We start from the raw sequence: 72089 nt of genomic DNA on the forward strand, positions 1-72089 counted from the left end.
GGGGTTACCCCATCGAGTCCTAAATGCCCTCAACTTGTCATCAATCTCGTTATTCTGATATTCTAAAATATCCAGCTCCCCTCTGGGGAGACCCAATACCATATGAACATCCTCTTCTTCGATTTTCACTTCCTTGCCATTCTCTAGGGTGAATGAACATTTATTGCAGTCAAACTTTCTGACTAGATAACGAGAGATTTCCCCGGGGCATTTTGAAAGCGATAATGAAAGTAGAGCGCCAAAGCCTATTGACTTCACAGCATCTTTTTGTTCCTTAGACAGCATTTGAAGAAGATTGAAAAGGCCACTAGACGATGTCCTAGTTAAAAATAAGTTGTGGGGGGCTGCTTTGGGAGCTGTTGCTCTAGGGGATTTTGGAACTGATTTGGGAGCTGCATTGGGAGCTGTTGCTCTAGGGGATTTGGGAACTGGTTTGGAAGCTGCTTTGGGAGCTGGATTGGGAGCTGATTCTTGGACAATACTTTTACGTTTATTTGCCCTACAACAACAAATGATAAACATTTAAAAGCCATGAAGCAAATAATCACTTAAATGAAGCAATTCGGGTCCCTAAACCACCCGTTTCGGGTCCCGAAACCACCCGTTTCGGGTCCCGAAACCACCTTTCGGGTCCCGAAACCACCCGTTTCGGGTCCCGAAACCACCTTTCGGGTCCTGAAACCATCCGTTTCGGGTCCCGAAACACACTTTCGGGACCCTAAATTCAGCCAAACATTAATTAATCCTACTTTCGGGTCCCGAAACCATCCGTTTCGGGTCCCGAAACACACTTTCGGGACCCTAAATTCAGCCAAACATTAAGTAATCCTACTTTCGGGTCCCGAAACCATCCATTTCGGGTCCCGAAACACACTTTCGGGACCCTAAATTCAGCCAAACTTTAAGTAATCCAACTTTCAGGTCCAGAAACAGCCTATTTCGGGTCCCGAAACCACACTTTCGGGACCCTAAATTCAGCCAAACATGAAGTTATCCCAATTTCGGGACCCATAACAGCCTATTTCGGGTCCCGAAATCACACTTTCGGGACCCTAAATTCAGCCAAACATGAAGTTATCCCACTTTCGGGACCCATAACAGCCTATTTCGGGTCCCTAAATTCAGCAAATACCCAAAAAATTTAGTTTTGGCTAACCATAATACAACCATACACAATTAAATCAGACTTTCGGGTAAAGAAAACTTTGTTTCGAGAACCATAATGCAGCAATACCCTAACCCTAAACTCTGAAACCCTAACCCTAACTGCAAAACCCTGACCCTAACCGCAAAACGCTAACCCTACGATTCTAAAATAGAAGATGTCTTATTTACCTTGTCCTTGGAGATCTTGGGGCCTTGCATGGAGATTTACCTGAAACACCAGCCTGAAAAGAAAATATTTCGAAATGAACACGAAGGCGGACGAATCTGAAACTGAAATATTAAAGAATGAGAAGTGTCTTACCATTTTCGAGCGAGCGAAAGAAGAAAGTAGAAGTCGGGATGCCGGAGTGATAAATCGCCAGAGAAGTCGGGATGCCGGAGTGATAAATCGCCAGATAAGTCGGGATGCCGGATGTGATAAATTAAAAGAAGAAAGAGAGGGAAGAAGAAAGAAGAAAGAGGAGAGAAACGTTTTAATTTTTTTTTTTTTTTTTTTTTTTCTTTCTCTCTCCTAGCTGGCAAGGCCACGTAGGATTCGTGGCCTTGCTTTCGCTAGCCATTCGTTGGCTTTATCATTTCTCTTCTCAAACTACCCACTTTTCTCTCTCTAAATCATTAATCAACCTTTTAATTCCACATCTTTCACATTAAATTCACTAATTAATTTATTTTATAAATACAAATATATATAATTAAAATTAATAATATATATTAGATAAATAATTTATATAAATATTAAAATAACACATATATTTTATTTTTACTTAATTTTATAAATATAATATATAATTAAAAATAAGTATTATAAATTAAATAATACAAATAAATATTATAAACTAAAACAAAAATCATTACTTACACCTTTAATATTATATATTAAAATAAAATATATTATATTATATAAATATTAAAATAACATATATATTACATTAAATATTAAAATAACACATCTATTTTATTTCTACTTAATTTTATAAATATAATATGTATAATTAAAACTAAACCTACTAAATTAAACATCAAAATAAATATTATAAACTAAAATTAAATAAATAACATAAATCTTAAATTAAATAAAATAAACTAAACATTAAAATAAATTACCTAAATCTTAAAATATTTATAAAAGTATTAATTTAAAAAACCTTAAAATTACAATAAATTACAATAAACTTTAAAATATACATGTTATTTTAATATTTATGTAATATATGTATTATTTTAATATTTATATAATATAATATATTTTATTTTATTTTAATAAATAATATAATATTAAAATTTTATGTAATGTAATTTATTTTAGTGTATAATATTTTATTTTAATTTATAATATTTATTTGAATTATATTTATAATGTTTAATTTTAATTATATATATTAAAATATATATATATATATTTGTATTTATAAAATAAAGTAATTAGTGATTAATGATTTAGAGAGAGAAAGGTGGGTAATTTGGGAATGTGAATGAAAAGGTGGTTAGTTTGGGAAAAAATGTTTGAAAGGTGGGTAGGACATTAATTGGTTCTTGATGAATGATATGGAGAGAAAATTGAGTTTAAACGCAAAAATGTGTTTGATTATAATTTTGGGGGTAAACTTATTACAAAGTTAATGTAAATTTATTAAGCAGACGCTTCCTCCGACACTTGATTTATAAACGCTGAATCAAATAAGGCCTAAATTTATATATGCATATGGGTAATTTAATTCAATTTAGAAGGATAAATTTTTTTTTAGAGGAATGTAATTAACTTTTTTTTCTCATTTAAAATAAGTTAAATAATTTATATTTTAGTTTTAACATATTATCTTTAGTATATTAAATTAAGTAATAAATAATCTTATCGTTGAATATTTAAACTTGAAAAGAATTGAACATTTCAATCAAATATTTTTTTTCCATAAAATATGAGAATAAATAATCAACTCCAATAATAAATAAATAAAAAATGAATCAAATTTGACTCTACTTCTAATTTTACTCTTCGCCTCCCATTCTTAATAAGCTGGTACCTTTACTTATAAAATTTGTCAAGAACTTTTTTTTTCATTATTTGGTCTTTTGGTTTTCTTTTCTGAAAAAAAATATTTTTACAAATAAGTTATTTAGATTTTTAAATGATTTAATTATTAAAAAATATATATTTAATATAAATAAATTAGGATATTTAGTTAATAAAATAATTGATTTATATTAAGATGATATTGAAGTGATATAGAGAAATTTTAAAAAAATCAAAATAAATACCAACATCAAACGAGCTCCTAAATCATGATTTGATCTCATCAAAATTTCTGTTCCATTTTGATATTCTAGTTTGTTTGATTTTGAATTATTTGAATAACAATTAAAAATAATCTTATTTAATAAAAAAATAAAATGAATTATTGACTTTATTTGGGTTAAGTTATTAATTTTATTTTGTATTTAAAATTTAAATATTATAAAAATTTGATATATTTATTTATAAATCAAATTATTTAATTTTTTTAAAAACTTTGATAGAATAAGAGTTTTTTAATAATCAAATAACTAGATTATTTGAATTATTATTTACAAATATTAGCAAAACAAAAAGATTTATATTATTAACTTATACAAATATGTGTTTATAGTTAAACGATAAAAAAAAGGTGTTACAAATTTATATAGAGCATTGAATAATCTAAAAAAAAAAATTGTGTTATAATTTACATATGGCAATGACACTTGATAATGCAAATAATTTTTTATATTTAAAATGTAACAATAAACTATAATAAATTATTTTAAACAGTAATAATTTATTTATTTATTATGTAATTCTTTATAAACATGTTGCATCTTTTAAAGCCTTGTGTATAAATTTTGTATATATTTTATAATAGCTAGAAAAAAAATGATTGTTAAACATTATTTGTGCGTTCATATTTAAAAGAAATGCTGGCAATGTTGGTGGGAAATAAACCCAAAATATTTCAAACTCTACACAACATATAAATTGTTTCATTAAAATCAAGATTCTATTTATCGATCTTCAACATGTATTTAATATCAATCTCACTTATACGAGTTTCTTTAAGTCTTATAGAAAACATACATAGAAACCATATTTTTCATTAATTATAATAAAACAATCCAGCTCATCTAAATGTCTCTATATGATCTTTGATCTCCCCGACCAAACTAAAAAGAAGGGTGTCTCTCTCTATATAAATATATGCTCTCCACCAAAATTTTGATCAACAAAATGTATTTTATCATCTTAAAACAATAAAAAAATATTTGGTGATACTTCTATCTATACAAAAATAAATTATTTGGTGAATAATAAAAATGCATCTTTATAATTTAATAGGTGATTAAAATGATTTGATAAGTATAAAATAAATTATTGATTATATTTTAAATCAAATATCAAATAATGTAAACAAAAATGAGAAGCTTAGTTAAATATGGAATATTCCCTATATAATTATTATTAAGAAAGGAAAGTTCAAATAGTTCTTTTTTGATAATTTGTTTGTTATTCTGTAAACTCAGTTGGTGTTTTTAACCAAATTAAGGTATGTCTAACTTTGTTTTTTTCTTGAAACTCATTTTCCTCTTTTAAGTTTTTTTAATTAAATAACACTAAGTCGTGTACTAAATTCTTTTTTTAAGAAATATTTAAATATGTAGTACATAAACATATATATTCTCAAGCGTCTAGATTATTGTATAAACATCCATCTCCAATCCATTTGCCCGCCTGCCCTGGTCGCCTTCGGGCGTTCAACACATCTCATTGGCAAGAGTCGCTTGTGAATTCATACAATATATACTTGTTGCATTTGATCATATTAACTAATTTCAATTTTATTGGACATGATAACACATTTGGATAACAAATTCTATTTATGTTATGTGAAAACAACTTTATTAATACTCTTGATTAAAGAAGATAAGATATATTATGTAGTTTGGCATTTCATAAATATTGAAAACAAAATGAATTATTGTACATCTCCTTTGTAGGCCTTGAAAATGAATTATTAATATTTATTTATTTATTTTTATACAAAAAGAAACACAAAACAAATTTATTTGTCTTGCTAAGCATCAGATCCAGATCTATGGATTCACAGATCAGATAAAACAAATTTATGCAAACATAAGCAAAACCTAATAACTATGATCATATCCAAGTAAAAAAAAAACCAATAAACTCTAATTAAAAATGTAGAATTTATTATAAGTGTAGGCTCCATAACTTAACATGTGTTTCAACAACAACTACAGAACGAACATTTTCTGCTATGAAACATGTTAAAAAAATGTTTCATAATAATAATCAAGTTAATAGGTTGACACAATTGTGTTTTACAAACGCATTGATACTGTAATAATAATATGTGATAGTTTGTTGTGATTGGTATTTGGAACATTGTTATAGAATTCTGTGACGGAGGTTAAGTAGATTGTGGCCAATATTTGGTTAGGTTGGTAATTGTGTTGGTGTAAAACTAAATTTTCATATTATTGGCAGACGATTAATTATCAGAGAAATTTGTTTCATGGTAATCAATGAAGTATCATTAAATTAATCTGTTCGATAAAGATATTAGTCACTTTAAGAAATCCAAAACGCAGCTTTCCTATCAATTTATTTACAACTCTTGTTGAGATATTTCTCGATTATAAGAATTAACGGTATTACATGAGATGCTTTTATCATGAGAAGTGAATTCAGACTTATTTAAACTTATAATATTCTCTAGCTAGTATATATATATAGTGTATTTTAGATATTCTTTGAGTGGAATTTGAAGTGAGAGTACGTTACTTTAATCTTGTGCAAGCATATTTTTGTGATTAAATTAGATTCTGAAGTCTTCTTTTATAGACAAAATACTTTTGTTAAGTTTGCCTACATATCATCGTATTGAAAAGTAAAAAGAAAAAAAAAATCTTAAAACAATTGAATAATATACTTTAATAAAGAAGAAATAAGATAAGTGTGGTTTGGCATTCATTGAAATAATATATAATCTCAAAAGTTAATTATCACTTTTTCTTTGTCGGGCATTTCAAATCACTTTTGAACCAATCTTTAATAAAGTTTTTTTTTTTTTTTTTTATTTTATGGCCTTTGAGGAAGAGAGAATAAAAATTCAAAATCACCCATCTTTGGGATTTTCTCTTTAAAATTTCCTTGATCAATTGATAATTCACTTTTGAACCATATATAGTTTTTACCATATCCAGGTACCATAATTTATATATATTTGTGTATGTGTGTATTATTGTACGTAGGGGTGAGCAAACGGGTAAACCCAATCCGTATTACCCATTCCATATTCAACCCAAATTAAATTTACCCAACCCATAATTCAACCCATATTATTTACTAATATGGGTTGGGTATGGGTTGGGTTGAGTATGGGTTGGGTAACCCAAATTATTTTATTTTTATTTTTTTATTTAACATGTATTTGACTCATTTAACACATTTTTATTTGTTTAACACGTTTTTTACGTTTTTGACATTTTTAATACGTTTTTCACACGTTTAACACGTTTTTGACACGTTTAACACGTTTTTGGCACGTTTAACACATTTTTGACACGTTGAACACGTTTTTTTATGTTTTTGGCATGTTTAACACGTTTTTAACACGTTTTGACACGTTTGACATGTTTTTGACACGTTTTCGACACGTTTAACACATTTTGACACATTTTGGCATGTTTAACACGTTTTGACACGTTTAACACATTTTTCACATTTTTACACGTTTCACACGTTTTTCACGTTTTTGGCACGTTTTGACATGTTTAACACGTTTTTGGCACGTTTTGACATGTTTAACACGTTTTCCACGTTTTGAGATGTTTAACACGTTTTGACACATTTTTCACGTTTTCGACACGTTTAATACGTTTTCGACACGTTTAATACGTTTTTCACACATTCAACACGTTTAACACATTTGACACGTTGGACACTATTTTCATGTTTTGTCATATTTAACACGTTTTTAACATATTTGACATATTTTTCACGATTACGACACATTTAACACATTTTGACACATTTTCACGTTTTTGGCACGTTTAACACGTTTTGACATGTTTAACATGTTTTTTACGTTTTTCACATTATTAACACGTTTAACACGTTTGTAACATGTTTAACACGTTTGTAACATGTTTAACATGTTTTCACACGTTTTTCACGTTTTGGCACGTTTAACACGTTTTGACACATATTCCACGTTTTTGGCACGTTTAACACGTTTTCCTCGTTTTTGGCACATTTTGATACATTTAACATGTTTTTGACACGTTTAACATGTTTTCACATTTTTGACACGTTTAATACATTTTTACACGTTTAATGTCAAACATGTGAAAAACATATTAAACGTGTCAAAAATGCCAAAAACGTGTTAAACGTGACAAAAACGTGTTAACGTGCAAAAAAATATGTTAAACATGACAAAAATATGTTAAATGTGTAAAACGTGTTAAAATGTCAAAAACGTATTAAACGTGCCAAAAACGTGTTAAACATGTTACAAACATGTTAAACGTGTTAAGAATGTGAAAAACGTGAAAAACATGTTAAGCATGTCAAAAACATATTAAACGTACCAAAATGTGAAAAACGTGTTAATGTGTGAAAAACGTGTCAAATATGTCAAAAACGTGTTTAACATGCCAAAAACGTAAAAAACATATTAAATGTGTGAAACACGTGAAAAACATGTTAAACATATCAAAAACGTGTTAAAATGTTAAAAACGTGTTAAACGTGTCAAAAACGTGAAAACCGTGTTAAACTTATCAAAAACGTGTTAACGTGTTATTTATGTTAAAAACGTGTTAAAGGTGCTAAAAACATAAAAAGAACGTGTTTTATTTGTCAAAAACGCATTAAACGTATTAAACATGTTAAAAACGTGTTAAACGTGACAAAAACGTGTTATTAGTATGAAAATGTGTTAAACATGTCAAAAACCTGTTAAACGTGCCAAAAATGTAAAAACGTGTTAAACGTGTGAAAAACATGTTTTAAGTGTGAAAATGTGATAAAAATATTAAAAACGTGTTAAACGTGTGAAAAACGTGTTAAACATATCAAAAACGTGATAAAATGTCAAAAACATGTTAAACGTGCCAAAAACGTGAAAATCGTGTTAAACTTATCAAAAACGTGTTAAATATGTTTAAAACGTGTTAAACGTGCCAAAAACGTGAAAATCGTGTTAAACTTATCAAAACGTGTTAACGCGTTACATATATTAAAAACGTGTTAAACGTGCCAAAAAAATAAAAAAACGTGTTAAACTTATCAAAAACGCGTTAAACGTACTAAACATGTCAAAAATGTGTTCAACGTGACAAAAACGTGAAAAACGTGTTATTAGTGTGAAAATGTGTTAAACATGTCAAAAACGTGTTAAACGTGTCAAAAACGTGAAAACGTGTCAAAAACGTGAAAACGTGTCAAAATGTGAAAACGTGTGAAAAACGTGTTAAACGTATGAAAAACGTGTTAAACGTGTGAAAAAACGTGTTAAACGTGTGAAAAACGTGTTAAACGTGTGAAAAACATGTTATAAGTGAAACATGTTAGAAATATTAAAAACGTGTTAGATGTGTGCAAAACGTGTTAAACGTATAAAAAATATGTTAAACATATCAAAAACGTGTTCAACTTAAAGTTGAAAAATGATTAGTTTATATTGGATTAATAATAGAGAATTAAACTAAATTTATATAATTTAGGTAATTTGGGTAACCCTAACCCAACCCAAATTAAACTCAACCCATACTCAACCCAACCCATATTAACAAACCCAAATTAATATTTTGGGTTAGGGTTGGGTTTGGGTAAACCCATATTATGCTCACCACTAATTGTACGTATTTGTGTATGTTTTTGTTATTGTTGTAAAAAACAAATCCACACAAATGTTCACCTTTAACATTGACAAGATTAAAATTGAATAAAATGTAAAGTGTAAAAATATATGTTAAAAATGTCAAAATTGTCGTAGTAGGGACCATCTATTTAGATCGGCGTTGTAGGCACTAGTAGAAAATATGTCTTCTGTAACGCCTTCTAGTAACGGCGCTCAAACGCCCTTACTAATATATTTTATCAGTAACGGCTATAGATCACCGTTACAAATATTACTACATCAGTAACGGCCAATTAAACTGTTACAAATATTACTTAATTTAACGTTCTTATTACTGCATATCAGTAACGGTTTTTCAATATACCGTTACTAATAGAGTGTCTGTAACGGATATTCATTAACCGTTACAGATATGCCTTCATTTATAACGTTCTTATTGTGGCATATCTGGAACAAAACCGTTACAAATGTATTATCTGTAACGGTCATTATTTAACCGTTACAGATATGCCTTCATTTATAACGTGCTTATTGTTGCATTACAGATGTATTACCTGTAACGGTTTCCTAATAACCGTTACAAATAAGCCAACCGTCTTTCTATTTTTCATCTCCATATCTGTAACGGTTTTCATCATAACTGTTACTAATATTAATTAATTAAACGTTTTTGGATCAGGTATCTGTAACGGTGTCTCAATAACCGTTACAGATATTGTAAAGGAAGACGAAAAGACGGTTGACTATCTGTAACGGTTTCAGAAAGCCGTTACAGATAGTCTGTAATAAACCCGCGAACTCTTTCTTTTCTTTCTTTTCTTTCTTTTCTTTCTTTCTTTTCTTCCTCCGCGCTTTCGCTCCTCTTCTTCCCGATCAGCGCCGCTGTCTATTGAAGTCGCCGCCGCCGTCTGTTGAAGTCGCCGCCAGGTAAGTTTTCTTCCCTTCCCCTATTCTTCCTCCACCGATCATCGAACCGCCGCCAATATCCGCCGATCATCGATTCTATTTTCTTCCAACCGACCGCCGTTCTTCGAACCAAATCTCTCTCCGGGTAAGTTAAACTCTCTTCTCCATCCGCTGTCTATTGTGTATAAATATTTCTGTACATTTGACTATATTTGTTTAGGATTTAGGATTCTGATTTAGGATTTCTTTTTAGATTCTGATTGATTCCTACATCTATTCATTTGTAAATAGTTGTTTTGTTCAGTTTAATGATGATATTTTGTTGTTTTTTTTTACAGAGGGGAAGGTTTTGAAAATTAGTCCACAGTCCATTCATATTGTCGTTCTTGGATTTGTATCAGCTGTTATAGCAGAGGAGGATATTTCTGAAAACTTTCAAATACAGAGTTGTAAGTATTTCTTTTTTAATTGAATTTCGAGAAACCTTAGGGGGAATTGAATTGAGATATTCTTAGTTGTAAGTAGTATTATTCATTGATATCTAAAGCTGATTTTGATTCTTGAACTTGAGTGGGGTCTTATTGCTGAAATCTGTGGTTGAAATCTGGCTTAAGTTTCTGAAACAGGGTTTTGCTTGCATGTTAGGGTTTAACTGTGTTTTCTTCAAATTTGACTGTTACTAATAAGGTGTGATGCAGCTGGATATACTTGTACTTAAGTGTTTTGGTACTCTCTGGATTTTGTTTCATTGAGAAAAAGTATATTAAGTTTGGTACTCTCATTGTTTCAGATTACACATTGATATTCTTAATAACAAATAACTTGTTTAAATCAACAATATCTTATCTGATCTTCCTTTATGCTATCTTGAATTGTTGAATCAGGTTGCATTAATTTCAATTCTTGCTGTTTGAATTTGCCATTGTCTTTGCTGCCGCGGATTGTAGTTTGCACTTCAAAATCCAGGTTAGTTCTTATTTACAATCAATGTTAGATTGTTATAAGTAGATTATTGATGTTAGGTTAGTGGATAATTTGTAGGTTAGGTTAGTGGATAATTTGTATGTTAGGTTAGTGAATAATTTGTATGTTAGGTTAGTGGATAATTTGTATGTTAGGTTAGTGGATAATTTGTATATATGTTAGATTATCGATGGATTGATAGATTAAGTTAGATTATTTGTATGTTAGGTTAGTGGATAATTTGTATGTTAGGTTAGTGGATAATTTGTATATATGTTAGATTATCGATGGATTGATAGATTAAGTTAGATTATTTGTATGTTAGGTTAGTGGATAATTTGTATGTTAGGTTAGTGGATAATTTGTATATATGTTAGATTATCGATGGATTGATAGATTAAGTTAGATTATTTGTATGTTAGATTATTATTGGATTGATAGATTAAGTTAGATTATTTGTATGTTAGATTATTGATGGATTGTTGGTTTATTTGATTAAGTTAGATTATAGGATTATTAGATTAATAAATGATTTGTATGTTAGGTTATTGATGTTAGATTGTTGGATTATTAATTTGTATGTTAGGTTAGATGGAAATCCCAGACAAAACATGGATGACTATACTTCGTACCGATCCTAAATATAGTGAGAGGGTTGACAAATTCATAGAATTTGCTGAAAGGTCTACGGGTAGATCATCGATTGCATGTCCTTGTGTAAGGTGTGCAAATCGAGTATATGAGAATAAGAGTGGTTAGATCCCATCTAATTGTATACGGCATAAGACAAAATTATGGTTTTTGGTATTTTCACGGTGAAAAGAGATCAATTGGACGTCAACTTGTAAATGTTGTTACCGAGGATGTGGAGGAAGATGAATTAGATGATGAAATTGAAGACGAACCGATCAATGAACCACCAAATAACGAGACTAATATCATGGAAGACGAACTTGTTGAAGTTTGTGAGGATCATCTAATGGAAGATATTATTGTTGAGGATCATCTAATGGAAGATATTATTGGTGATTTGTACCCTAATGTCAACATTGATAATGAACGGTCGAGTGAAAATGAGCCTCCCGTTGATGATGCTAATACGTTTTACAAATTGTTGGACGATTCGAAACTACCTTTGTATGAAGGTTCTCGCATTTCCAAAGCCTCAACTCTTCTTAAACTTCTTCACATCAAGAATGTAGGTCAGTGGACACACACGTCATTTGATTTATTGTTGAGTTTATTGAAGGAGGAAATACTGCCAATTCATAATCAACTACCGAATTCGTATTATGAGTGCAAGAAATTCATTAAAGACATGGGCCTATCGTACGAAACAATTGACGCGTGTAAGAATGATTGCATGCTTTTTCGTAAAGAGGATAAGGATTTGCAGCAATGTAAAGTTTGTGGGCTTTCTAGGTGGAATGTCAATAAATCTAATGGTGCAATTCGAACGAAGGTGAATGGTAAGTATATAGCCAACAAGTCACTGCGCTATTTTCCATTAAAACCGAGGTTGCAAAGATTATACATGTGTTCCAAAACTTCTCCACACATGACTTGGCATAAAGATAACAATCCCGAAGATGATGTGTTGAGGCATCCTGCTAATTCAATGACATGGAAGACCTTTGATAACTTGTACCCAAATTTCTCAACAGAACCTCGAAATGTGCGACTTGGTTTGGCTAGTGATGGTTTTCAACCTTTTGCTAGCGGAAAAACATCGTACAACATTTGGCCAGTTATTCTAATCCCTTACAACGTCTCTCCTACCACATGTATGGATAAAAACAATTTTCTTCTTTCAATGCTCATTCCAGGACCAAAAAGTCTCGGTGATTGTATTGACGTATTTCTAGAGCCACTTATTGAAGAGTTGACGGAATTGTGGAATACCGGTGTGAAGACATACGATGCAAGCAGAAAACAATATTTTAATTTACGGGCAGCTCTTATGTGGACTATTAATGATTTCTCGGCTTATGCAAATTTGTATGGATGGAGTACAAAGGGTAAATTGGCATGTCCGTCTTGTAATCAGAACACCGCGTCTTTGAGGTTAACAAATTGCCAAAAGGAGTGTTACATGAATCATCGACGATTCCTCCCGTCTAATCATCGATGGCGCAAAGAGACCGATACGTTTGACGGGCATACGGAGCATAGAGATCCTCCTATACTATTATCGGGTTCCGAAATATAATTGCAAGCGCGAGATCTAAAGGAAATTTGTTTGACAAAGTACCTGCCTAAGAAAACGAAAGTTATACATGAATCCCGAGGTGATAATTGGAACAAATTCAGTATATTCTTTCAATTGTCTTACTGGAAATCTTTGATGTTGAGACATAATTTGGATGTAATGCATATTGAGAAGAATATATGTGATAGTTTGTTGGGAACTTTAATGAATTTCAAAGAAAAGACCAAGGATGGAATTAAAGCAAGGAAAGATTTGGTCATAATGAACATAAAACATTCCTTACATCCGGTTGAAGTTGATGGTGTTCTTCGGTGTCCGCCGGCCCCCTATGCATTGTCCTCAGAACATAAGAAACGTTTATGTCAGTTTTTGAAAGATATTAAAATTCCCGACGGTTTTTGTTCAAATATTGGGGCGTGTGTAAACATGGAGGAGAAAAAAATATCAGGATTGAAGAGTCACGATTGTCACATTCTATTACAATATCTCCTTCCACTAGCTACACGTGGCCTACTTCCCGATGATGTGTACGATGCCGTGGTGAATTTAGCAAGGTTCTTTCGGTTGCTTTGTCAAAAAAGTTTACAACGCGAGCAATTGGAAACATTACATGACGACATTGTCTTGACACTTTGCAAATTGGAGAAGATCTTTCCACCTTCTTTTTTTGATATAATGGTGCATTTGTCAGTTCATTTAGCTTTTGAAGCTTGTCTTGGAGGGCCCGTTCAGTATCGATGGATGTATCCAGTTGAACAATATATGAGCACACTCAAGAAATACCTTAGGAATAGGAACTTTCCAGAAGGTTCAATCAGCGAGAGTTACCTTTTGAATGAGAGTATGAGCATGTGTGCCCGATATTTGGACGATCAAGAGTCAAATGATGAATCCATAAATACAAGTACAACATTCTCCATTTTCATCACTATGGAAGACTTATCTAATGGCACATCCTATACATATGAACCGGGTGATCGTGAGCGTGCTCATTGGTACATTTTAAAAAATTGTCGCGAAGCTGAAGAATATTATAAGTAAGTCCATTAATGTCATTATGAGGTATGATTTAAGTAATAATTTAATCTGTCATTTGCGCAGCGATTTCGTTCAATCATGCCCTCCTAATATTTCCAATGAGGCTCGGGATAAACAATACGTTAGATATTTCCAAGAAAGAGTAAGTAATCGTCTCAACAATTTTCTTTTTTAGTATATGACAATTAGTTTAACAATAATTTCTAATGAATATATAGGTGGAGCAACTAACCGATCAATCCGATAGGACAACGAATCTTAAGATTTTAGGACGTGGGCCTACATTGTATGCAAAGAAATATAACTCGTGCAAAATAAATGGGTACAAGTTTAATACTGAAAAACAAGACGAGAGCTTGACTACCCAAAATAGCGGGGTTTTGGTTGTTGGTAATAATGGGACCGAGACTATTAACTACTATGGAGTGATCAATGAAATCATAGAAGTGATATTCTTTTGTGGAAGACGAGTGATTCTCTTCAAATGCAAATGGTTTGATGTTTATCACAAAGATCGGGGCATTAAAGTTGATAAGTATGGTTATGTTAGTATAAATATCAACAGGATTCTACAGACTCAATTAAATGAACCATTCATAATGGCAAGCCAAGCACAACAAGTCTTTTACTCTACAGATATGGCATCAAGGCTTGAATGGAAAATTGTGACACCAATAAATCCCCGTTATTCTAATTAAGGTTGAATTATTTTCTATGAAGGGTTACTTGTAAATTTGTTTTATAAACATTACATTCAATATTTGCAGCTATCATGGCACCTAAAAGAATGCAAGGTAAGAGTTTAAGCAGCGCGCTACACGACCTTGTACAAAGGACCGAGGAGCATTCAAAAGATCCCGTGCAATTGTGTAACTCTATCGTGGAAATTGATTTGGACCTTGATGATGTCATGAATGTTGATAGTGTACCAAACACTATCCCCGATGATGATGATGATGAGACACAGCCCCCGTCTGAGGAGCAAGATGGAGGTACTTGTGTTTTTGCTTAAGTTAGTTGTTGTGATCCTATATAATTTTTTGTTTAATTTTAGGATCTATTTCGAGAAGGAGACGGGGCAAGAACAAGAATAAAGCTGTTGGTAGATTGCAAGCGGGGCAAAAGATGACTCTTCAATTTAACTCTGTTGATGGTAAACCAATGTGCGAGAATGGGACAGCTTGGTCGAGGCATATTGGGAGTGTCATTCGAGACTCCAATGCACTACCTCATAGGACTTTGCGTTGGTCGGACCTGAGCTCCACACAGCTAGATCACATATGGATGGCTATCACGGTAACTTTTTATATTATTAAGTCCATTATGTATTCAACACAATCTATAATCGTATTTTAATGTTCACTATTTAGGATCCTTTCGTGGCTGTGGGGGATGACATCAACAACTATCGAAGACAAAATTTATTTCAAGCCAACAAATTATGGGATAGATGGAGATGTCATTGGAACACCATGTACATTAAAACACGTGAAGGTGACGAGCAAGCGATTAGGGCAAATCCCCCTCCCGAGATCGAAATTAGTGATTGGAATTATCTACTTGATCGTCGCTTTCTCACGCCGGAATTCAAGGTAAATTACTGTTAAAAAGTATATGTTAAAAATGTCAAAATTGTCGTAGTAGAGACTATCTATTTAGATCGGCGTTTAGATCGGCGTTGTAGGACAAAGCATATATGTCATTTCCTACACGTAATCGAGCACTGAACCCATAAAATAGAATATCTAATTATTGGTATTCGTAAACTAATATTTCTATTTCCTAATTTTGCGAGAAAAATTAAGCGACTACTCTTTGTCGTGTAATTTGTTCTTTAAATAGAAAAAGACTAAAAAAACTTATGTCAACTTATCATTTTATTCTCAATCTAAATTATTGAGGTTGAATATAAAATCAACTTTAAATTTCTTTTAGGACTTTCTATTTTATTAAAATTGAAAAGAATAAATCATTTAAGAAGTCCTGAATCCCATTAAAACTTACAAAGTCATTTGAGTTTTTAATTGGTTAAATAATTATGGTATTTAATTATTTAAACTTTATAAAAATAAAATAAAATTATTTAAATATTATAATTGATGAATTAATTGAAAATAATAATAAGATAATCTGTTTTTCATACAAATCTTTAAAAGAAGCATATTAAGAAAGACCTAAAATATTATGTGCTATTTTAATGTCAATTATTGGAGGGGAGAGAAAAAGTTACTATAAAAGATGAATAATGATTCACGATATTTTATTTAAGACATTGTCCGACTTAGTGGGTCAAATTATTTAATAAAACTAATATAAAATACAATTTATTTTACTTTTTAAATGGTGCTTATCTTAGAAAGAAAGTTAGGCATGACAACTAAAATAATCCGATGGATAGATGAATCCAACTTTAGTTTGATTTCTCTTTATTCTTACATTATTTATTCACTATTTTATTTGAGATAATGGTAAGAAGTGGAGTATTTTCCAGCACTTTCGCCACTTTTTATGAATACTATTTTTTTTTTTTTGGTGGAATAACGGTAGGTAATGCATACCATTCAATCTTAGCTATCTTTTCACTGCTCCAAAATCATTTCATTCGATGCTTAAATATAAAGTGTCGGCAACAAAAGTTAAAAGAAATCCTTTAAGATACCCTGTTTTAAGAAGATAATCTAAATTTTCTTATTATTAATTTATTTTTCTAAGTAATTGATTATTTATCTGAAATGAGAAACAAATAGTCATTTAACATGATAATGAACTTCCAACACAACTTCACTTTCAAATAGGTTGATATTCGAATGTCCTTTTAACATTATATGAACTATATATTAATTCTTGAAGGACTAACTATGAAAAGTATTTCCAAAATTTTCTATTTTTATGCAAGTCCTTATGAAATCGAGTCATAGATATATCGTCATCGTCCCCCTCGGAATCAATTACCGAGCTTCTACCCGTTTGATTTGTCTACGCCATCTTCTTTAAACACAAGTAGTAGTTGAAGGAACAAAGAAAAATTATTCACCTCACTCATATTGTACCAAGTACCAACATCTTCTTATATATGAATTCTAAACATACATTTATGAGAATATGGAAAATTTTAAAATCAGTTTGAAGAAAATTTAAGATTCAATATTCATGAATTTGAAGAACAACACAATCAGGATTTCCCCTCATGTATCATATTCCTTCTTCTTCAACAACACCAATTATCAGCATAAATATTGGTTCCATCAATATCCATAGGTTCTTCTCATATTTTCATCCTCCATGCAGGGTTCCTCTTCTATGAGTCTAGACACAGAGTTCCACAGACAAAAGCCTTGCAAAAACAAAAATCAGAGCCGACATAATTAAACATGTATATATGGAAAACAACTGACCGCTAAAATGTGATTGTTTGTCATTGGAAGGTTACATCTTTTGCAACTCTTTTCTAATCAATTCTATTATTTTACTCGAACAACCTTCGTTTAGGAAAATTAACCATTAAATTCTTAAGCTTTTGTGAACATTAGAAGAAACAAAAACAGAGGATACGGGCCTCTTGTCTGCAATAATCTTTGGTAATGCAAGATTTTTCTTGTAACTGGAACAACCGGAAGAGATCTTGCGAAGATAGTGGAAGAAAGATTTACATAATGACATATAAAAAAAATGAGACAACGGATTAAACATGTATCCCGCAAACACAGACACAGAATTTGCCGCCTGACGGGCTCGAACTCAAAACCTTAGGGTGAGAATATACACCTCTTGTTACTGTTAGGGTGATAAATTAATGACATATATCGTCGTTCTTTTACGATATTTTCAGTTTGATCTTTAACTGAACAATAGTGAATTATGATTTTGTTCACAACTTCATCTATACATCTGAATTTCTGTTATTGTCTTTGCTTTGACCTATACATGTGAATTTTCTGTTATTGTAGGTCATAGGAGTTCCTATTATTAGCATTCAATATATATATATATGTTAGAAAATAAAAAATATAAAAGTATCAAGTTTAACAATACTTGGGGCCTTGTTTAATTTAGGGTTGTTTGAATAGCCAAGTCAACATTTCCAAATAATCTGCTTGATGTAAGGTTGTTGAAAATTAAGTTATATATATATTGAACAAAAATATTAAAACTGGTTGATGATTTGAAGAATGAAAATAATCTAAAATAATCCACATCAAACAAAGCCTTAGAGTAACATAAAACAGGTGAAGATATGATCCCCAATGAAACACTTATGATGAACAATGTTTTGAGGCACCATTTTCTGCTTTAAAAGCTTGCCAATAAAGCAAATATTACCAGGGGTTGGAAGCTTTAGCATTCTTTGTTTCCGTTTGTTGCCGAGGGGATGAAATCGTTGCACATGAATCGCAAACGCTGCCGCACATGATTATGGCCAAGGTTATTGAGTATTGTAATAGGCTTGATGAAGATTTCGTCCAACTCGATCAGAGCATTCTCTTTGATCTTATTCTAGTTTGATTTTTTAAAGCTTTATTCTTGTTGTTTTAGGAACATTGTTTGGTTTCTTCAATAATCCAAGTTAAATCTTGTTGTTATCTTTCAATTAGTTATATCTATGCTTATTTTTCTTCATTATATAATCAAGTAGTTGGTATACACTGAAATCTTTCAATTATTTTTCTATCCTTATTGATTAAAATATCTCAGAATTTGATGTTCTCTAGAATACTAGAGAAGAGAATTTCTGGAAAAAGGAATCCTGTCCATTTTTTTTATAACTTTTGTTAGTGTATTTGAAATCTGAATCTAAAGTTGATATATTTTAATAGAAGGAACAGTTATGCCAAAACCATAAACATACTCTTGTTTTCTGAGTTTTGAACTTGAAAAACTTCTGTGATGATATTTTTATCTCTTTTTATTTGTTTGTTTGGGTATTTAAAATAAAATAATGATTACAACACAAGACATAGTAAGTTTTAGTAAAATTAATTCTATGGTCTTGATCTCGTTCATTGAAGTGAATCTTGGTTAATCAAGTGCTCCCCAAATTGCAATAAAAGAAAAACTAAGCATTTGATGTAAAATAGTTGATGTTGAAAAATGATTCAGTAAAACTAGTGCGTGAATCGACATGTTTCAGTACAACCATTTTCCTGATAACACGAACCGTGTTAGGGTTTCGATAAATTACAAAATTTGTGGGAAAGGATCCCACCTTCCCAACTCTTAAACCCCATAATATTATGAGAGGAGTCCTTAGTCCAAAAAATAAAAAAATTTAGAAATAAAATTAAAAAGGCTAAAGGGAGTTAATGAACAGCTTACAATGTTGGGATTTTATTTTTTTTTGGGCCGAGGACAAAAAAGAGAAAAAAAGAAGGATCCAAAATTTGGGAGATGAGTTAGAAAGAGATCTAGATTACGTATATCTCATATCTTCTACTTTTTCAATGGCCTTTTGAAACCCTAAACCCATGGCCGTTTCTAGCTGCCCTACCGCTTTCCCACCATTCGAGTGTCGTTCTCTGGCCTTCCACCAAAGCTCATTTCTCTTCCAAACCCGGCGTCGCTTCCTTTACCGGCCGGTTCTTCCGCCTAATCGCCATGGTCTTTCATCTCTCATCTTCAGGTGTCCTCCCAACATTGTTTGTCAGGCAACTTAGCATCAAAGCTCGTAGAAATTGCAGCAACATTGGTGTCGCACAAGTCGTTGCTGCTTCTTGGTCTTCATCTCCGCTCAAATCTGTCCGATGCAGCTGCTGCTTCTACTGCTCCTGCTGCTGTATTGACTGGCGACGACGACGACGAGGTGATTGCTGTTGATAATAGCAGTTTTACTACTAACCCTACTGATGTACAGGTTCAGGATCTGACTGTAAGCGAAACTTACTCGTTTTTGATTTCAATGTAAACTTGTCTATTTCAAGTTGAATTACAGTTCAAATTGTTTTGTTTTGTTTTGTTTTTCCAGGTGAAAGACTAGGTCGCGGCATTGTTACTGATGCAATAACCACTCCTGTAGTCAATACATCTGCCTACTTCTTTTTCAAGAAAACTTCTGACCTCATTGATTTCAAGGTGATTATCATTATTTTATTTGAAAAAAGTTCGAGTGTTTGAGCCTGTTCTTGTCCTAATGTAGTAATAAGAATTTGAGCTTGTTGATTTTGTGCAGGGAGAAGCGCAGTAAAAGTTTTGAATGTGGGCGTTATGGAAACCCAACTACTGTGGTTGTAGAAGAGAAATTGAGGTTAGTAGCCATTCCTTCTAGTTTCGTTAAATTCGATCACACACACACATGGTCAAATGCATGATGAGCTCTGTTATGTTCATTCTATCCTCTCTGTTTTACCTTGCTTTGCTGTAAGGTTATGTTCATTCGATCTATCCTCTCTGTTTTACCTTGTTTTGCTGTTCAGTTATGTTCTTCTTCAATGTGATACTCGTGTGATGATTAAGGTTTTGTATACCGATGCAGTTTGATCATTGAAATCTGTTTACAATTGCCTTCTGAGTTTGTTTGTTTTCCTTTGGTCATTCTTTGCTATGTTTTGGTTTAGTCTTGCTGGTAGATCTTTGATTAGGAGTAGCAGCTAGCTAGGGTTGAGGATAGGATTAGAGTAAGTAAGCCTCTATCCAAGATCATACATTCATGCAGAATAATTTCTTTTAATTTTTCTTGTTATATCTCATTTCCCCAATGGCATCTTTGACTTTTAAATGAGTATTTTCCTTTTAAAAATAATTCGTAAATAAATAGGCCTCCAACTATCTTTTCTCGCAATTGGGTTTTCCTTTTCTTTTATTTTCATTTAAAACTTAAAAATAAAAACAAAATACTTTAGTCTCGTATTTGTTTCCACAAATTTAACAAACCACGTTAAAATGATGTCTCAAACATTCAAACCACTTCCAATTTTTTCTTAAAATTTCTCAAAATTCAAAAATATTATTTTCTTCAAAAAAATAAATAAATAATTTCTCTTAATTTTTAGGATTCATTTGGAAAATCCAAAACTTTAACATGCTATAACTTGAGTTTCATGAGTCCAAAAATCATGAAATTAAAAATATAACTTTTAAAAAATAATTTCAATGCCCATATAAATTTTTAAAATTATTGGGACCCGTTTAGAAAAATGTTTATTTTTGTAGTGTCATTAAGAGTTCTATAACTCAGAAAATTTCAAACTCGATTTCTTTAAGCTTTTAAAAATATTTTTGACTATCATGTAAAGTTTCGGGAATTTTGGGAATTATTTTTGAAAATGACTCGTTTTAACGTTTTGTAATCGGAATTTTCCTTAACTCTTTAGACATTAGGTTAGTTCATTCTCTTCCCTCGTTTGTTCAAAAGAGATGCTTTTTCATTGCTTTATCCTTGCCAAATACCTCGTGAATAGGATTAGCCCACACACAAAATAATTAAGATTTTCTCACAAAGTAAAAGGGTTCTAAACTTATAATGAAAACGTAACAATTTTCAAACATCAACTGATCAATTACTTAGGAGTAGAGACTATTTGTAAAGACATGCGTATATGACATATCGCTGTAGACCCTTTCTTAATACGTAACCAAACACCGAATTCTTAAAATGAATCTTTGATTTTCTTTTATTTAGTTGTTTTGGTAAATAAACTAAAGTGACGACTCTTAAGTCAATTAAATCGATACATCTACAAGTGTATCGATTTAAAACCTGTACGGTCAATTCAAAAGCTCTATGCTAAAGAACTCTATTTTAGGTTCTTCATCATTTCTATTTTTTTTTATGGGCGGTAGAGTAAGGTAAGTTAAAGGGTTCTTTAATATAGTTCGTCTTAAAACACGAAAAACGTTTTCTTTAAAAAACAGTGCACGGGTTGTACTTATCATAAAAATCTCTCGTCTTCTACTTCGGAAGCATATGAAGAAAGTAAGGGATATGGATAAATTGTATTCAAGAGTTACTCGGTTAATTCATTAAAATTAATCTTTAAAAATACAAATAAATTCTTTTTGAAAATTACTCGGTTAAGTATATATCTTTATATATGGGCTGAAGTAAGAAGATGCAATCAAACAAAATTTGTTCGATTATAACTAACTACAATCAACAATTTAAAGCATAAAAACTCAGAACTCAAATAAGAGTATCTGTAATAGATATCAAATAAGTTACAATCAACAATTTTTTTAAAGATTTTTTCGATCTTAATTTGTCCATAAGGATGTCACATTCATAAATGTTCTTATACTTCCAAGGCATAGATATATGTCTTCTTCCCCTCCATAGCCCATCACCATTAATTTCAAAATGTGTCTTCCCTCCATCACCATCTTTATCCTCCATGATCATTATCATACACTCTTTCCTCATCTTCTTCATTCCCAACTTCTTCATTTCCTTCTTAATCTTAATTCTTCCCACAACTCTTAACTGTGAAAAAATATAGATTTATTAATAAAATAGAATAAAATTGTTTATTTTAAATGAATTTATTTTTAATTTAATCTCTTACCAATTAGCTTGTCGTAACTGCATATGAAATGCTCTGTCCTATTATTCCAAAATGCGACATGCTTATTAAACTTTAAAGCCCAATAAGTTTTTTCAGCCGTTTTGCGCTGCTTTAATCTTGGTTTGGGGAGAGAATGAATCTCGCCAATATCTCTTAACACCAGTCCCATCATCTCTGGGAATATGTGTGGCTTATAATGTGTTAGTTGTTCAAAACATATCAACATAGAACATAGTATGTGTGTATGTAACGTGAAGATTAGATCCGAGATAGGGAGGTAGAAACGCAACATTCAAGCAATTATATGGTCTTGTTAAAATCTATTCGAAGTTAAAAAAATATATTGTTAGTAAATAAAATTTAAAATGTGAAAAAAGTAAAACAATGATTAAACACATCTCACTCCTTTCAAGAAAATGAAGAAATATTTCAACGCTCAGCTTCCCGTGATTGTTTTTGCTCTTATTAACCTAAAGAGATGACCAAGATAAAGTAGGGGAAATTCCATTAACAGCTCAAAATGAATTTGGTTTAAACGCATTGAGGCATTAAACTGCCAATGTAATTTTCCCTACTTAATCTTGGTCATCTCTTTTGGGTAATAAGAGCAAAAACAATCACGGGAAGCTGAACGTTGAAACATCTCTTCATTTTCTTGAAAAGAGTGAGGTGTGTTTAATCATTATTTTAATTTTTCCACATTTTAAATTTTATTCATTACTGACAATATATTTTTAACTTCAAATAGATTTTACCAAGACCATATAATTGCTTGGATGTTGCGTTTTTATAACCATATCTCAGATCTCATCTTCACGTTACATACACATATGCTGTGTTGATATTTTTGAACAACTAACACATCATAAGCATATTCCCAATGATGATGGGACTGGAGCAAAAAGATATTGGCGAAATTCATTCTCTCTCCAAACAAAGATCAAAACAACGCAAAGCGGCTGAAAAACCTGATTGGGCTTTAAAGTTTAATAAGCATGTCGCATTTTGGAATAATAGGATAGAACATTTCATATGCAGTTACGATAAACTAATTGGTAAGAAATTAAATTAAAAATACTTTCATTTAAAATAAAATTTTTTATTCTATTTAATTAATAAATTTATATTTTTTCAGAGTTGAGAATTGTGAGGAGAACGAAGATGAAGAATCTGAAAATAAAGATGATGATAAAGAAGTTGAGAATGAAGATGATCAAAGAGGATGAAGATGATGATCGAAGAAATACACATTTTGAAATTAATGATGATGCACTACGGAGCGGAAAAAGACATCTATCTATGTCTTGGAAGTATAAAAATATTTATGAATGTGACATCCGTATGGACAAATTAAGATCGAAAAGATTTAAATTTTTTTTTTGATTGTAAACTTATTTGATACTTATTTTTGTAATCTATTATGGATACTCTTATTTGAGTTCTGAGTTTTATGCTTTAAATTCTTGATTATAGTTAGTTATAATCAAACAGATTTTGTTTGATTGCATCTTCTTCCTTCGGCCCATATATAAAGACATACTTATTCGAGTAACTTTTAAAAAAGAATTTATTTATATTTTTAAAGATTAATTTTAATGAAATTTATATCCCTTACTTCTTCATATGCTTCCGCGGTAGAAGACGAGAGATTTTTATGATAGTTACAACCCATGCACTGTTTTTTAGAGAAAACGTTTTTCGTGTGTTAAAACGAATTATGTCAAAGAACTCTTTAACTTATCTTACTCTATAAACCCGTAAAAATGAAGTCTCAAACATTCAAACCATTTCCAAAATTTCTCAAAATTTCTCAAAAATTCAAAAATATTATTTTTTATTCAAAATATAATTTTTCTGGTATTTTTAGGGTCCGTTAGGAAAACCCAAAACTTTAATAGGCTATAACATGAGTTTCATGAGCTCAAAAATCATGAAATTAAAAATGTAGTTTTTTAAAAATAATTTCAATGCCCATAAAAATTTTCAGAATTTTTGGGACCTGTTTGGAAAAATGTTTATCTTTGTAGTGATATGGAGTTTTATAACTTAGAAAATTCCAAACTCGATGCTTTAAACTTCTAAAAATATTTTTGACTATCATGTAAAGTTTTGGGAATTTTGGGAATTATTTTTGAAAATGACTCATTTGAACGTGTTGTACTCGGAATTTTCATTGACTCTAAAAAATTTTTAAAAGGGGGAAACATTTGAGACCTTGGGTTGTTCATTTTCTTCTCTCATTTGTTCAAAATAATAAACTTCTAATCCTCAATTCGAATTCCCATCCTCATCACTTATGCTCATTCGTTTTTTCTCGGGAATTATTATTTCTTTTCTCCTTGGGAATTGTGCTACATGCTTTTTCATTACTTTATCTTTACCAAATACCTCATGTATAGGATTAACTCACACGTAAAATGATTAAGATTTTTCACACAAGCAAAAAGGGTTCTAAACTCAGAATGAAAATGTAAGAATTTTTAAACATCAACTGACAAATTACTTAAGAGTAGAGACTGTCTGTAAAGACAAACGTATATGACATAGCGATGTATGTCCTTTCTTAATACGTAACTACACACCGAACTCTTAAAACGAATCATTGATTTTCTTTTATTTAGTTTTTTGGAAAGTAACTAAAGTGGCGACTCTCAAGTCAATTAAATCGATACATCTACAAGTGTATCGATTTAAAACCTGTATGGCCAATTCTAAAGGTCTATGCTAAAAAACTCTATTTTCGGTTATTCATCCATTGCACTTTTTTTTACTGGCGGTAGAGTAAGGTAAGTTAAAGGGTTTTTAACATAGTTCGTCTTAACACACAAAAAATGTTTTATCTAAAAAACAGTGCACATGTCGTACCATCATAAAAATATCTCGTCTTTTATCGCGGAAGCACGTGAAGAAGGTAAAGCATGAGTTCGATAATTTTCGGATCGCACAAACCGCCCTTAAAGACGAGATGATTTTTCAATAGGAGAGACAACGGGTAACGAAACGGAAAAAACGTGTACACATATTATACTTCATGTTATATTAATATTTTAACTATTCCCAATTAATTATACAACACTAATATTATTTTAACTTGGAATCAAAATTATTAACCACTAATAATATACACTTACAAAAGTTACCTCATCATCAGAATGAAAGAGTGCATTTTGATTTTTGCAATTGTTGTCCATATTGTTTCACTCCAAAAAAGAACTTAAAGAGTTCCTTTAAATGATAAGCACCAATCCCTTAAATAATAAGCACCAATCCCTTAAAATGTTGACAAATTAGGGAATTTAATTGACTTTCTCCGTTGCTCTTCTGCACCCATCGTTACTCCTACTACTCCTTTCAACATTTTACAATTTTTAATAGTTAAATTTCTAAGATGAGAAATAACTTTAATCATCAAAATACGTCTTTTGCTTGATTTAACCTGTTTATAATTTTTTTTATAACTAAATGTTGTGTTGTAGTAATTATACCTTGGTTGAGAAGATACATTTCTTCATCAATCCTTTTAGCTCCAATGTTTTCAGTTTATAAAAATGAACCTCGTTTACTCCTTTGTAAAAATATTTCAGCCTAGACAAGTCAATAAACTTGAGAGTTTCCAAAATATTGAACTCAATTTTATTGAGAATATCAATAAACTTGAGAGTTTCCAAAATATTGAACTCAATTTTATTGAGTTATTCTGTCTTATTGCAAAAGCTAACAAATTCTTCCGTCATTTCACAACTTTCGAGAACAAGAATTTGAGATAGAAATTTTCAAGTTCTTATTCACGAAGATTGTGAAATGACGAAAGAAGTTGTTAGCTCTGGCGATGAGACAGAACAACTCAATAAAATTGAGTTCAATGCTTTGGAAACTCTTAAATTTGTGACTTGTCTAGTCTGTATGTTTTTGTAAAAGAGTAGACGAGATTCATTTTAATAAATTTAAAATATTGGAGTTAGAATGATTGAAGTAATTTATTTTCTTAACCAAGATATGAATACTACACAACTTTTAATTATAAAAAAATGGTCAATCAATTAATTCAATAAGAAAACAATTACATATTTTAATTAATATCCATTTGAGTATTTTTAATTATATTTTATAGTTGAAAATACATTGTTTGAAGGAGCTGAGAATGGTATCTATGCCATATATATAACTTTGTTAAAAAACATGTTTGCTTCCATCGCTGCAAAAGTTGAATATTGATAATTGTGACAACTTCTAATATTTTGACTTCTCTAATAATTTGGCAATGAAGGTTATTTTTAATTTTAAAAATTTTAAAATTACAAATTGTAAAATATAGAAAGGAGTAGTATGAGTAACAAATGGTGTAAGAGACTCATGGAGAAAATTAATTAAATTCCCTAATTTGAACATTGGAACTTAAATCTTTGGACATACTCGCGAGTTTTGTAATCGACATTAACAATTTGGTGACAAAGAGAAAATATTGCAAAGTGCACTATTTTATCATGATGATTATCGGTTAATATTAAAAATAGTAAGTGAAATTTTGTTATTAAGTTTAGTACTGTAGTATAATTAACTTTTCAAATAAAAAGTAATATGTGAATAACTAATAATAAAACTCATATTTTCTGGTTTCCTTGTTTAGGAGAGTTGAGAATATAATTGTCAAAGATAAATTATATATTAGGAGAGTGGTTGACTATAGAGGGATTGCCAAAGATAATTATATATTAGGACAGAGAGACGACGGAGGTAGAAAGGGACATGGACATCATCATCCTGATTATAATTAAATATTTCCTATATATTAAGAGACTTGACGTTGTATAGATTAATCAATTTAGTACATATGTATGAAATCAACCAGCCAGGACCTAATGTTTCAAAACTTGACATACCTGACAGTTGTTGGATGTGAGAATTTGAGATATTTGTTGAATATAGTTAGAGTTTCTGCCAAGAACCTTGAGTGGCTATATATCTATAATTGTGGAATGATGGAAGTGGTGATGAAGAATATCGAGGAGGAATTAGTAATAGAGGAGGATGATAAGGCTGGAGGAGGAAATAATTCTGTCGGAGATAGACATTTCTTTCCAATCCTCATGATCTATCAGGTTGGAGGAGCTTTAGTGATGTTGCTTATATTTGGGCCTCGCCATCACTAGAGTATCTCGATGTATCATACTCCTCCAATCTAGAGGAATTCTCTCCCGGCTATTTGGATTCTCCGTGGCTGGACGAACTCTATTATTGTAATGATAGAGATGACGATAATGGTAGAGGTGAATTAGTAAATGTAAATAATACTTGGAGAGGTGACATTAATAGTGCTTTGAGTCATTTATTTATCAAGGTACTCTCTCCCACTATCTCATTTATTTTGTATGTTGTTTCTTTGTTATACAACTTTTATAATTACGTTGGCTAGATTATTATTTGTACACAGAGAGGAGCAGAGATTAGACAAGATGGATGAAGAATGAGAAGATGGGGTAAAAGAAGCAATAAATAGGTAAGTTGGTTTCTTACATTACATAATTGATTACTAATGATAAAGTATGGTTGCTCATCTTACTGTGTTTGAGTCCATTTCAGGGCTGTTTACGACACATTATTGTAAGAAAGAAACCGTTTATCACAATTTATAATATTGTAATAATATCGTACATATATATTATCTTATATTCTGACACAATATATGATTGAGATGACATAAAATTTTAAGCGAGATCACTTTTAGTCTGCGCTGGTGAATGGAAACCCCCTGTCAAGCAAGAAAGAAGCGGCTCTTCCCACGGCTCCGTCACCATTGACTCTATTTATTATTATGGTAAATCAGTGTATCAAGATGTCAATATGAGATCTTATTTTGGTTCGATACGAATGCTTTGGAATGCATGCCACCGTTTCGGATCCTGCTCTGCAATTTCTTGTAGCAGCCACCGTTTCGGATCCTGCTCTGCAATTTCTTGCCCCATATTCTGGGTGTGCCATGGGGGAATATTTATGCGATGATGGAATGCATGCATTAATAATCTATGATGATCTTAGTAAACAGGCCGTGGCATATCGACAAATGTCATTATTGTTACGCTGACCACCAGGCCGTGAGGCTTTCCCGGGGGATGTTTTCTATTTACATTCCCGTCTCTTAGAAAGAGCCGCTAAAGGCCTTTGGTGAGAATGTCAGCGAGCTGATCAAGTGTAGAAATGTAGCGAACAATCAACGCCTTACGAGCCACTTTTTCTCGAACAAAATGGAAATCAATTTCAATGTGCTTAATGCGAGCATGAAAAACCGGGTTGGCAGTGAGATATGTAGCACTAAGATTATCACACCATAATGTAGGAGGTTGGAGTTGGGGTATACAAAGATCTTGTAGTAGACTCTGGATTCAAGACATTTCAGCTGCAGCGTGTTGATACATTTATGTTTTTACGAACGTGACCCAGTGAGAGATTGATGAAAATTTATAGGGTCATTAGTATAATAAATAATTGTGCACATGTCATATTTAATATAAGTCAAAATAATGTGATTTAATTTGAAATTAAGCTTATGACTTATGCGTGTATTTGTCATAATATAAAAAGATGATACTTAAGTGACATTTTTAATTTTATATTGACGTACTCATCAAATAGGGCTGCAAATGAGTTAAGCCGCTCGTGAGCTACTCGCGAGCCGCTCGGTCAAAGCTCGACTTGAGCTTGACTTTAATCGAGTTCGAGCCGAGCTCGAGCCGGCTCGTTTAATATTCGAGCTTGAAAATAAATTTTAGTTTGGGTTTGGGTTTGGGTTTGGGTTTGAGTTTGAGTTCGAGCTCGAGTTTGAGTTTGAAAATTTAATTTTAGTTCAAACTTTTCGAGTCGAGCCGAGCTTGTAGGTTATTAGTCGAGCTCGAGTTCGAGCTCAAACTTATAAACTCGTTCGAGTTCGAGTCGAGCTAATAAGCTGGTTCGAGCTCGACTCGGCTCATTTGCAGCCCTATCATCAAATTGGAAGAACCATCCCAATTAAAGAAAAGTCAAAGGAAATGGGAGATTAAAGACTATTTTCATTCTAAAGAAAGAGAAGATTCAGAAGATGAATGGAATCACATTCAAATTTTAATTTCTCACACATTATATATAATGATCTAATTTGAATAATTCTAGCATCAAACATTCGAGATGGATGAAATCGTTGCACATCAATCGCAAACACTATGGCACATGATTGAAGATAGTGGCGACGGTTGTGGCGCCGATACCGTCATTCCTGTTCCTAATATCACCGACAAGATTATGGCCAAGAAAAGACTTTTGAAGAACTCAAGAAATTTGATGAAGATTTCGTCCAAGTCGATCAGGGCATTCTCTTTGATCTTATTCTGGTTTGATTTTTAAAAGCTTTATTCTTGTTGTTTTTGGAACATTGTTGGTTTCTACAATAATCCAAGTTAAATCTTGTTGTTATCTTTCAATTAGTTATATCTATGCTTATTTTTCTTCTTTATATAATCAAGTTGTTGCTATACACTGAAATCTTTGTGATATTACAGTAAAGTTTTGTATGGAATTATTTATTAAAATATATCTGAATTTGATGTTCTCTAAAATACTCGAGAAAATAATTTCTGGAAAAAGAATCTGTCTATTTTTTGTAAGGCCTAATTATCATTTGAAGTTCAAACTTGGGACGATTTTATCAAATAGATTCAAACTTTGAGTTTAACTATCTGATACTCGAACTATCAACTATTTTGACATCTGAGGTTTTACACAAACTGATGGTTAGTCCCTTAGTTTTAAATGACGAGGCATTACTTTGGTTTTATTTAATTTGTTGAATTTCTTTTTATATTAAACAAAATCCCACTTCTCCCTCTTCTCCACATTCTTCATTTGATTCATCATCTTCTTCTTCATCCAAACCACACGTTAAACCTTGATTATATTAACAATGTAAACCATTCTGAAAACACAAGGAATTGCATGTTGTAAAGAAGAACAGAGAGACCAGGAAAAGAAATTTCAAGCCTCAAACATTAAGAATTCTTTATCTCTGTCGTAAATCTTTAACTGACAAAGAGATTCTTCCTCCTCAAATAACCGCACCAACATGGCAATGTTGAATTTTTGATCTAACGGTGGAGAATAACATTTTTTCTATTGATCTTTCTACCCTTATATAGAAGGGGATGGAAGAAGAAAATAGTCTAATTATGTAATTGGATTAATAATTTGGAGAACTGAAAGAGGGGGATTTTTGTTTAATATAAAAAATAGAAAATAATGCAATTTTATTTAAAATTGACGGAGCCTGAAATGACAAAATATTTGATAGTTCGAGTCCAAATGGTTAAACTCAAAGATCGAGCCTTATTTAGTAAAATCACCCCAAGTTCAAGCTTCAAATGGTAATTGGGCCTTTTTTATAATAAAAGAAAAACTAAGCATTTGATATGATATAAAGTGGTGAAAAATAGTTGACGTTGAAAAATGATTCATGAGTGATCCATTGAATAACAACTGTTGTAAAAAGTTTGTGAAAACACATCAAATTAACAAAAAAATGATGAACAATTATTGCATTTCTCTAGATGAATTTCTTCTAACACTCTTATTGCATCATCAGTAGTAATTAACATTTGGGTCTTGATGATCTGAGCTTGCACCTGTTAGCGATCACAAACGATGATAAAACATAAAGTGTGTTACTTGATCAATTAAATATGTAATAGTAAGAAGATATATAATTTGAGATGGAATAGTGTTACTTTGTCATCTCAAGAATGCTTTTAAATATATACCGCGGTTTCTCTTCTTGACAATCTGCATGCATGCCGAGAAACAAAGTTTATGATCTGCAAAACATGTTAAGCATATAATGTTAATTTCCCCCCCCCCCCCCCCAAAACAGTGATATAATGAATCAGGTACGTACCCTTTGGAAAGAGATCGACAATAATGTGTTGTAAATTAAGCAGTCCTGGAATGGAAGAACAGAGTAATGTAATGTAAGAAACAATAATGTGTTGTTGTAAATTAAGCAGTCATGGAATGGAGGAACAGAGTAATGTAATGTAAGAAACCGTGTATGTATTTATTTATTTATATATTATGGAAATAGAATATTAGAGAACATATATATACTTACTTCCCCCATTCATTAATGGCTAGCTAGACTTTCTTTTACTGGAATTACCCTTCCCATGCATCTTGTTGTTGTTGTTGTTGTTTCTGTGTACGTACAAATAATATATAATATATAGCCTTAACTTAATTAATTATAAAAGTTTCATAAAAACACAAAATAAATGAGAGATTGAGAGTACCGTCATAAATAAACATCACCTTTCCAAGTATTCTTTACATTTTCTAGTCTTCTATTTCTTCTTCTTCTTCATCTATATATGTTCTCTAGTCTGATCTCTTCATCTCCATTCTCATTCGTGTCTCTAGCTAAATCTTCTTCTTCTTCCTGTGTCTACAAATTAATAATAATAATAATTATGAAAGCTTAATTAATTTATAAGAAATTAAGATAAAATAAATGAGAGAGAGAGAGAGAGAGAGAGTAAGGAAGAGTACTTCAATGGCGGGAGAGATAAATAAAGATGCAATGCTTTCCAAGTAATATTCTTCATCTTCTGTCTCCATTCCATCTCGAATTATCTTTCGTCTCTGTCTCTCTGATTTCTGTGTATACAAATTAATATTAATGTAGTCAATTTAACTTAATTATAAAAGCTTAATTAATTTATAAGATAAATAACTTATAAATGAGAGAGTTGGAGAGAGTACATTGATAAATAAATGACGCAATGCACCGTTAACGTCACCTTTCCAAGTATCCTTTACATTTACTTTTACTTCTTCTCTATTTCCACAATTATACGAGAGTTCATTCAGCATTGGAGAATCCAAATAGCCGGGAGAGAGTGCCTCTAGCTTCGGACATCTGAACACTTCTATACAATATAGTGATGGCAACTCCCAAGTATAAGCAACATCACTAAAGCTCCTCAAACCTGATAGATTCCAAAGATCCAATGTATTAAGGAGTGGAAAGAAATGACTAATTCCTCCTCCTCCTCCTCCTCCAGCCTTATCATCATCATCATCCTCAATAATATTCTTCATCACCACTTCCATCATTCCACAATTATAGATAGATAGCCTCTCAAGGTTCTTGGCAGCGACTCTACCTATATTCTCCGAAAACAAATATCTCAATTTCCCACCACCAAAGATTGTCAATTTTGTCAAGTTTTGAAATAAAAGCACTCCTAGTCCTGGCTGGTTGATTTCATACACATGTATTAAATTGCTTAAACTAGACAAATCCAATTCACTTAATACAGGAAATATCTTATATACTTCTTCAATATCAGGATGATGTTCCCGTCCCTTTCTACCTTCGTCTCTCTGTCCTAATATATAATTTATCTTTGGCAATTCTTCTATTCTCAACTCTAGCAAGGAAGGAAATGACACCTGCATACAATATATATATTTATTACTTTCATGTATAATTAAACAGCAAATCTCTATACATATTATAATCATTTTTTATTTACCTTACTTATAATACACAATACTTCCTGATATATATATTAATAATTTAACTATATATTCTCAATTAATTGCACAACACTAATATTATTTTAACTTGGAATCAACACTAACAAAACTCACCTCATCAAGATGAAAGAGTGTATTTTGATTTTTGCAATTGTTGTCCATACTGTTGTTCATCACTCCAACAAAACTCAAGAGTTCCTCTAAATCATCAAGCACCAATATCTTCAAATTAGGGAATAATAATAATAATATGGGTTGTTGAATTTCCCTGTCACAGTCTTCCTCAATATCACCGTGTTGTCCTCCTACTTGATCACATTTCCTTCCTATTATATAATTTATCTTCGGCAATTCATGTATTCTCAACTCTTCTAAGGAAGGAAATGAGACCTGTATACAAAATCAAACACATCCATTTACATTTACAAATTTTAGATATATATATAATTAATCAATACATCTTATATAATATTAGAAAATAAATATCTCAATTTTTTACAAGACTTAATTGTCAAGTTTTGATAATAAAAAAAACACCTCATAATTTGTTTCTCTTCAATATCATAATTATATATGTTTTAGTCTCCCTTTTCATTCTATTGTATATTTTATATTTTATTTTTAAATTAAAGAAAATTAACATGACATCTCAATCTCAATCGCAGTTTACTGTATATATAATTTATCTCTAATAAATTGTTATTTTTTAAATACTCTAAACAAGAAAATACAGACCTTGTATGCCAAACAGAACAAAATAAAACATGTGTTACTTTTAATACACATTTCCATATAATTTCGTAAATATAATCTTAACTATTCCCCATTAATATGCTGTTTTAACTTGGGAATTAAATTTAACAACAAATGATACGTACACTTATAATAGTTACCTAGCTATATAATAATCGTCTTAATGAAATAAAACATTATATACTTTTTACATTTATTAATACATAGTTTTCATAAATATATATATTATATATATTATTAGTTATTTGCACTCGAATTTTTATTATTAAAAAAGTTAATTATATTACACTACTAAATTTAATAACAAAATTTCATTTACTATTTTCACTATTACCTGATAACCATCGTGATAAAATAAAGCATTTTGCGACTTTTCTTCTTTGTCACCCAAATTGTTGACGTTAATGACAAAACCCGTGAGTCCGTCCAAGGATCGAAGGTCCAATCTATCCAAATTAGGGAATTCAATTGATTTTCTCTGTTGTAGTCCCCCTGCACTCGTTGTTACTCCTACTACTCCTTTCAACATTTTACAATTTTCAATTCTTACATCTCTAAGATTAGAAATAACCTTGGTTACCAAGCTACCAGATAAGTCAAAATATTGAAACTTGTCACAATTATCAATATTCAATCTTTGCAGTGATGGTGGAAAGCACAAAGTTTCAATATTTGGAATAGATATCATACTCAGCTCTTCCAGACAAGGTATTTCCAACTACAAAATAATAAATATAATTAAAATTACTCACAATAATAGAACATGTATTTTTCTTTAGCTTGATTTAACCCGTCGATCATTTTTTATAACTAAAAATTATGTAGTAATCATACCTTAGTTGGGAAGATAAATTGCTTCAATCCTTCTAGCTCCAATGTTTTCAGTTTATAGAAATGAATCTCGTTCACTCCTTTGCAAAAATATTTCAGCCTAGACAAGTCACAAAGTTCAAGAGTTTTCAAAGTATTGAACTCAATTTTATCGAGTTGTTCTGTATCATCGCAAAACTTAACAACTTCCTTCATTTCACATTTTTTGAGAACAAGAGTTTGAAGATTCGTGAGATTCCTTAATATTGATGTAGAACATAAGTGTGTCATTTCATTGCATTCATATAGTTCAATACGCCGCAAACAACGCCCAAATTCAGAAGTCTGCATAGATGACGTCGACTGTGGAAAAAGAGATCCACATTGTTTAAGCACAATATTCTTCAATGAATGGAATTTTTTTGTATCCATCTTCTCCCACATGCAAGAATCAGCGCATATATATAAATCAGTTATGTCCTTTTCTAGTAAGAACTCAAGTTCAGGTAAGAAACTGCTATTATCTTTAACATTTTCCAATATCAGTAGTCTTTTTCCATTTTCAATCCCAATATTTCTTTTTCTTCCTATTCCTATCTTGAATTGTTTTAACAACGTTGAAGAAGAAAATAGTCTAACACCTCTCGACACTTGTTCAATGTTCTGTATCTCTAATTCCAATCTCCACAATTTATGTAAGCAATTTAACTCATGAAGTCCTGCTGCATTTCTGTCTCCACTATTCACGTCTTCTTTTTGTAGACTCCAATCTTTGAAACAACACCACATGTACAATTCTTGTAGATTAGTAAGTCTCGAAAGAACACCATAGCTTATGAAACACCCGCATCCATTCAAATCCAACAATCTTAAGTTTGTTAACTCACTTATTTCGTTTGGCAAAACTTCTAGGTATGAGTTTCGAAGAGAAAGAATCTCCAAATACTTAATATGTCCAATTGAATATATATAGGTTGACATATCTAAACGCAATCCCTTTAGGGATAACATCTTCAACTTTGAAGAAAATAATGGAAACTCACTAATCTTGTACCAAACAAGACTTACTATATCTATATCTAGAACTTTGAGATTATCCGCCTCTTTAAATAAATTTTCTGATATCTTAATATTTGTTTCGTAAGAACTTGAACTATGATCCAACCGTAGTAGTTCCATTTTTGAGCCTCCTTGAAATTCCATCTTATCAAGGACTTCTAGACCATTCTTCCATAACCGTGAGGAAATAAAACGGTGTTCTTGTTTTCCAATTGAAATTCCCACGTCTCTCACCACATCATGTATCTTCACCACACGATATCCGTCATCGTAATCGTCGTCGTGGTCTTTAACCTTTATCAGCAAACTTTTTATTATTAAGTCGTCAACGATAGTGTGCACGCCAACACTTATTTCTTCTGTGTCCGTCGTATTTTCAAAGAGTTGCAAACCCACCGCATAACGGTACAACGTCTCAACAGGAATATATGCGTCTTCTCGGAATAAGCAGCATAGTAAGAACACGAACTTTTCATTGGGTTTTTCTAAGAAGTCATAACTCGCCTTCAAGACTTCATGTACAAAACTATCCTGTTCGTTGTGGTTCTTCAACCGGTTTAGCATATGAACCCATTGATGTGTGGCTTTATTTATGAGAGCACCTCCTGCTGTGTTAAGCGCAAGGGGAAGTCCTTTACATTTATCAACAATTTCCCTCGCTATTTTATCCTTCTGACGGAAATCATCGTCATCACTAGACAGATTGACTTTTGTTGTAAACAAATTCAAGGCTTCTTCACGTAATAATATTTCAATAGAGAAGATTTCATGAAACAGATCTGACCATAAATTTTCGTCTCTAGATGTGTAAATGATTTTACAGCAACACCCAACATCTGATTTTGTAAACGGAAAACCAAAATCATTTAAATCAAACCTTTTCCAAACATCATCCAATAATACGACAACTTTCTTGTTACTGAAAGCGTTTTGTAAACGTGTTGCTCTTAAAGGATTACCCTCTACCCCCTTAAGCGAAAACCCTAACATCTGTGCGACTTCTTCTTGGATATCATGGAAATTTGGACTATTCGAGACAGTGCAGATAACTTGAATTGGAAATAAATGTTTATGAGAGTCGTGTACCTTTTGAAGGACTTGTTTGGCGAGAGTGGTCTTTCCAACGCCTCCCATTCCGCATATTCCTATTAACATTGTCTTTTCGTCCAGTAACTTCTCAATGATGTCTTCCTTAATCTTATTTCGACTCTCGAACTCCAAATCATTGTCGTTGTACTTTCTCAAGTTTATGGCCTGCACGGGCAAGTCATAACCTTCGCTCGGCAACTTATCAGCACGTCTAAGAAGCTGGACGAGAACTAGAGATAACTTCTTCCCCTTCCTGCCCAAAGAAAAGCGCAAGCTTATATTAGGACACCATTTGATGGAGAAACACCCCTTTTGAACCTCGGCCTTCTTATCGACAACGTTATCTGCTTCGGTAATTTTTCCATTTGCTTCCCCAATCCATAACTGGACGCTATCACCCAGAGTTTTCCCCTCTAACTTTTTTGCATCTTCCATTCTTTGTACATCGTTTCTTTTGGCTCTTAGTTCACCGAGTTTAGCTTCCAGCTCTTGAAAGTTACCGTTGAAACAGAAGAGATAGCCAAGTTCTCGTTGAATTGGCTCAAACAACCACTCTGCGATCTTTCCTCCTACACTCAAAGCAACATTATCTGCCATTTGTGTGATTTGTTCTCAATTTCTCTGTGTTCTTCTTTCTTAAAAAGAATCCACAAAATGATATCTGAATCAAGTAATGTATGATATTGAAGACTAAAAGAGTCTATCTATGACTTATTAATGTATTGAAGAAGATAATAAATTATTGTACCATTTCCTTCTTTTGCGGGCCATGAAAATGAAATATAAGAAAAGGACGTGTATGATCAATAAAGGGATAAGATATGTGTGGTTGCATGAAATCAATTATTGGATGGACAAAACAAAATATGAATCAAATTGTCATTTTCTAATAATAATAATAATAATTAGTAGCATTTGTATTTAAAATTTGAATTTTCTAAAAGTAATTAAAAATATTTATGAATATTAGAAATAAACAAGTTATTATAAAATATGAGAATAAATAATCTACGTCTATAATAAAAAAAACTGGCCAAACAAAGGATCCAAGGCAATCTTTAAAGGTTGTTCTCGGTGTTCTTCAACAGATTAAATCAAAGTTGTGTGAACTCTCCTTTGGTATTTTAAAACACGCTTTTCTCACTTGATTGAGCTCCGAATTTATCTTTGTAAAGTGCTATAAAACGGTAAAATTTGAATTCTCCAACGAATTCAAATAAAAAAGATACACGAATTCTCAAAACCGCATTGAACGAGCAAGGGTCAGTTAGAAGATTGGCTTGGAATTTTTTACCCAAATTTTTATACTAGATTACTGGTTACCTAACCTAAAAAGAAGATATATAATGTTGCGTAGTAATTAAATAAAATGCTAAAAGATATATAAATTTTTTAAATAGTGTTCCTGGGTGTTATTGTTAAAGGGGAAAGTTCTAAAAGATATATAATGTTGCATAGTAATTAAATAAAATGTTAAAAGATGATGACAACATCTCTTGATTTGTGTTAAAAAATAAATAAATTTTATTGAAGATTATTTATTTTTTTATGAATTTATTTTGTGGATCAGTTGATGTTAAGAATGTGAATGTGAATTTGATTTGATAATATTAATATTGCATTAAAAATTACGTTTTAGCCCAATAAAAAAAATCAATATTGAAGATTTTTTACTAAATTGTTCATGGTGGTGGAGTGTGTTTTCTTAAATTAGGGTCGTCCCAACTGTTGTGATATGGTTTTCGTTCAAAAAATATATGACTGACCTGGTTTTTGACCGATAGTTGAAACATTTGGTGTGGTCCTGATTTTTTACCGAGATTTGAAACATTTGGTGTGGTTTCTGACCGACAAGGATTATAGAAGCCCCGAGTTTTCCAGCCTAGATAGATTTTCCACCAAAAAAATTAGTCAACTATCCAAATTTTTAGTTAGCTGAAAGTATTTTTCAGCCAGGCCAGATAACTAGCCAGCAACCGTATAGCACCCATTTTCAAAGCAGCCGATTTGACCTTCAGCCTGGACCGGTCCGATTTATCTCCTAGAGCTTTTTTTTATTTCATTTTTTTATAATTATTTCTATGCTCTAAATAAATCTTAAAAATACAAAAATAATATATAAAACGTTAAAAAATGGTATTTCCAATAAAAATAATTTCCTGCTAAATGCCTATTTGGCTAAGAAAAAACTTTGTTTTTCCTAACTTTTCATTATCATAACATTCAAACCACTTTTAAAAAAAATTAAGAACTCGATATATTTACGATCAGAAAAATATTTTCAAAAATATTTTCAACCCCGATATCGAGTTTCGTAATTTTCTGAGCATTTAATTTTTACTTTTTTGAGCTTAAAATAACTAGTTCTAATAACTTTAAAATAACTAATTATTTTATTAAACCAGTTTATTTAAAAAAATTAAGATCTAACAAGCTTCTAGAAATATTTAAAAAGAAAACTTTATCCATTCAAATTTTATTCATGGAGTATTAAATTAGTTGAGATAATTAATAAAATATTAATATTTAAAAATTATAAAAAAAAAATAATATGTTTGAATATGCACATGAATAAAAAGAAAACTTGAGCTTGATTTTATAGATTGTAAAATTATTTCTAGTTATTATATAATATTTTTAATTTTATTCAACTAACGTAATATTCTTAAAAAATAAACATCTTGCTGATTTTAAAAAATATCAAACAAATTTATTAAAATTATTATTAATAAATCAAATATATTTTTAATGAACCAAAATATTTAGTATTATAAGTAATAAAATTTAAATATATATATATATATATTATAGTATTTTGGTAGGCTAATAAATAAATTTGAGAGATTTATTGAATTATTATACTATTTTGTGGGCCTTGAAAATGAATTATTGGAGAAAAGATGTGTAGGGTATATAATTGCCCATCATGATGATGAATGAATTAATGCTAACGCACATGGGTTAATTAATTGCTGTGTGGGCTGTCGTTTGGTGTATTATTATTATTATTATTATTATTATTATTATTATTATTTTATTTCTATTTTTTAAATAAAAAAATTTTCTTTTTAGTAACAAAGGCATGGCAAAAAAATTACATCAAATAGTCTAGTTGAATGACTTTCTTTTTTCTCATTAAATGCAAAGTTTTTGTTCAAGTCTGCTTAGAGATCTATGAAGGGATGTGTGGTTGCAAAAATTAATTATTGTCCAAACAAATTGGTTTGAGTATCCCAAAAATAAATCAGAATAAAATTTATGTTGAGTTGTCTTGAATGGATGGTATAAGGAAAAATAATATTGAACAAAAAAATATATAATTTTTTAGTGTATAATAATAACTTAAATAAATAATATTAACTCTGATATTTTGTTATGATAATATAACTAAGAAAATATTGTGATAATATTTTAGAGATTCATTGTCATTAATATTAAAAAAAATAGGACAATGATTAAGCATGTAACCCACAAACGCACTTAACCATTTAATCAAGCGCATAACTTATTGTCTGACGGGCTCGAACCTAGGATCTTAGGTTAAGAATATTCACCTATTGTTGTCGCTAAATAAAAAATGGGACAACGAATTAAGTATGTAGCCCGCAAATACACTTAACCATTTAACTAGGCGTAGAACTTGTCGCCTGACGGGCTCGAACCTAGGACCTTATGGTGAGTATCCACATTTTTGCTAATATATTAATGTTGACCTAGTTAAAGCTTATTTAAAAGTACAGTCATACACTTTAGAAAACTGAAGTTTTTGCGTTGAAAGCATCGTTTTCAGTCCCAGTTTTATATCTGTTAGGATTTCAGGAGACCGAGAGTTATATAAACTTGTTTCATAACCCAAATGTGTCATTATGTAATCTTTTTCTATTCTTCTTAATAAGACTCTCTCTTCTAGTGGACGTAGTCAAGTTTTATCGGTGAACCACATTAAAATTCGTGTCATTTTTATTGATTACGTCATCTCACGTATTTCCGTTACAACAAACTAGTATCAAAGTCGAGGTTAAGTTCAATTATTTGTTTTAATTAAGACGAAAATAGTAAGAATTAAGATCAAAAAATTCCAGAGAAGAAAAATATGTGGCAGATCAAGATGTGGGCTCTAGTAAAACAACATTGCTTATGGGGTCGCTGAAGTTGTCTACATGAGCAACATCGTTGAGATGGTCATGCTGGAGGGACATAATAACATATCAAGATATTTCTCTACTAAAACAAAAGGGCTTATGGGGTCGTTGAAGTTGTCGGTAGGAACAAATATTACTGTTGAGATGGTATTCTCAAGGAGTAGTATGACAAATTAAGATGTGGACTCTACTGAAATAACATGCCAAGGCGTCCCGTAACCACCTCAAGTAGTTAAAGGAGCGTCTCCATAAAACATCCAAATGTACCCAATCCATCACCACCTACATGTATTCTCTAAAGAAATTTGTAGATCTCCTTGCCTCCCTTGGCTCTCTCATCTCCGTTGAAGACATGACTGATCATGTGTTGCGTGGCCTTGACGACAGCTATAAAATTTTCATTGGAATCAATGCAAGGGATAATGTCATTCTATTTGATGACCTACTTGAGAAACTTCTCATTCAAGAACTCTCCCTTGTTGCTGTTCAACGACAAACTCCTACTCCCATTACAACATTGAATGCATAGACTCGACCCCACCATTCTAACAAAACTCAGCCTATGCAATTTTCTGGATCATCCACTTCATGCCCTAGCAATCGCAAATCATATCTTGGTCCCTATCGGTGGTGCAATGTCAAGGATCATGTTCTGTCTTAGTGTCACACCTTCAAGAAGTAGCATCCTAGTATCTCACCGCCTTCTCGTGACTCTTTTACTAACCCTGGATAGGTTCAAGTCCATGCTACAACCGCTAGCACATCTCAAAATAATTTTCTAGTTGATTGTGGCGTGACGCATCGCGTCACCAATGATCTTTCCAATCTAGTGCTTCATCATCCATACACGGTTCCAAACTCACTATTTATGGGTAACGGTTCATGTTTAAACATATCTCATTCTACAACACTTTTATTTAATGACTTATTCCTCTCAAATACTTTGTGTGTTCCTTCCATGCAACAAAAAACTTGTCTGTTTTTCAACTTACCAAACAAACTAATTTTGTTGTTGTTTTCTTGCCAACCTCTTTTAATGTAAGGAACTTGTAAACGGGTCAAACAACCCATAAAGGCCCATGTGTGGATGGACTCTATCTCTGGCCAACCAACTCCCCGTTTGTCCACTCTGTCCGCACAAACTCCTCTACTTCATGGCACCATAGACTTGGGCATCCTTCCTCTTCCATTTTCACTTTTACTCAGGAGTATTTTTCTTTGGGTTCAAATAAATTCTAACAATCAAATTGTAACTCATGTCAAATAAGCAAAAGTCATAAACTTCCTTTCCATGAATCCACTCTAAAATCATTTTATCTTTTAAAAATAATTTCTTTGATGTATGGACCTCTCATATTTTATCAATTGATGATATTGCTAGTATTGCATGTTTGTTAATCATTTCACTCACTATTATTGACTATATCCGATAAAATGCAAATTTGATGTACAAACTTCTATTTCCCAAATTTAAATCGCTTGTTGAAAATTTCTTTCATCACAACATCAAAATTCTTTACACGGATAATGGTAGAGAATATATTAATCTTCGTCTCTTTTTAAACACACATGGCATAAGCCATCACACTACCCCACCTCATACTCCTGAACACAAAGGAATTTCTGAACGTCAGAATCGGCACATTGCCGAAACCAGACTCTCTTCTCCATCACTCGGGGTTGCCCTCACATATTGGTCTCACGACATGACAACATCCGCCTATCTCATCAATCGTCTCCTAACATCAATTACCAGTCACCTTATTCCAAATTACTCAAAATTTTCTTAGATTATCATAAGTTAAAGTGTTTTGGTTTTTTGTGTTTTCCCTGGATTAAACCATATCTTAATCATAAACTTGCACCAAAGTTCACTATGTGTGTTTTTATAAGTTACTCGATCGATCAACATGCCTACTTATGTCTTGATCCAAGAACTAGAAGGATATACACTTCTCGCCATGTCAAGTTCATTGAATTTGAATTCGCATACAACTCCCTAGTCCCTCAAACCAGTCTAAGTACAGAGCGACAATAAGGCTCACTTTAACTATCCATACTCTATACCATAAACCAACCCATGGTTAGTACCATCCTAAACCCCCAGAGGAGATCTCAACTCCCTCACCCTTCTATGGCCACTCCGAGTATCCTCCCTCACCATCCCCACAATGTTCTGTGCCACCATCTCAACCCGTTGTCAACCCTCACAGGAAACCCCAACTAGATGGGGGTGGCATCATCACCCGATCTAAAAACAACATTTTCAAACCCCTCAAGAAGCTTAATCTTCATGTTCAACCCTCTCTTCCACTCAAACTCATCACCATCACTCAAGCTCTCTGTGATCCTAATTGGCGCTCAACTATGCAAGCTGAGTTTGACGCCTTACATCGCAACAACACTTGAAACTTATTAGTCCGCCCTCTACTCCATATTTGGTTGGCTACAAATAGATTTTCGAATCAAATGACATTCGGATGGCTTGATTGATCGATATAGGGCTCGACTAGTCGCCAAAGGTTTTCACCAACGCCCTGGTTGGGACTATATAGAGACATTCAGTCTGGTTTTTAAACTGGTTACCATTTGCATTATCCCCACACTTGTAGTTCATCAAGGATGGTTCATCCACCAACTTGATGTCAATAATGTCTTTCTTTAAGGGACACTCAAAGAGGATGTATTCATGCTCTAGACTCTTGGTTTTATCAATAAATGTTTTCTTGATCATGTTTTCCGCCTAAAAAATGCAATCTATGGCCTAAAGTAATCCCCTCGCGCCTGGTATATTGAGCTTCACATGTTTCTCCTTTCTCTAGACTTTGTCAATTCATCTACAGATGCATCTCTCTTCATCTACCAAAAATGAGGTTCTACACTCTATTTATTAGTATATGTTGATGATATCATTGCCACTAATAGTTCCTCTACAGAGTTTTCCAACCTTATTTACACCCTTGTTGCTCGATTTTCATTGAAGGATCTTGGATGTCTTACATATTTCTTAGGCATCGAAGTAATTCCTTCCGCCATAAGACTCTTTCTTTCGCAAAGAAAATACTTCACTAATCTACTCCATAAATTAGGCATGGCTAACACCAAATCAACATCCACACTCTTGGCCGCTAGTGCTCAATTACTCACAGATTCTAGTGATTTCCTACATTCCCCAACTGAGTATCGTGCACTTCTGGGAAGTCTTCAATACTTAAGTATTACTCGCCCGGACATTTCCTTCAACATCAACAAACTTGCGCAGTTCATGCACCACCCTAGAATGTCACATTAATCTGCCCTCAAACGGGTGCTTCGTTATCTAGCGGTCTCTTGCAACAAAGACATCTTAATTTTGGCAACGACTCCGCTAACCCTTTATGCTTACTCAGATGCATATTGTGCGGGCGATAAGGATGGTTATATTTTCCACCACTAGTTACTTGTTGTATCTCAGTAGCACTCCCATCTCTTTGAGCTCTCGGAAACAACGCTCTTGTTGTTCATTCCTCAATTAAAGCAAAATACAAAGCCTTAGCTGACATACTCAATGAGCTTTTATGGGTCTTATCCTTGTTCATTGAACTTGGTCACCAGTCCACTCCAATTCAATTATCTATTGTGACAATTTTGGTGTCACATATCTTAGTGTTAATCCTGTTTTCCACTTTCGGATGAAATATATAGTCTTAGCCTATCATTTTGTTTGTGAAAATGTTCAAAAAGGTAAGTTTCGGGTATCTTTTGTGTCTACTGATGATCAGTTTGCTGATATACTCACAATTCACAAAGCCACTACTTCGACTTCGATTTGACTCTTTACTGTCCAAATTGTGTCTCTCTTCTAGATCGTCCAACTTGCGGGGAGGATATCAATTATGAAACATTATTTTTTCCCAAATTTAATTCCTTAATTTATGATCTTATTTTCTTCCCATATTTGTTAAACTTTTTTTCTTAAACTATCAATTTACTTTGATGTAAAAACTTAAAAAATACTAAATTATTGACTCCATTTTCTTTCTCTATTATTTATTACTCCTCCTCCAATACACATAGAAAGTATTTGAACTTATTTCATGATAAATTTTTCATTATCATAGTGGATACCTAAAAATCAAGTTTGTATAAATTAAAATATATTTTGACTTTATTGTGTTAGAATTTTAACTCATAAAGGTCCAACACTATATACAACCTTTTAGTGGGCAAGATGACTAATATTTTTAACACTCTAATTTTTGTTTTAATATTAATTATTAATCTTAAAAGTGGTTCTAAATATATTTTTTTCTTGTAAGTATTTTGAACTTAATAAAAATATTTAGATGTAAGAAGAAATCATGTGACTTGGTTGTGCTTGCTCCATTCTTTTACCCAAACAAGTCAAAGATTAAAAATAAATAGAATCTTTATAAACTGGGTCTTGGTTGGGTCTGTACCCATCCATTCGGGACACACTTTTATCGGATTTATTTTTGGGAGATTCGGGTTGGTTTGAGTTCGGATACCCAGAATTTTGGCATGCCTAAAAGCTATCATACCATAACACAAAAAAAAGTACATTCCTGTAAACTTTTATAAACATGAACTTAGGACTTGTTTGATGAATGGATTATTGGGTAAAACCCATTTTTTATCCTAAAATTCAACTGTCACATCATCAATCTAATCCATCTATTTATCTCTTAAAATACTAAAAATATTCTTTACTTTTTTTAAAATAAATTAATTATTAAATAAAAATCTAGAGAGAAAATGGTATTTTGGTAAAAAAATAATAATAATAATAATTAAAAACCAGTTTTTTTCTTATATTTAATTAAACAGAGTTTTTTTAAAAAAAAACAAAAAAAAAATCCAAAAAAACCATTTCCTCAAATAAGCTCTAAAAGAATGATCGGGTAATTTTTATCAACGATTAATAATTTGAAGGTAAAATTAAATTAAATGTTGCCAATTTTATTTTATTTTAAAATTATTTTTAAACAAATCCAATAATTGTTTTCAGCCATATTAAAGCTTCTTTTAGCATAATTGTTTTTTTAGTTTTCAATAGGAAAGAAAACAACATTTTTCTATTTCCAAAAATGAAAAAGAAAAAACTCATAATCTAATTAAATATGAAATTGACTAATTTTGACTATTTCTCACAAATACATTATCTTTTGTTAATAAATCATCTAAAAACAAATTTTAATTAAATTGCTTACATTGATGAAAGTTTCATTTTCAAATATATATATTTGGAAAATAATTGACAGCTAATGTGTGGCTGTTTGTCAAGTACCATCTCTGCATCTTTTGAAGATTTGACAACTCTTTTTCCAATCAATTCTTTATTTTAAACTGTTTCTTAGGGTGTTTTAACAATATTTTTAGCACTCCATTAATAAATGTTTTTTTGCATTAAAACTGGAAATTTGTTTACAATTATTTATGATACATTTTGTTATGTTTTTTTTTTTACTATGAATGTTTTTTTTGGTTTGTTGTGTCACATGTAAATGTTTTTGATGAACCATTAAAGACTTAATTCATGCATTACATATTAAGGAATTGAATGGTTTTATCTGTGCTAATATTGAAATCCATTGCTCTCTTTATTTATAATTGTCTTTGGACCAGTCAAATATAGTGCATTGAAGAAGAGATAAGATATTGTATGGTTCTCTTTATTTATAATTAATTGTCTTTGGACCAGTCAAATTTAGTGCATTGAAGAAGAGATGAGATATTGTACGGTTCTCTTTAATCTTTATTGTATCACTTTTTTTGGACTTTGGAAATCAATTATTGGAGGGAAGAAAAAGATGTATTCAAAAGTTTATTGTCACTTTTCCTTTTTAGGTTTACTAATTTAAAGAAATATTTAAATCTAGACTTAAACATGATATAACTAACCTCAATCTTCTAGATTCTTGTATCAACATCCATCTCCACTTAATTCGCCCGTCTGCCCTAGTCGCCTATGCGACCAACACATCTCAATCGCTTGTGAATACACAATATATACTTATATCATTTTGTTATTGGTCATAATAACAAATTTTATTATTTTATTTTTTAAAAAGGCTCATAAATATGAAAGTGAAAAAACCCTTTTAAGCAAACAACAAAACATGGCATAAAATTAAAATATTAAAAAAATATTCAATAAATTATCGAACTCGTAAATCGTCGAGAATAACGATTAACTCATAACATACTCTACTGACTTAATGAATGATTTTCAAAAAACGTCATAAAAATAATAGTATAGAGAATGATATGCATCAATCGACTACGATCATTGAAAGTTCGATGATTCCTCTTCAACTAGATAATCCACCTAATTAGGATGGTAACTCAAATATGTAGACATGTCATATCAGTCGCATCAATCCAAACTTCCCATAACTATCTAGACTCGGACATCACCCAATGAATTTCAATGATACTCCACAAAATACTCGAAATACTAGTCACCCCTCGATAATGCCAAAGTAAGTGAGTTTTTTATTCAACATCTTCGTGACACATACGATTAGCCATAATACAACATTTTTTCATGCACATATTATCTGTTAGAATTCCACTATGAATAATACTCAATTCAAAGAACGAGATATTGGATGGAATTTTTGACTACTAAGGTTTTTCCCAACAAAAATTATATGAAATCATCTTAGCGAATAACTTGTAAGAATGCCCTACATGGAAAGTATTAACATCTTGTCAACGCATAAATGTCTAGCTCAAACGGTGACGCTTTCTTGCGTCCTACCAAATGTAAAATTCTATTATGGGACGAAGTCTCCATAATATTTAATGAAATCACTAGGTTGATGATCAAACATGTCCTTAATTGTGTCATTTCTATATATATCAATGAAATCAAGCTCAGGATACATTGTAGCTAGACTTTTGATACTACCCTAAATGTCGTCCCAAAATTTAATTGAAGAACCATCATCTACAATGAATCTAGACTACTCACAATTTTTCCCACATAGAATAAATTCCTTCCAAATACTATATCCCACTAGATAATTAGACATTTTGGTGAAGCAACCAGACCAATCATTATCATAATTAAATTTGATTATTGATGCACAAAGACTATTAAGCTCCATTGCAAATCTACTGCACCATTTTGATAGAAGAGCCTTATTACAAGAAATAAGATCTCGAATATCTAAACATTAATCTTTAAAACATTTAACATTATCCCAACTAATTAGATCATAAAACGATGAGTTAGAAAATCCATAAATTTACACATTATTCTGTATATTTTCACCGCCACACTCTTGGAGAGAATGAATAACGACATCATATATGTGGGCATAGATAACAACACACTCTTAATGAGGATTAGCCGACCACTTTCGATATTATTTTCCTTTTTTAACTAGACAATTTACATTACATTTTAGTGATAATCGGGTTCCAAGAGACATTGGGTCGTAATTTATCATCTAATGGCATACCAAGATATGTTGACGGAAGACCACCAATTCTGATCCCCAACACATTTGTCAACCTCGTCATTCTTCTATTCAAAACAGAATTTGAAAAAATGATGTCTGACTTATTAAGATTAACTCGAAAACCGGAACATGCATCAAATAACCATAAAATATTCCGAATGTGTTTAAAATTTCTATATGTAGCCTAAACCATGCATAACGTGTCATAAGGAAAAAAAACAAAGTGATATGGAAAAATGATATCTTCTTGGCCCACAACTCACTCCATGAATGAGCCACGAGTTTTTTTTTAAAACCATCATTTTTTAGGGAGCGACCATAACAATCACTAGTAAAAAATGCACAATTACCGAGAATTATCGCCGAGAGCGAAAGATTGCTCTAGGTGATATTATATCACCGAGGGAAAAAGATTGTTCTCGTTGATAATTATTATTATTATCGAGAGCAAAGGGTTGCTCTTGGTAAAAGAAGTTATATTTCACCCTAAATTATGTGTTCCTTCCTTTGCATCCTACATGCTTTTGTTTCTTATTTGTGTTGCATATATGGTGTGCTCTTTGAGAACCCAGATGGATCGGAATGGAGATTATAATCTTGAGAATCATTATGTGTTCCTACTCAGAATAGATCAGAAACTGTTTAGGAGATTGGAATTGGTGAAATGGTGATGTAGGTCTGGACAACCGGATGGAGATTTCATATTTTATTTTTTTAGAAAGGCTGATTATCATTGAAAGTACTAGCTCTGCTCTCGCTAAAAGAATTTAATTATCTCCGAGGGCGACAAGTGCTCTTGGTGATATTAATTTTTTCTTCACCGACATTAATATTACTAACACCTTTTGAGAGTGTTTGTCTCCCTCGTTGAAAACTATCACCGAGGGAATATTGGATTTCACCGAGAGTTTTTGTTCTCATTAAAAGTCATTTTTTTACTAGTGAATGACGGACAAAAAAGGAGAGAGTGAGCACTTGTCTGATCCCTCTAAAGATCTCGAAAAATCCTTATGAACTCCTATTAACAATGACATAAAAGTTAATTCAACCAATCCATTTTGCACTCATTCCTATTTTGTCCATTACATAAAAAAAAACTCTCAATTGACATGATCATAAGTTTTTTCGATGTCTAACTTGATAAAAAAAACATTTTCACCTCTTGAATTAGCTGAGTCAATGCACTAATTGATTATCAATGCGGCATCATATAGATTTGATGACCTTTGATGAATATCATCTAATTACTAGATATGACCGTCTCTAACACCCCTCGTTATTTATTGATCAAACATTTTACGACAATTTTATAGAATGACGCAACGAAACTGATAGGCCTAAATTTTTTCACATCAATAGTTCTTGAAGCTTTACGAATGAGACATATCAAAGTAGAGTTTCAACTCTTATCAAATGATGACAATCGATAAAAATGATCAATTACTTTCATAATTCCAGTCCTTCTCAAAGAATGTCAAAGTAAAACATGTCGCAATCCGGCATTTTATAACTCCACCCCTTGATTCCATTTATGTGACGTGTCTTCCTAACTTATTGTTTTTATTATTGAATCATGTTTTATTTATTTTTTACAGATACCAACTATTATGAGGTAATGCCATGTTTTTTCATCAACATTTAAGTCTAGGTATACTTGATGTGATCATCTTCCAGTTCGAATATATCAATTTTTAATAAGCTTGGAATTGTTTGTTTGATGAATGTCTCATTCTCATACTCCTAAAATTAAAGAAAATAAAAATCAGTAAAGAAAACATATATATATATATATATATATATATATATATATATATATATAAATTGATTTAAACTTCAATTACATACAAATTGTCTATCACGTCATGCCCCAATATAAAGCCCCACAAGACATATATACAATTGCTAAAAATAACATAATATCATATATTTGTTATTCATATATTTTTAGGCTGGGTTAGGTTGAGTTTTTTTTTTAAATCAACCATTATTTCATTACATCTCTCATCATTCATATTACTTAATTCATTTTGTATCAAAGAATAAAAGAAGAAGAAGAATGAACACAAGTGAATTATTTTCAACATCTTGTATAACATAATCTTAAATGTCGTTTTGATTTGTAGTAGTGGTCTGATTTTTCGATAGCCACCGTATTTTTCAGCAACGGTAGATGGAGTCAGCAACCCATTTTCGAAGTAGCGGGCCTAGCTTTCAGCCTGCACCCGTTCTGTCGGTCCGGTTTATCTCCTAGTGTTGTAAAAAAATTGACAAGTTAATGTTTTTTTTTAAACATGGTCATGTTTTTTTTCTTTTGATTTTTCAATTTAAAAAACTTTCTTTTTTTTAACACAAATTCATGTCATAATATATTTATTTATGAAACAATAAATGAAATATACAATCTAAATATTCAATAAATTAGAGGAATGATAGTGGGGGGAATGATTTGTCAATATATCACTAGTTGAAAAAATGATAAAGGACGAGGGAAGAGAAAAAAAAGATAAATACTGTTATTTTTTCGGCCAATCATATTGTGGCACATCATTTCCTTTAAAATTCTCCATCAACCAATCATTTCTAAAGAAATTATATATATGAAGTACTTACTCATTTTCTTAATTAGTTCACAATTACTTCACATTGGAATGGATTCAATCTAAAAATAGTTTCAAAGGAAGTTACATTATTTGCCAAAAGTTTTTAATTTTTTTCTTATATATATATAACTGAGCAACTTTTGAAGATTTGGCCTCAACTTAAGGTACTATTTTCCAATCAATTCTATTATTTTACTATTAAATTGTTAAGTTCTTTTTAACATTAGAAGAGAAAAAGAAAACAAAGGATACCGGCCTCTTGTCTGCAATAAATAATCTTTGGTAATGCAAGATTTTGTTAACATAATGGACGAAAACTCTACTTAATGACATATATCATCATACCATATTCTTTTTTATAAAAATAAAGACTTAAAAGTTATTACCAAAATAAAAACAATGCATTTGATATGATATAAAGTAGTGTAAATTAACTTTGTAGTGGAAAATAGTTGATGTTGAAAATAATAAGTATAGATTATTATATTCAAGCTGGGAAATTGATTACTAATTTTGAGTTATATATTAACAAAATCATAATTATCTTATTTTCAGAAAACAAAAAATGTTATTGCAGATTCAGCTTTCTTGCACTAGCTAAAACAAATAAGAAAATTTTCTAACTGACATTCATCCAATATTCAATATTACTTGTTTAATTTACTCAAAATGATCCTAACTTTGAATAACATCTGTTGTAGAAATTATGTGAAAACACACATTAAATTAGTAAAAACAATGAAGACTCCTTGCATTGGACCTCAATCAATGATCAACCTGCTTATTAACTGTTCAATTTTACTATAAAGAGAATCAATCAACCACCTATAATATGAACATCACATATATGAGGATGTAATTTCAAGCCAAAATCCAAGTAATAAATTTAACCTTGCAATTAACCCGACAACTAGTGACATTTTTCTTCGTGTTTCCCTAAGTAACTAAAAGCAGTGTCTTTCGATATCCCTCGAGTTTTCATCATCTCCCTAACTCGACTCACACTATCCCAATTCCCTGCAGCCGCAAACGCATTAGAAAGTGCCACATAAGACCCTGGCCGAAGATGACCATCATTAAGCTTCATAGCAGCAATATTCGCTAATTCTAAATCATCGTGTAATTTACAGCTATTAAGCAAGGCAGCCCAAACATCTGAACTCGGTTTCTCATCCATACCCATCACAAATTCCCACGCCATGTTTAAATTTCCAGCACGACCCATTAAATCGACTACACAAGCATAATGTTCCATCCTCGGTTTCATCTTGTAAATCCTCTCCATACTCTCGAATATCTTTCTCCCTTCCCCCACCAAACCGCCATGGGCACAAGCAGTTAGAACAGCCAGAAAAGTCACGTAATTTGGTTTTACATTGTCATTTCTTTTCATTTCCTCGAAAAGACTCAACGCTTCATTTGGGTTCCCGTTCTTCCCATGCCCATCAATCATCGAAGTCCATGTGAACACGTTCTTTTGAGGCATTTCGTCAAACACTCTTCGTGCATCATCAGTTCGTCCACATTTTGAATACATGTCGATCAGAGCACTGCCCATTTTGATATTATCAGTAGTAAACAATTCAGTCTTCATGATCTGAGCTTGCACCTGTTGACCGATCACAAACGATGATAAAACAGAACAAGCACCGATAATACTTGCATATGTCGATATGGTTGGCTTAAAATACAACCGTTGCATATCAACAAATACACAAATAGCTTTTCCTGCAGTTTCAATTGATTTGCTATAGCCTTCGATCATCGCGTTAAAGGCTACGACATCCTTCTCAGGAGTTTTATGAAATATATATTCAGCATCTTCAACAGAGCCTTGGTTCATATATCCTGAAATCATAGATGTTGAACAAATTACATTCTTTTCCAACATCATATCAAATACTCTCCTTGCATAACTTATACTTCCACTCTTAACATAAGAATCAACAAGTGCAGTATAAAGAACATCGTCTGCGATTATATCATGTCTCAATATCTGCGCATGAGCTTGTCTTCCTAACAATCTTATTGCAGAAGGTAAGACAATTGAAGCTTTTAGAATCATTGAAAACGTGAAGCCATCAGGTTTCACATAGTTGAATGCTAACCTTCTAGCAAAATCAAATGATTCAAGGATCTGCCCATTTCTTATGTAACCTGAAATCATATAATTATAAGGAGAAGGGATTTGTGGGTTTGGCAATTCATCAAACATCTGGTGGGCATAAGACATAGAGCCAGATTTTAAGTGGAGAATTAGTAGTTTGATGGATATATTGACATTGGGTATGAAACCAAGTTTGATAATTGAAGAATGAATCTTTAGGCCATTGAAAGGGTGTTCTGAGTGGTTGATGTAGTATTGAAGAGCAGAGGAGATTGAGTCTGCGTTAGGCGATTCCCAGAGGTAGACAGTTTCGACTTGAGGAGAAAGAGTATGGTTTTTTCGGATTAGGGTTTTTCTAAAACGCACAATTGGCGCTAATCTTCCATTTAGTAATCTTCCATTATTCATCGTTCACTTTGATCTGACGCCTGTAAGTTTCAGCAGATAACCGTTGAGTTTTGTTTATTGGAGATGGAGGAGAGAGTATATGAAGATGGAGATTTAAGAAAATTTAAAATGTTTTTATTTTTTTGTTTATAGGACATTTTTGTTGATTTGAATTTTTTAAGAAATGTTTGAATCTTTATTTTTATTTATTTTTATGTTAAAAGAAACTTACATTAATCTTACAAGGCAACTAATTATAAGTTTTTTATTTTATTATTTAAAAATTAAATAATGTATATTAAAAATGAAAAAAAAATCGTTTAAACAAAACGATAAATTATTACCTATAACTAACAAAAAAAAAAAATTAAATAACTTATCTAGTTCGTAAAATCTCGAGAACAACGATTAATTCTCCGACAGACTTTGGTTTTCTGAACTAATCTCGGAAAGCGTCATAATTATGAATGATATGCATCGTATGAATACGATTATTGAAAGTTAAGCGATTTCTCTTCGACCAGATAATTCAAAAAAAGAAAAAAAAAATTGAGATTATAACCCAAATATGTAGGCATGTCATTTTAAAGTTTTTGTCAATTGAAAAAAAAAAAATAAGCTTTAATCATACCACCAAAATGTTGTGCATTGATTTTTTTTTTATACCCAAAAAATAAGTGAGGCAGCATCAAACTAACTTAACCGACAACACCATACGGATCAACCAACCTAAACCGCCTGAACTTTCCGCTCCAAATATGATATAATGTTTTCAGTACCAAGTGTATAATATCGATAAATTTTAATATACTAACCGAGATATCAATATATCAAAATTTCGAGATTAGATCATCTGCCACTAATATTTCTCTATTGTCTCTCAATGGGATAGGAACAAAACAGTCTTTTTACAAAAAATAAATAAATAAATAAATAATTCCATTTTTACCCCTCCCTTCTGAGAGGGAACAAGAGGAGAATGAAAGTATTGGTAGCAAAAAAATCCTCGCAAAATTTCGATAAGTATGTGTATAATCTTTTCTCTACCAAAAATTTTGGTACAATATTTTGTATGAATAAAAAAATTCAATATACAACACCAACCCAATAATACTCTATGACACCTCTTATTCAATATCAATAAAATATAAGTATGTATGAAAAAAAAAAAAGATCTAAATGAGGACTAGTATAAATCATTGTATAGAAATACAAATGAGTAATAAGAATAATATAAATAAAAAGGAGGAAAGTGATGTTTCAACTTTCAAATGTCTATTCAATAATATCCAAAAACCATAATTCAGCTATAATATAACTATACTCTGATTTTCTTGAACTATCCAGCAAAAATTAACCTTTTTTTTTAAGTTCTCAGCCAAATGTTACACATTGGCTTCAAACTTGAAATTTTTTTTATCCTTTTTTTTATGTGGGTATTTGTACAAAAGGAGGATACGGGTACAACAGAAGATAAAACAAAAACTCAGGTTAGGGCCGAGATGACTCCCCCTTTTAACGATAGGTTAGGACTTCTGAATGTGCTGCTGACAAGATTTGAGTCCAAAAAGACAACAATAACCGTAATGTCGTCGTGAAAATGTCTGCGGATGCCCTTATCGATCCTTTTCAAGTCCGAGTATCTCATTTCTCTCTTCTTTGCAGCTTCTAGCAATGCTGCCTTCACCAATCTCCTTGCACTTCCCTGCATGCATAAATATTAGATAGAATGAAACTTGCTTTCTTTTTCGCTCTTGCATACAAAAAAATGGTGTCTTACACTATGAGGTCGAGTTTGTGCAATATCAACTGCTTCTTGGTTGCTTAAATGTTCCCAAAGGCCATCGGATGCGAAAATAAGGAGCTGATCGTGTGGCTGGATTTGATGCTCGAAAATGGAAGGATCTGAGCACAAGAGTGGTTTCCGAATCTGTTCGCGAAGTCTAAACTTTGCATATAGTGGTTCTCTATTGAACTCAGCCTTCTTTAAATATACATCTCCAATAGACCTCGAAATCTGCAAACAAATAGTATTTGATCACTACTCAAACAAAATGCTATCATTCTACTTCTTTTTTTGTGACCAAAGTTCATTTCCTGTATGCCCCACTTAAATCAAGCAAGACGGTCCTAGTCAGATCAACATGAAACATTTGATCTCTTAGGCAAGTCTCTATCCACTTGAGCCACTCAGATAGGTTTTTACAATCTCAAGTTAACGGATTGGAATAATGAGTGTCTACATAGTTGGGAGTACCCTAATGTAGGAGGATGAATGTCAGAGTAGAAGACATTGGGTATTTTCAAAATTGAGATTATAAAACCTTTTTTTTTGTGGAGACAAGATTCACTATCATATGAATCAAATGAGAAACAATTGCGATAGGTTCTCACTATAGAGACTGTTTATGTCTTCACAAAGGAGTTGCAGTCGAAAACCTTCAAATTTCAACGAGATTACAATAGTCTTCACCAGGTTTACGTGGAGACAGTATTACTATCGTCCTCACAAAGGAGTGAAATGGAATTGGGTGAAAACCAACTTCATGGAGTCTACTTCAAACACCAACATATAATCAAAAGAGGTAACAACTAAATGATAGTAAATACGAAATCAAGACAAAAGTATGATCACAAGATAGAGCTTAAAGAATAAGGAAAACTGTGTATGTTCAAATAAAAACCAACCTGTATAATGCCCTTCACACGCCATACATTGTGCTTTAGAACTACAATTTGCGAGTCATCAGGGTGCAAGGTTTGCAATTCCTGTCTAACAGACTCAATAGCTACATTATGCTCAGCTGAAAGCTGAACAGCTAAAATATCACCAGTTGCTTTAACAGTCCTACCCAATACAGCACGAGAATCACCCAAATTCGCTACATAAAGAGTCCCATTGCAGATAACTCCCACAAGGCAGCATGATCCAACTGCTGCTATCTGTGGTTTAATTGGCCACTGTTTCGTGACAACAGATAGAAACCCTTCTTCAGTTGCCTCAAAAGCCTTTCGTATTACCTCAACTGACATAGTTTCATTCTCAGATGTAAAATCTGCATAAAAATACCATATTGAATGTTGAATACTTCAAATACAACCAGTTAGATCAAAAAATGAAATACCCAAATGTTATATTCTGAATTTAGCTCAATTTGAATTGAATCTACATAATTGAGTTAAAAAAAAAAAAAACTTACTCCTTAGATGATGAAAAAGGTGTTGATTAATATATCTTGAAGTCTCCGGACCGCCATGACCATCATAAACTCCAACATAGGTACCATAAGGACCAGATTCTGTATTACTCAAACACCCAGATTCAAGCTGACTTTGATCCTCAAGTAAATTGTTTGCTTGAACAACAGCCATGGAGAATTCTCCATTACAGTGAAGACCAACATCTTTATACCATAAAAGACCATCTTGACGGCCAATAGCTTCTGATCCAGCATGAACGTGTCGATCTGCTCTCGGATGAAAACAAGTCCTAAGAAAACTCATTTAACTTTTAACACAAATAACATTCCTCATTTCAATACAATCATCATCATCATCATATCAATTATCAGGATATCTGAATAGATTTGCAGATCAGGAGATGAAAACAGATGAAGTTATCAATCTATGTTTAGAGAATGAATATATTATTGTTGTAAGAAGACAAACGCCATCAAAATGAAAGAATGGACTGATCAAAGACAGCAAAGCAAGAGGACTGATTTGGGCTCCACGCCAGCTTGAGAGGTCAGAGAGATCAACTGTTTGAGAAAATGACAGGAGAGAGAGTAGAGAGAGAATATGAATAGTGTTGATCAAGTAAAGTCATTCCATTATAAGCTAATATGGAATAGACTCTTAGCTGTCGACACGTATTCATCATCCATCTTCTGCCGTTTCATTTTCATCAATTATCTTTAAAGATATATATCATTTTTTTATTAAAAGTAATGGTAAAATTTATTGTTTTTTTAAATTCATTTAATATTTGATTATATATAATTAATAATATTTTTGTAATTTAGTTTAAAGTAAATTTTAATTTTATTATTTGAATAATAATTTTTTTTGTAAGGTCTAGATTTTAACAATGAATTTGGGTTTGTTCTTATCATGTTTATTTGTGGATTGGAAGATAAGTTTAGGATGAGTCGAAGAATTTAGAACATTCACAAAAATATGTTGGGGATAGAGGAAATGGGATAGAATCAGAAGGATAAAAGAGTCATTTAAAAACATAAATTATACTTTTGCTCTACTTGTTAAGAGGGAACACGGAAACAAAGAGGAATTTAGAAACTTTAGCGAAAGCAAAACCATGAATCTTAGGTGGCCTTGCTCAGGTGGGTTGGAAGAAAATAAAAATAATTAAAAAATATATATTCACCAATTCGGCTTCATTTATTTCCGGCTTCATTTATTAAAAAAAATTACTTTTTATTTTATAAGTTAATCGGTTCTAGCGACCGGTAATATCGGTTAAATGATTCAATTTTCGGTTGAACGTAAAACCGATATCAATATCGGTGGTTAACCAATTTGTAAAATAAATGATAAATTTGAACTTAATCGAAAGCAATTGACCTGTTGAACACCCATAACTGGTTCTAAACATAACTAATTATAATATACTAGGAAGATAAAAATATATTATTACAACGTCTCGCGTTCATCAAATTTAGTGTTCAATTTAAAATATAAAGTGTTATTAGCCTAGTTGGTTAAAGAGTTATACTTGTTTTATTAAATTGCGAGTTCGAAACACATATAACATTTTCAATTTTATTTTTAACAGTTTTAAGTTTATGGGCGGGTCAACCTAGAATCCGACCCAAATATTCATTTACTCTTACATATATATATATCCAAATTAACCACCGTTTTCGACCCGACAATCCGAACACTTTCAAAATTAAGCATTATTATATATATAGGGATAAAAAAAAATCCGTATTATTAAAAATCAAAAAACTTATAAGATTATAAACATTTGGTATGTTTAATTAAAATAATTAGAGCTGAAATAGTGCGAAAAAAATGATATTATTAAAAAAAGTAATATATATATATATATATATATAATTAAAATATATTCTAAAACATCATTTTATTTAAATCAACCCGCAATAAAATATTATTAAAAATGATAGTTTTTTTTAAGTAAATTAAAAAAACAAATAGTAAACCCAAACAGGCAATTCGAGCTCACCTTTTTTGATTGAGAAAGATACTTGTTTAACTTTGTATTACTACTAAGAAAAAAATAATTTTTCATTTCAAATTCTCTTCATCATGGATTTTACTTTTAAAACCTTCAATAAAATCATCATAATTTCTAGTAAAAACAAGATAATCAACCTATAAACATGCCTCTCAAGATTTCCTTTGTCTATCACAAGTTTCACAAATAGAGGTTCATGCACGCATAGAGTGAAATCTTGTTCAACAAAATAAGATTATATTCTACTTAACAAAACTCGAGATTCCGAGAATTTCGATCATCATAGCAGTGAACATTAATGTTGGATGGTTTTGGTTTTAACTCGTCTATGATATATTAAAAACAAAAAATAACACTAATTTATATAGTTTTTCGTAATCAAATAATCATAAACTTAAGTAAATTAAAGAATGGTTAGTCAATCTCACTAAAAAAAAAGTGACTAAGACCATCTCCAACAGGCACGCGTAATGGGTTTTGCGTGTCCTTTCCTCCTCCAATCGGTCTGCAAATCAAAACGCATAATGCATTTTATCCTCCCTCTGGCCAAATACAAATATGCGTCGGCCTGCAAATCAATCCCTCTCCTCCGGTCAAATGCAAATATGCGTTGGCACTATTCATTTCACCATTTTGGCCATTTGTTCAAAATGGCCCTTATAATATATATATATATATATATATATATATATATATATATATATATATATATATATATATATATATATATATATATATATATATATATATATATATATATATATTTATAAGTTTTGATAAGATGATTATTAACCTTTATTTTTTTTTTAGCAATCTATAAAGAAATAAAATATATTATGTTTAATTACTTTTATTTTTATTTTATTATATGAATAAAGATTGAGGTTAAATATGTAAAGTTGATAAATATGCAGAAAATATTAATAAGGTTAAAATGTTAGTGTAAGAAAGAAATATTTTAAGAATATTCTTTTGAGTTTAGAAATGAATTTTTTGGTTGGAGATGAATTGTTGTATAATTTGATGTGACATTTACTGTATTTTGGGTTTAAGAATAAGTTTGTGGGTTGAAGATGGTCTAAATGACTAAGTCATAGTACTTGTATATTTAACTAAAAACAAATAAAAACTAAATAATTAAATCTTATACTAACACTCATTAATATGAGTGAAATAACCTAAACTCCTTAGGACACTTGCACCCGAAATGCTAAATTTTATACCTAAAATAATATTAAAAAATACATATATCTATTTTACAAAATCTCAATTCAAAATACTCTACATCAGCATTTTTATCTATATACCTATAACATTAAAATATTTATTTTTTGTAAAATTAAAAAACAACTTGTAACTACTTTTTAAAATTCAAACGGCTATATTCCAACGCCTATATTTCAATTTCAAATTCAAATTCCAACGCCTATATTTCATTGACATGTTCTATAAAAAAAATTGAGATTCAAATTTCAAATTCAAATTCCAACGGCTATTTTCCAGCGGTCATATTTCGAAATCCAACTATAAATAAAGTTTTTGTTCATTCATTCTTCACTACACTTTAAGCTTTATCCTACACAATGAGTGGCAATAATAATTTTTTGAAAGATTATTTGTACGGATGCGATGATGACGATGATATGATTCAAATTCTAGCCTTCAAACGTGAAAGAGAAAAACTCAAGGCACAAGGTGAAAACTCCCGACAATCACGGACATCTATTGATCGTGACACTTTGCAAGGGCATCAACGAGAGCTGGTTGAAAGATGGAAGAAGTCAAAATCCGTATCTTGAGCAAAACTAAAGAACTTTTCACTCCTGCTGATCACTGTAGAGCATTAACGTTTTCTAGATCTCTCTATAGCTCAAGCTTCTCTTATCGTTATCTCTTTTCATCTTTACAGCGAAAATTTTGAAGCTTACGTTTGGAGGAGAAAAGAACCTACAGTGTTGGAAAGAACCTATGTTTTCTCTGCTATGTGAAAAAAAAAAGATGAGAGAGAATAATGTCCCCGTCAGTTTTGAGAAAAAAAGATGAGAGAATAATGTTGCCGCCAGTTTTAAGTATAGAACATGAAAAGTGGTGTTCTATATATAGAACACTACTGTTCATTTGGGCTAAATTTTTTTAAGTATAGCCCATCTGATGTAGATCAAATTTGTTGTAATTTTTAGTTTTCTATTTCTATTTTAGATATAGAACACCTAATAAAACATCTACTACAAATGCCCTTTAATCACCACTAATTACTGAAAATTAAGAAATTGTCATTTCAGTTTCTTTAAACATTACTTTTCAATCAAAATTGAAAATAAAAAAAAAAACTGAAAAGTTTGAATCCATTATCTTAATTCTAATTCCTGAAATTACCCTTTCAACAAAATAACAATTAATTTGATCACTACTAATTATCATGAACTAATTTCTGAAAATCCAAATTGACTTAACATACCCTAAGATGTTTCTTATTTCATTCATTTTTTAAAAAACCAAAGAATAAAGAGTTTGCCTTCTTTTTTCCGTAAAAACACAAAGTGATCAATGACAACGAGAGATTTGAAAAGCATTGAGAAGAACACTTTGATTTGAAGAGTCTCCGCCGCCACGATTTTCTTCTTGAGAAACCGAGAAAGAAATGGTTTGGCGTACTCATAGGAAAAGGCTTTTGGTGTTATGTTCTAAGTGTCAATTCGACTTCAAGCTTCGGCTAGTTAAATATTTTTAATTGTATTTTTTTTGGATACTGTTTTGTTTTTTTGGATTTTGGAAATTATTTTGATTCTAAATGCAACATTAGCCTTTATCTTTAGATCTAATAAGCTTATCAATTCAGTTTATCAACAAAATGCCTACCACTAAGTTCAACATCAATATCAAATTCCAAAACAGTAAATTCATTTGATTTCCAGATTTCAAATTTCAGTTTGCAGCGATTCAAGAAACAAAGGGATTTGAGCCTTTAAAGATATCAAATGAAAAAATTTATAAAATGAAAGTTGTTTAGCACAGCCATATTTTCAGCCCATTTGAAAGAAAATAATCAAATTTCAGTAAGTTCTGAAACTTAAAACATGTTATGTCACATTCCATGTTTCAATCAAATTGAAGTTTCAATGAACTAGGTTTTGTGCAAACAAGTACACACCATCATTGTCAATATATTGAACTTCATTTTGGCAAAAATTGAGCTCATCTTATGAAGAGAAAATTAGGTTTTAAACCATTTGAAAACAAATGGACAGAATCTATATCACTTTGGTTTATCACAAATCAACTCTCCATATGTTGAAATTAAATGCAAACAAGTCTACACAACAAGATATAGAACAATGGTTTAGCAAGTTATTCCATCGATTTCATCAAGTTTTCAGGAAATGTTTTCTGAAACACAACTTCAACACTTGTTAATTTTGATTCAAATAACTTATCAAAACTTTAGATCAATTCAATCTAGGCTAACTAGAGCTTGTCTAAAATATCAACAATCAGTTTAGAATCAAAGTATAAGCTAAACATTGATCAAAATCCTTAGATCTTAAGTAATTTTTTCATCAAACTCATATCATTCATTGAGTAGAAGCAAGAACATCTAAACCAGTATATCATGTGTTCATTCTATTCTAGAGGTGTAAGCGGTTCGGTTCGGTTGTTTTTTTCACCGAAAAATTCTCAATAGTTAGGTGTCGATTTTTTAAAATCTTCATCCGTCAAATGTCTGGTCGGTTATAAAATCGGTTTGTTCGATTTTACCATTTTAATCGTTTAAAAAATAACAAATATATAATATATTAAAGTAGAAAATAAATAATATAATAAATTTATAATATAATAAATTAAACAAATTAAAAAACTAATTTAAAATTTTATTAAAAATAAAAGTTTAATAAAGTAACAAATCAATTATTTAACTTAAAATAAAATATATTAAAATATTAATTAAATAAAATGAGTTTAAAAAATTAAAATTAAAATTTAATATATAAAATAATAAAGATGTATTAGCCGAGATTCGAGCCTTTAAAAAAAATAAACAACATTTTTATCTATACCATTATAAAAATCTTTATCACTATGCTAGAGTTTAAATATAAATATATATATATATATATATATATATATATATAGACAGAAATAATTATAAATCGGCCATTAAAACTTGTATTTGAACCAATTTCAAATATATATATATATATATATATATATATATATATATGCATATATATATATATGCATCTTCATCTTCTTTTTTCTTGTCATTTTTTAACCCTAACTTCTTCTTCATTTAATTGAATCCTCAAACTTTGGAAAGGACTTATTTGGCTTTTGTGCTTGAGTTTCAATTTTGAGGTCTGGTCCACCTAAAACAAAGAAACAGAACAAATTTCCCCTTTATATTTTTATTTTGATTTTTAATTATAAAATATAAAATCTAATTTTATTTTAACTTTTAGTGACGGAATAGTTTCTCAATTTCTTTGTTTATTTTATTTTTATTTTTCTTCAACATTTTTTTTATCATGGTTTTGTCGGTTTTCTTTTCATGGACAATTTAAAAATAAAATAAAATTAATAACTAAATTTTTTGTTTAAGTTATATATCCAGAGCTTGTGCCGAAATTTAGGATAACTTAGGCAAAAACATTTATTCTTTCTTTTCTATTTAAATTGTTATACTTTATATTATATTAAAAATATATAATTGTTTTGCAATAAAAATAATATAAACTAGTAAGTTAATATTAGAGTCATTAAAATTAATGTGTAGATCAACCATTTTTTTTATAATAACAAAAATGGTTAGAAGGTGAACATAGTTGACCTAATAAATTCATTATTATAAAAAAAAAACACAGACACAAACAAAAATGAGTTAACAATTATTGCAATATGTCGTGGATTGATTGATTCATTTGTTGGATGATTAATTTACTATCTTAGTTCAGTAGCTCAAATGACAAGATTATGTGCTTAAGAGATAAAAAATCATTAATTTTATTTAAAACGTCTTAAGTTGATAAGTTGAAATTAATGTCACAATAACTGTAGTGGAATGTTGGTTTGTGTACGGGAATTTAGTTATTATTCTTATTTTAACACTTAATACATTTATTTAACAATTTTATACCTTTTAATCATAATAGGAGATCTAAGAGATAAAGTTCTCTATGAAAATGATAGTTATATACCTTTTCCTTGATTAATTTATACATTTTACAAAACCAAACCTAATTTGAAGCTCCCAAATTCCTTGCAGCAACAATTTCAATCCTCTCCCACTTTTCTCTTCTCCTAGTCTCTCTATCAACCGCCGCTAATTCTCTAAATTCCATAGTAAAGAGACACTTAGAATATAACTCTGGCTCGGTTTCCTCCAACATAATCTTGACATTTTGGGTCAATTGTCGCACGCTGCTGCTCCAATGTCGGTCCAAATTCCTCTCAACCGCTTCCACGATCATCGGAAATACCTCTTCAACTTGTTCCCACACCATTTTCCAAAACTGCTCGTTGTTCCACAAATACAACGCCCTTTCCGCCACCTAACAGAAAAGCATACAGAAAAAAAGAACATATAAAAAGACGCATTGATGATGATTCTTAATTACCTAGTTTATTTGAAGACTTACATGTGTGTTCAAATTGTTGAGACATTTAATGATTTGAGTGCAAAGGGGAACTGCTACTTTTGTATACTCCTCTGGTTTAAGAATCTCCACTAATGCTTCAATTTCACCTATCAATAACACTTCTTTTGGACAATTTGTTGTCGACCAGTGCCTGATGTTAAAAAGATATAATCATCTTTATTATTGTATTGCGTTTATCTAATACTCGAATTCACGAAGAAAGAATGGATTCATGTTTTTTTCTCATTTAATATCTGTCACTAAATAATTAGTGAGACAAAAACAATGTTAGGTTTCAAATTTTTACACTTCAAAGAGTAGTGTAAAAAAGAGCAGTGACGGTTTTTATTTTGTGTCGCTATTACTCACGAAAAAAGTAATTTCCGTGAATATTTATCAAAATGGCAGGACTAGTAGATATGGGAGTAATATACTAATAGCAACGAATAATTATAGTTAGTGACATGTTCCATTACAGTCGCAGACCAACTTTAGCTAGGTAATTTAAGTAATTAACATCTATTTTTTTCATCAATGCGATTATAAAATTATCGGTATATCAAAAATATCATATACAAAATATTAATATTTAATTGAAATTATTAGTAATTTAGTATGGATCGAATTTTTTAAAATTTCGATATTTCAATATATAACGAAATCATATTTATAAGTAAATAAGTAATACTAACGAAATTATAAATAATTAATTCATAAGTTTCATTTTCTAAATTAAATTATCTCTTACAACTTTTGTACAGTTTTACACCCGATAATCTTTTTCCAGTTAAAGATAATTTCTACCATCGATCTCTCTGAATTGTTCTCGACAATTTTTTTTCAACAGTGATCTGAGGTATTTTTTATAAGTAAATATATTTTTTTGAGTATGAAAAGTATAATTATATCGATACCATATCGAAATCTCAGTTACTGCAAATATTCATTATGATACTTGTATCGTACCGAGATTTTGTTATAATATTGCCTATACCAAAACTTTTGGCTACGGTATGAATAAAAATTTCAGTATACCAGACTAAAAAAATTCGAAATACAACCGACCTACTACTTTTAATACTTATACTATCACATTTAACTTGGTCTAATAGCGACGGATAATATTAGAGCAGATGAAACCGGTCAAAGATGGAGCAATATATGTTAAAACCCTAAACAATAATATATTGGGTAATTTTTTATTCAATCATTGGATTTGCTATCCTATCCTTAAAGAATCAGTTTAGTTTAAGTTTAATAATTATATTGGTGTTCAAGTAATCTTTCTTTCTAATTATTTTCTCTAATATCTATGATCATTGAAATTATGACACATTATTTAAAATTATTTCACCTGAGAATCCCTTTAACCGCCAATTCCGCAAGCTTCGGCTCCTTCATAACGAACTTAGACATACAATAAGTCAACTGCCTATAGTAAGCCTGCATACCCTTGGGCTTGTGCAAAGGAATCAACACTCTCGTCAAGAACACCTTGTGTTCTTCCTTCAACGGAATTACAAATCCATTTATAATACTTCCCCAAATCTCCAGCATTTCGCCAATCCCCGAATGTCGATCTGACTCGTAAACGTAGCGTAGGAAGACGTCCTTTGTTGTCTTCCTAATGAATGAACGTTGCGTAGGGAATATCGCGTATATCTTGTGAACTATGTTCTTCAGGATATCGCGCTCCCTCGGATCTTCCGATTGGAAGATGATGCGGTGCGAGTCGAAGAGGCGTTTATGCGAAAGTTGCAGCATCCGAAAATATCTCGCAAGTGTCAGATTTCGACGATTGCCTAGTGTTTTCGGGCGGAAACGTTTAGGGGCTCAAAATCGCATTTTTTATTAGTTTAGGGTGTTTTTTGCAATTTATTAAAAGTTGTTTATTTCTTTTGCAAGCTAGGGTTTGAGTATAAAAAGGATCTTAAAACACTTTGTTAAGGGAAGATTATTAATCAGAAAACGAGGTTTCCTCAATATCTATTGACTTTCGGTATTCGTAAGAATCAACGAATCTTGATAAAGGTTCATCCTAGCCACGCACGCTGCATCAGTTGGTATCAGTTTCCAGTCGACCCTGAGGTATGCCGCCCCGAAGACAGCCGCGCAACCCTACCCCTGGTGCTGATGATGGTGACCTTGCTGAGTTGCGACGTGAAAACGCTGAGTTTCGCCGTGATAACGACGATTTGAGGCGGCAGGTTGAATGGTTGACGCAACGGATGGATGCATCTATGCACATGCACCACCCTGAAGATGATGTTACGATGACAGATGAAAACCCTCTCGGTGGTCTTCGGAATCGATCCCCTGAACGCCCCAATCATCGCTGGGAGCAGACTTTCAGGGTGGACATCCCTAAGTTCGATGGTAGTCTATCACCGGAAGAGTTTATTGATTGGCTTTCTCAGGTTGAAGAGATTCTGGATTTCAAGGAAGTTCCTGCAGATCGTCGTGTACCCCTTGTTACGATCCGCTTACATGGTCGTGCACAAGCATGGTGGCAGCAGTTGAAACAGACACGTGTTCGTCATGGTAAGGCAAAGCTCACGAATTGGGACAAATTCAGGAAGCATATTAGGGCTGCGTTTCTACCATATAATTACGAACGTAACCTGTACCAGCGATTCCAGAATCTTCGTCAGGGTTCTCGTTCCGTGGATGACTATTCCACTGAGTTTTACACCTTTGTGGCTCGTGTTGACCTGTCTGAGTCCCCTCTCCAGTTGGTTTCTCGCTATATTGGTGGCCTTCGCCTCCAGTTGCAGGATATTTTGAATATGTTTGATCCCTTGACTGTTTCTGAGGCACATCAGCGTGCTTCACAGGCTGAGAAACAGCTAGCCAGGCGCGGTTCGGGTAGCTTTGGAAAACAGGTTGTCCCCACTAGTGGCATTGGTTCTTCTTCCCAGTCGGCCCATCCCACCCCAGCCCCCCCTCGCGGCACTACAGCCCCCCCGCAGGGACGTCCCGGTGGCTTGCGTTGTTTCAATTGTGGTGAAGTTGGCCATCGCCAAGCAGAGTGTCGCAACCCAAAGTCCACCAATCGTGGTCTTTTTACTGAGGTGGATGATCCTGACTCTACTCTTCCTTCAGATTCAGCCCCAGTGTATGATGTTTATGATGATGAGGCAGCGGAGGAGTATGTTTCTGGTGATGTTGGCCCCCTTTTGGTGATTCGTCGATCATGTTTAACCCCTCGTGCTCCTGATAACGAGTGGTTACGCAATAATCTGTTCCATTCCACTTGTACCATCGGTGGCAAAGTTTGCACCTTCATCATTGATGCTGGGAGTTGTGAGAATGTGATTTCTGAGGTTGCAGTTTCGAAGCTGGGTCTGTCCACTGAACCTCATCCCAAGCCTTATCGCTTGTCCTGGCTGAGTCAAGGTACGGATGTTACAGTTTCGAAGCGCGTACTTGTTAATTTTTCCATTGGTTCCCATTATCGTGATGCTGTATATTGTGATGTGGTTCCTATGGATGCTTGTCACCTTTTACTTGGTCGCCCTTGGCAGTTTGATCATTCTGTTATACATGATGGGCGTGCTAATACCTACACGTTCTTATTTCATGGTACCAAGATTGTGTTGATGCCAAATCAGCCCAAGAAGGGTGCTGCCCCCACTCATCATGCGTCCCCCCCTGCCACCTTGTTGTCTCGGGGTCCTTTTCAGACCGCCATGGTCGAATCAGGCATGGTGTTTGCTCTATTTTGTTCGCTGATTACCTGTGGTGCTAGTTCTGAGGTGCCTATTCCAGTGCAGCCGCTGTTACAGGAGTTTTCAGATGTTTTTCCTGAGAATCTGCCTTGTGCCTTGCCTCCTTTGCGTGATATCCAGCATCACATTGACTTGGTTCCAGGTGCTGCCCTACCCAACCGTCCTCATTACCGCATGAGTCCCAAAGAACATGAAGAGTTGCGTAGACAGGTGGAGGACTTGCTGGCTAAGGGACACATTCGAGAGAGCCTTAGTCCCTGTGCTGTCCCGGCCCTTCTTACCCCAAAAAAGGATGGGTCTTGGCGTATGTGCATTGATAGTCGTGCTATCAACAAGATTACAGTGCGTTATCGGTTTCCTATTCCCCGGTTGGATGACTTGTTGGATCAGTTGGGTGGTGCTTCTGTGTTTAGCAAACTGGATCTCAAGAGTGGATACCATCAGATTCGTATTCGCATGGGTGATGAGTGGAAGACTGCCTTTAAGACTCGTGAGGGCTTATATGAGTGGCTGGTTATGCCGTTTGGTCTGTCGAATGCTCCTAGCACCTTTATGCGTGTGATGAACCAGGCTCTTCGCCCTTTCATTGGGAAGTTTGTAGTCGTTTACTTCGACGACATCTTGATTTACAGTGACAGCGAGGTAGCACACCTCTCTCATCTTCGTGAGGTGTTATCTGTTCTCCGGCGTGATAAGTTCTATGCTGCTTCCTCGAAGTGCACATTTCTTACTGATTCTACCCAGTTCCTCGGTTATGTGGTGTCTCGGGAGGGCCTGAAAGTGGACCCGAGTAAGGTACTGGCTGTCAATCAGTGGCCCCGCCCCTCTTCGATCACTGAAGTTCGCAGTTTTCATGGCTTGGCTTCCTTCTATCGGCGTTTTATTCCTCACTTCAGTAGTGTTACGGCTCCTATCACTGATTGTATGAAGGGGGTTAAGTTCTTCTGGACGGATGATGCCGAGGCTGCCTTTGTTGAGATCAAGCACCGACTCACTTCAGCCCCTATTTTGGTTCTTCCTGATTTTTCCCAGCCATTTGAACTACATTGTGATGCTTCGAAATTGGGTATTGGGGCTGTACTTAGCCAATCTGGGCGTCCTGTTGCTTATTTTAGTGAGAAACTGTCTAACGCTAAACTTCGTTTCAGTACCTATGATATTGAGTTCTATGCTATTGTCCAGGCAGTCAAACACTGGCGTCATTATTTATTTCAGCGGGAGTTTGTCTTATATACGGATCATGATTCCCTCAAGCATCTTGGTGGTCAGGACAAGATTTCTCATCGTCATGCTTCGTGGGTCTCTTATTTACAGCAGTTTACTTTTGTGATTAAACACAAGGCTGGTGTGTCTAATCGCGTGGCTGATGCTTTGAGTCGTCGTCATGGGCTGTTGGCGGAGATGCGTGTCCATGTACCCGGCTTTGATTCGTTTGTGGACCTCTATCGTGATGATCCTTTCTTTTCTCAGGTCCTCATTCGCATCCAACAGGGGGATTCGAGGGACTTTGTCTTGGAGGATGGGTTCCTTTTCCGCGGTGTGCAGCTGTGCATTCCAGATTGTAGCTTGCGTTTGAGGATGATTCAGGAACTCCACAAAGAAGGCCATGTTGGGCGTGATCGTACCTTCCAGCTTCTTGCAGCTTCTTATTTCTGGCCTTCGATGCGCAAAGAGGTGGGGCGTTTTGTTGCTCGTTGTCGTGTTTGTCAGTTGGCTAAGGGCGCTTCGACTAATGCCGGGTTATACTTGCCTCTGCCTATTCCCACTCAACCATGGTCTGATGTCAGTATGGATTTTGTCCTTGGACTGCCACGTACCCAGCGTGGTTCTGATTCGATTTTTGTGGTGGTTGACCGATTCTCGAAGATGGTTCATTTCATTCCCTGCAAGAAAACCTCTGATGCTGTGGCTGTTGCACAGCTTTATTTCAGGGATGTGTATCGCCTTCATGGACTTCCTGCCTCCATAGTTTCTGATCGGGACACTCGCTTTGTGAGTCACTTTTGGAGGAGTCTTTGGCGTTTGGTTAATACTCAGCTGAATTTTAGCAGTGCCTATCACCCGCAAACTGATGGCCAAACTGAAGTTGTTAATAGGTCTTTGGGGAACCTTCTGCGCAGTTTAATTGGGGATCATCCTAAGGCTTGGGATCTGAAGCTGCCTCAGGCCGAGTTTGCTCACAATCATGCTGTTAATCGCTCCACTGGTTTCAGTCCTTTCCATGTGATTTACGGGCTGTCTCCGCGTGCTCCTCTTGATTTGTTAGCGCTGCCCAGCAAGGTGCGTCCTCATTCCACTGCTGCGGATTTTGTTGGTCAGTTGGCTCAGGTTCATCAGACCACTCATGACCGCTTGGTTGCTGCTACTGCCAAGTACAAGGAGAAGGCTGATTCGAGAAGGCGTGCTGTTGATTTTGAAGTTGGTGACTTTGTGTGGGCTATTCTGACTAAGGATCGTTTTCCAGCTCATGAATATAGCAAGCTTGCTGCTAAGAAGATTGGTCCTGTTGAGATTGTGGAGAAGATCAACCCCAATGCTTATCGTTTACGCCTTCCCAGCCATGTGCGTACCTCTGATGTGTTCAATGTGAAGCATCTTGTTCCTTTTGTGGGTGAGTCTTCTTCTGATGAGGATGATGCGGTTCCAGATTCGAGGACGAATCTTTTCTACCCTGGGGGGAATGATGCGGTGCGAGTCGAAGAGGCGTTTATGCGAAAGTTGCAGCATCCGAAAATATCTCGCAAGTGTCAGATTTCGACGATTGCCTAGTGTTTTCGGGCGGAAACGTTTAGGGGCTCAAAATCGCATTTTTTATTAGTTTAGGGTGTTTTTTGCAATTTATTAAAAGTTGTTTATTTCTTTTGCAAGCTAGGGTTTGAGTATAAAAAGGATCTTAAAACACTTTGTTAAGGGAAGATTATTAATCAGAAAACGAGGTTTCCTCAATATCTATTGACTTTCGGTATTCGTAAGAATCAACGAATCTTGATAAAGGTTCATCCTAGCCACGCACGCTGCATCAGAAGAGCGTGATGAGGTTGAAGAGGAAGCATGGGGTAATGTATTCGGTGAGGACATCGGTGTTTGTTTGGTTGGAGACTACGGTTAGGAGGATTTCGTAGACGAGGTGGAGATGAGGCCAATCTAGGGTTGGGGTGGCGGTTAGGTCTTCGTCTGGGAGGAAGTTGATTAGGGTTGTTGTGTTGAATGGAGGTGGAAGTGGTCGGAATAGATTGGAGGATAACATGGTGAAGAGGTTGTGGAGGAAATATGGTTCGACGAGGATGAGATAGTTTTTGTTCTTGGGAGTTTTGAGGTACGAGAGAAGGTTGAGGAGTTTGAGACGTTTGTGGTGTTGTTGGGTGGGAGATTCGCGAGGGTCGGTGAAGTTGAAGACGAAGGTGCAATAGGAGATGATCGAGAGAAGATCTTCGTGCTCCTGTGGTTCTAAAGATGGTGAGTTTGACGATGATGATGACGATGCCAATGTCGATTTGTTGACGTTGGTGTTGAATGGGGAATCCTTAGAACGGAAGAAATCTTTTAAGGAGAAATGAGGTTTTTTGGGGGAAGTTATGTTGGCTTTTCTTTGGGCACCCATTGATATGAAGTGGTTTACTCATATGTTAAGGGTTCTTTAGTGATGATCATATTGTGCTTTTTGAATATGTGGATATAGATAGATAAATAGATAAGAGAGAATGATGTTTTGGAATTTTGCATGTTGTCTTTTTTAGGATTTTAGAGAGGAAAAAAAAGAAGGATTTTTTATATAAAAAATAGTGATTTTGAGATTGAAAGAGGGGGAAGTTTCATTGGAAACAACTACAAATGTTTGGATTGTCCAATGCTAAAACATAAGGC

The 72089-nt window shown here is 32.4% G+C and overlaps 5 protein-coding genes across 8 annotated transcripts; 1 reads left to right on the forward strand and 4 right to left on the reverse strand.

Moving 5' to 3' along the window:
- Positions 1–19543: 19543 nt before the first annotated feature.
- Positions 19544–24111, forward strand: LOC124936281 (cystathionine gamma-synthase 1, chloroplastic-like). Of its 4 annotated transcripts, XR_007099099.1 has the most exons (4): positions 19544–19978; positions 20141–20247; positions 20345–20419; positions 23809–24111. XR_007099099.1 is itself a non-coding variant. In XM_047476766.1 (3 exons), the coding sequence occupies exons 1-3, from the start codon at positions 19774–19776 to the stop codon at positions 20357–20359; spliced, it is 327 nt and encodes a 108-aa protein (XP_047332722.1). In that variant the 5' UTR covers positions 19544–19773; the 3' UTR covers positions 20360–20491. The 4 variants fall into 4 exon arrangements, 1 of the variants encoding a protein (XP_047332722.1); XR_007099100.1 differs by lacking the exon at positions 23809–24111 and having other exon boundaries at positions 19544–20044; positions 20345–20491; XR_007099101.1 differs by lacking the exon at positions 23809–24111 and having other exon boundaries at positions 19544–20029; positions 20345–20491.
- An 8557-nt stretch (positions 24112–32668) lies between these two features.
- Positions 32669–37615, reverse strand: LOC124935427 (disease resistance protein RPS2-like). Its single transcript, XM_047475861.1, has 5 exons — positions 34815–37615; positions 34315–34698; positions 33342–33617; positions 32751–33140; positions 32669–32674 (listed from the first exon to the last, which is right to left on the reverse strand). Exons 1-5 carry the CDS (start codon positions 37533–37535, stop codon positions 32669–32671), a joined length of 3777 nt encoding a protein of 1258 aa, XP_047331817.1. The 5' UTR covers positions 37536–37615.
- A 14241-nt stretch (positions 37616–51856) lies between these two features.
- Positions 51857–53807, reverse strand: LOC124934364 (pentatricopeptide repeat-containing protein At1g28690, mitochondrial). Its single transcript, XM_047474887.1, has one exon. It carries the CDS (start codon positions 53662–53664, stop codon positions 52060–52062), a length of 1605 nt encoding a protein of 534 aa, XP_047330843.1. The 5' UTR covers positions 53665–53807; the 3' UTR covers positions 51857–52059.
- A 1059-nt stretch (positions 53808–54866) lies between these two features.
- On the reverse strand, positions 54867–57403 carry LOC124935299 (probable protein phosphatase 2C 60). Its single transcript, XM_047475743.1, has 4 exons — positions 56844–57403; positions 56332–56699; positions 55424–55660; positions 54867–55348 (listed from the first exon to the last, which is right to left on the reverse strand). Exons 1-4 carry the CDS (start codon positions 57145–57147, stop codon positions 55130–55132), a joined length of 1128 nt encoding a protein of 375 aa, XP_047331699.1. The 5' UTR covers positions 57148–57403; the 3' UTR covers positions 54867–55129.
- A 6671-nt stretch (positions 57404–64074) lies between these two features.
- On the reverse strand, positions 64075–71826 carry LOC124935428 (serine/threonine protein phosphatase 2A 59 kDa regulatory subunit B' eta isoform-like). Its single transcript, XM_047475862.1, has 4 exons — positions 71260–71826; positions 65852–66222; positions 64498–64648; positions 64075–64410 (listed from the first exon to the last, which is right to left on the reverse strand). Exons 1-4 carry the CDS (start codon positions 71824–71826, stop codon positions 64096–64098), a joined length of 1404 nt encoding a protein of 467 aa, XP_047331818.1. The 3' UTR covers positions 64075–64095.
- Positions 71827–72089: the final 263 nt, after the last annotated feature.

Source organism: Impatiens glandulifera, chromosome 4 (assembly GCF_907164915.1).
Source record: "Impatiens glandulifera chromosome 4, dImpGla2.1, whole genome shotgun sequence".
NCBI lineage: Eukaryota > Viridiplantae > Streptophyta > Magnoliopsida > Ericales > Balsaminaceae > Impatiens > Impatiens glandulifera.

What these genes read in the sequence shown, in the direction of transcription:
- LOC124934364 (XM_047474887.1), bottom strand. Translation starts at nt 53,664, where the DNA reads ATGAATAATGGAAGATTACTAAATGGAAGATTAGCGCCAATTGTGCGT.
- LOC124935427 (XM_047475861.1), bottom strand. Translation starts at nt 37,535, where the DNA reads ATGGCAGATAATGTTGCTTTGAGTGTAGGAGGAAAGATCGCAGAGTGG. An exon ending in AATTTATCTTCCCAACTAAG is followed by an intron (nt 34,699 to 34,814) that starts GTATGATTACTA and finishes ATTATTTTGTAG; the next exon opens with TTGGAAATACCTTGTCTGGA. An exon ending in TTTATCACGATGGTTATCAG is followed by an intron (nt 33,618 to 34,314) that starts GTAATAGTGAAA and finishes TTTTGTATACAG; the next exon opens with GTCTCATTTCCTTCCTTAGA.
- LOC124935428 (XM_047475862.1), bottom strand. Translation starts at nt 71,826, where the DNA reads ATGGGTGCCCAAAGAAAAGCCAACATAACTTCCCCCAAAAAACCTCAT. An exon ending in CATGCTTCCTCTTCAACCTC is followed by an intron (nt 66,223 to 71,259) that starts ATCACGCTCTTC and finishes TTCGACTCGCAC; the next exon opens with CGCATCATCTTCCAATCGGA. An exon ending in TCAACAATTTGAACACACAT is followed by an intron (nt 64,411 to 64,497) that starts GTAAGTCTTCAA and finishes CTTTTCTGTTAG; the next exon opens with GTGGCGGAAAGGGCGTTGTA.
- LOC124935299 (XM_047475743.1), bottom strand. Translation starts at nt 57,147, where the DNA reads ATGAGTTTTCTTAGGACTTGTTTTCATCCGAGAGCAGATCGACACGTT. An exon ending in CCTTTTTCATCATCTAAGGA is followed by an intron (nt 56,700 to 56,843) that starts GTAAGTTTTTTT and finishes ATTTTTATGCAG; the next exon opens with ATTTTACATCTGAGAATGAA. An exon ending in CACAAACTCGACCTCATAGT is followed by an intron (nt 55,349 to 55,423) that starts GTAAGACACCAT and finishes TTATGCATGCAG; the next exon opens with GGAAGTGCAAGGAGATTGGT.
- LOC124936281 (XM_047476766.1), top strand. Translation starts at nt 19,774, where the DNA reads ATGGTCTTTCATCTCTCATCTTCAGGTGTCCTCCCAACATTGTTTGTC. An exon ending in CTGGCGACGACGACGACGAG is followed by an intron (nt 19,979 to 20,140) that starts GTGATTGCTGTT and finishes TTGTTTTTCCAG; the next exon opens with GTGAAAGACTAGGTCGCGGC.